Raw genomic sequence first — 71,578 nt, 5'->3', positions numbered from 1 at the left:
TAAACTCAACTGCTTTCCTGGGGTGTGCCCTCCCCCCGCACCCCACCTCTAAGGGAATTTCACACCAAACCATGTGCTGGTGAAGCAGAACACCTGAACAGAGACAAGAACCCTGAGATCTTTGTCCCTCCTTCCCCGGGACCCAGGGGCACCCCTTGAGTAGGTCGTCTAAAAGTTTTCTGCCTTGCTGTAAACTGCTCCATCTGTGTCATAGGTACTTCACCCCATCAGTCAAATCTCCCCAAGACGTCACACTGGGCTGTACTGAGCCAGCTAAATTCTCTGTCCTCTGCACATTTGTCTGGAGACCTTGGCATCTTCGTCAGTATTTGACGACCAAAACTCACTCTCCTTTGTAGCTTTGCTTTTAAGCACCTCTGCTGAACTGTCACCCTCTTGGTTTCCTGGTCGTGATGCCTGATCCGTGTGTGTGGGCTCACTCTCTCTGGACTCTGAGCTTTAAGATCATAGATGCTGGGTTCAATTGATCCTCAACAGCCAGCAATCAGTGTTTGTTCATGAAGGAATTAAAAGAACAGATGTTAGACCCAGGTCTGCTTTTAGAATAGTGCCTAGCGTATACAGTAGGGACTCTGTAAGTGTTGAATGAAGGGCCTTGCTGTAGGCCCTTAGATACCCCTGACCCCGTTCCTCCTCTAGGCCAGTTACATCCTTTAAACAACAGGGATGATAGTGTTCCTTTTTGCCTCTGTCACAAGTGAGCAAATGATTGCTCCAAGCAGGGTCTACCTCCCTCTGTACCACTGACCAACAGGGTCTTGCTGGAGGTCCTGTCCAACACACAGGAGGCTAGCAACACCTTCAACCTCTATTCAGGAGATGCCACTGTCCCTTCTCCTCTGTTATAGCAACCCAAAGTGTCTCTGGCCATGGTCAGACTTCTTGTGAAAACAAAAGTGCCTCAGTTAGGACCACAGGCCCTGAGAACACCGCCTGCAAAAAGACTGAGGGGACAGGTGTGTGACCTGAGCCTTCTTCCCTGAGTAAATTCCCCTGGGACTTCAGACAACAGCGACCTGTTTGGCTGGGCCCCTTTCTTTGTCTGCAGGACCTATGAAGTCACTCCGGCTCCTCAGTGAGCACCAGAGCCTTTTATGTCCAGATGGGAGGGCTGCTTTCCCCCAGGGACCTAGCTATGGCTTCCAGTGGCTTCCTGCCTACCCCTCCCTCACAGCCCAACCTGCCCATTGAGTCACCTGAGAAGCCCATCTAACACCTGTCCCCTACTCTGCAGCTTCTATGCTTCATCACCTCCAGCTCACCGCCCAGCCCCCCAGCCCTTCACCCACCACCCTCTCTACCGAGCCAGCCTAATCGCACACTCCCAGGTGCAAACTCCCAGAGAGCCAGGCAACCCATTGTCCCAAGGACACCAGACACCCCTCTCCCTCCTCAGTCTCCCCGGCCTTGTCTGGCCTCTCCCCCCACTGCTACTCATCTGGATGGAATCATTGTGAGTGCCAGAATGTTCCCCGCCCCACTGTACGACCCAAGGCAAAGCTCCCCCTCAGCTGAACCTCAGTTTTCTCGCCTAAACTTTAGGGATGGACCTGGTCCTTGCCCAGGGTAGATAAGGGAGGGAACTGGTTTCTTTGTAAAGTTGATCTGTAACTTAGTAAGCAAAAGCTTTACTCTTTGTTACTATGTAGGATGGACACTTTCCACACGCCAGTCAGACTTTCTGGGACCACGCGATGGAAAGGTTAACTCATCATGTTCCAACTCACTTTTCACACCAAACAATTGACCTCAGAGAGCATCAGTTTCCCCTTCTGAGAAAGGGCAACCATCATCGTGACCCTGGCATTGCTGTGGTGCTCTCTGTAGGGCGATGCCTGGTCTGTGCAGGGACTGTGAAGGGAAGCTGAGAGTCCTGAGGGCCTGAGGAAGTGGGAGGCCTGTGGGAACAGATCTCTTCTTTAAGGCCTGGCTTGGAGGGGGGAAAAACAGGAGTATTTCCTGTCCATCATACCCTTGTTATACTGGAGAACAAAGAGTGTTCTGGCCTGGGGGCCTGGGCGGGCTTTCTCTGCTGCTTGGGGGAAAGTTGAAGAACAGAAAGCATCCTCATGGAGTCTGGAAATCTGTGACCCTTCCTGGATGCCTTTTGACCCAAACCTTAGAGAGATTTCAGAGACTCAGGACACACCTGGAGAGGAGGCAGGCCTCAGGCCCAGCCTTTCGTTTATAAATCAAGAATGTCGGAATGTCACAGCTAGAGGTGAACTCTGACCTGAGTGAGCCTGGGGAAAGGCCTTGGCTCCACTGGGTCTTGCCACTCTCCTGAGAGTTCAGGCTTCTTAATGGGAGTAGAGGGAAGGGGAGCTGCGACACCAGGGTGACCCTCAGGTCACTGACTGCTCCCTCTGAAGGCCACTGCTTCAGCCAGCTTCAGGGAGAGACCTTCAAGGTCTGGAGGTAGGTTCCTTTGTTAAGACGAGTTGGGAGCCTTGTCGTAGCCTCACAATCTCTAGAGTACAAAAGACACTCAGAGTCAGGCCACACCTGTATCCTAGGGAAAATTCCAGGCTCAGCCCTAGCCCTAGCCCCAAGGAGCTGGCCCCATCGCTGGAGAATCAGGGCCTGCCCAGAGGATGGATGTTTCTGGCCTCCTATACTTGCAGGACTCCCCTGGGTCAGGCCTTCCTCTGCCCACAGGCTGTTCCTTGTCTCACTGGTCTCAGAACCACCAGGAGCCCGACCCACTCAGCAGTGACTCTAGAAGGGGCTCACAATGTCCTACACAGGCTTAAGAGTCAGTCTGAGTCTTCATGCTGCTTGCTGGGTTCCCCCTGACATTTCCTTGATCTTTGGGGTCTCCCCACTACCGATCTCCTTACACCTGGGACATAGAAGCCTGAATTCCTTAATGCTGGTGTTTCCCCTGGGACCCAAGCACCCACACATCCTCTCCACCCCAACAGATCCCCACTGCCTATAGTATGAACAGTGCAGCCTCTGTATCTAAATAGTTTCCGAGCGTGCACACGCATACACACACACACACACACACACACACACGTGCACACACACTCCCACGTCCTTCTAGCCTTTCCTCTTAACTGCGGGAGTTCTTCACACTGCACAGGGCAGGGGCTTTCTTGTTCTGACCAACTGCCCAGGGACTGACAGAATACAGGCAAAAGTTCACGTGTGTGTCCGTTAACCTCCCTGTTCACACCCCCTGGACAAAGGATTGTTCCACAGGCCCCTCTATACCAGGGCTCCTGGTTCTCGCACAGCTCCCTGCACTCTGAGGAAGCATGAGACGCAGAAGTGAATTCCCAGGACCCCAGCTCGTGAAAGAAGCTCCACGCACACACGTCAGTCAGCCTGTGAGGGATTCATAAGAAACAGGATGCTGGGGGGTTGGGGCCAGTGGTGAGCGCTTGCCTAGGAAGCGCAAGGCCCTGGGTTCGATCCCAGCTCGAAAAAAAAAAAAAAAGAACCAAAAAAAAAAAAAAAAGAAAGAAACAGGATGCTGGACCTGCTCTGGCTGCCTAGGGAGACAGCCACAAGCATTGGGGCGTCTTATTTCTCTGGGTGTGTACAGTCTGCAGAGGCACTGACTAGGGAGTGATAGTGGTCCCCGTGTAGAGCCATCATGACCCTGCTCTAGCTGAGAAGAAAAGAGCCAGGAGCTGGGAAACGTCCTTGCCCCTGAGGAACTGTAGTCATAAGCCATCGCTTCCCCTAGCTCCTCCTATCTGTCCTGCTCTGGCCTGGAAAGATTCATGTAGCTGACGAGTGCCAGTGCCAGGTTCCCTCCGTCCCCAGAGCAGGTTATCAAAGTAAGCAGAAGGAAAAAGCCAGAGGCCTTGACAATCGTTCAGGAGACTGTCAAATCAGACCTGCTAAGCCGGTATGGCCAGCTCAGAACCGGGTGACCCAACCTGCACCACCAGCTCAGCACTGTCAGAGACGAGTACATGTGAGAGCCCAGGAGCCTGCCCATCCTGGGCTCCATGCTGGCCCTGATCTCTCAAGGAGAAGCTGAGCTCACTGCAACCCAGGCCTTGGTCTCGGATGCACAGCTGGTGGGAAATGTGCTCAGAAGGCCATGCCCTGTGTAGGAGAGCCACACAGAGAGAGCGCTGGAGTTCCAGTCCTCTTCCATGAAGAGGAACCAGCTCAGTCCTCCTCCATGACGGCTCCTAGAGGGTTGGCCTTTGAAAGAGCCTCTTAGGGCGATCTGTGTGGCAGAGAGGATGTAGGGTAGGTGGGGGTAGGGTGGACAGCGTGAGCAAAGGAGTTAGGCCTGAATGAAGAGGGAGGCTGCAGCCGGGGGCCAGGTGGCCTTGAATAGCATCTTTTGACCTAAGATCAGTCAGGGCTCCTGAGGGTCTTGACTTTCCTGTCTGTTAAATGGAAGAGTAGAGATTTACAACCTTTGGGGACATATTGTCTGGGTTTTTTTTAATAACAAAATTTAAAATCTCAGATCATACCTATAACCTTTGTCATATATGTGATCGTACAATGGTGTGCGTGCACATTTATAACAACTGACCATACTGTAAAGGGAAAATAGAAGCAGGTTGCAGCTAAACTTCTTTGGGACAGCACTTCGTGCAGCAGAGCCTGGCCTCAAATTCACTGTGGAATAGAAGATGACCTTGAATTTCTGGTCCTCCTGCCTCTACTCCTGAGTGCTTCAATTACAGGAATATATCACCAGGCCCCGTTTTATGAGGTTCTGGGAATCAAACCTATGGCTTCGTCCATGCCAGGCAAGGACCGCGCCAACTGAACTACATCCCCAGTTCATAATTAAATAGTTTGAAGGTCAGTACGTAGAAGCCCGTGCAGAGGTACCCTGGAAAATACAACGTAACCAGGTGCTCATATTGTAATTGAAACGGCATTCAGGGGGTTGTCTGTGTCAGTGGTGTCACCCTTAGAGATGTGTTTTCCAAGAGAGCAAGTGACTCTTAGTTCCAAACAATAACAATACAATGAAGCCTTCCCTGACGGGTCCCTGTGTTCCAAAACCCTCAATGCGTTTTAAAATTCAAAACAAAACAAAAGGAAAACTGTCTCACGTTTACACATCACTACGGAGGCAGCTTGTACTTTTGGATCATCATACAAAGATTTCTGGACCACTTGCATGTCTGGCAGGGCATTTGGAAGTCAGTGGTGGGGGTGAGCAGCCCCTCCTGAGACTGATCCCGACTCCTGATCCTAGCTCACTTGGTAACCGCCCCATCCCACTAGTCTTAGAGACGCACATTTCCAGACTGTCCTCTAGGGGGCAGTATCATCTGGCTAATCTTCACGCTCCCTCCCAGCTCTGAAGCAATTCTGGACCTCCTCTGCTACTTTGCATGGGAATCCTCCAGTGACCACGGAGCGTCCAGTTAACACCTCTGCAGCCTGGTGCAAAGATGGTAGGCTTTCCATTTTGCAGAGGAGGAAGAAATAGACAAGAGGGCAGGCTTTCTATTCAGGGTCACCAGTAGGTCAGCAGCCTCCTGGACACCAACCAGGACCTTCTCCCAGGGATAGTGGATAGTAGGTCTACAGCCTTCTCTCTAAATGATCTCTCCTCCCTCCTCTCTCTCCCATCTAGTACCGGCTGCCCTGACCCTGGACCCAGGCACTGCCCACCAGCGCCTGATCCTGTCTGACGACTGCACCATCGTGGCCTATGGAAACCTACACCCACAACCACTGCAGGACTCACCGAAGCGCTTTGACGTGGAGGTGTCAGTGCTGGGCTCTGAGGCCTTCAGTAGTGGTGTCCACTACTGGGAAGTGGTGGTGGCAGAGAAGACCCAGTGGGTGATTGGGCTAGCCCACGAGGCTGCCAGTCGCAAGGGCAGCATCCAGATCCAGCCCAGCCGTGGCTTCTACTGCATTGTTATGCACGACGGCAACCAGTACAGCGCGTGCACAGAGCCCTGGACGAGGCTCAATGTCCGTGACAAGCTTGACAAGGTGGGTGTCTTCCTGGACTATGACCAGGGCCTCCTCATCTTCTACAATGCCGATGACATGTCCTGGCTCTATACCTTCCGAGAGAAGTTCCCTGGCAAGCTCTGCTCCTACTTCAGCCCCGGCCAGAGCCATGCCAACGGCAAGAACGTCCAGCCACTGCGGATCAACACGGTCCGCATCTAATCGGGGCAGAGGAAGACCGAAGCCTCCTGGGGCTGTGACCACCAGCAAGAGCCTTGCCTGACAGACGGAGAGTCTGCGCTACTCAGGCCCACTGTGGCCACCCTGAGACCTCAGGCCACTTGTTTAACCCCCCCCCAGCCTCCTCTTCCCCGTCTGTGAGCTGGAGATTGTGCTCTGTGGTTGATGTCCTGTAGCTCTGATCCTAATGGGATATGACATGGCTTCTCCCCAGGGCAGCCCTTGCCCAACCCCTCATCCCCATTCCCCCAGGGAAAGGGAATCTCCCCTTGTCTCCCTGCCCCCCGCCCAGCTAACCGAGCATCGTGACAGATCAGATGTGATCAGTCGCTTGCGGCCCATAAGATATACAGAATCCTCTTATGCTCATGGAAGAATTGACTCACCCCTGACCAGGAGAATTATGGGCCACTTTACTCTTGATCCAAGTCCACAGGGGACCCAGGGAGACGCTGGTTCTAGGATTATTTGAGGGTCACCCTCTCCTGTCACCCGTGCTCCAAGCCGAGAGCTGTGAGTTTCCTCCTCTCTCACTAATCTGCAAGTCACACAAGACAGGCAGCCCACACCACGCCACCACCTTCTAGCCTATGGATTCTGGGGCAGGGTGAGATAAAAGGAACCTAGAAGCCAATACAGAACACCATCAGGACAGAGCACCAATGGATGATCCAAGTCCCCAACAGCTCCTGGGGACAGAAGTCCTGCCAATCCTCATCAGCCAGGCCTCTGACCTGCTACAGGGACAGAGGGTGCTGGCAGCAGTTCTTTCTGTCAGGACCTGAACCACAGGAGGACTGTTAGTGGGTACCACCTTGGACTTGACATCTGGCTCCCTTAGGATCCTGATGCACAAACGAGAACCACTTTAGTTGACTTCATCGGACAAGTATTTGCAATTGGCTCCCCGGTGGCTTGCAAGATCACTGAAAGGGCTGGAAGGGGAGAGCCAACTCCCAGCAGCTAGAGGGATTGTGTCTTGTGACCAAGAGTGTCGCTTCCGTTTGCAGCTGCCCCACAAGCTGCTGGCTGCCACCATCCATGCCAGCAAGTGGTTGTCCGAGCCTGCCCCACCCCCTCTTAACTCAGGTCCCAGTTCTACATCTTTCAGAGGGATTCTTTTCGTGGACACTTGAGTCTGAACCCAGACTCAGACTGCAAAGCAGCTTGGGAAATGTAGTCTTTCTCTTCCAGCCTCAGCCATAGACAAAACTTAGCATGGTGGTGGAACAGGCCCATCTACAATTTCCTTGCCAATGAATCCAACTGTGAAGAACTCAGGAGAATCCATGAATCCACCTCAAGGCCTTGGCTTTGACACAGAACCACTAAAAATGTCCTGCTCCATGGCTCTTGTCCCTGCCTGTCCCAGCCCGGAGGCAACAACCTAAGGAGTGGGTAGCACCAGAAATATAGACAAAATGGCTCCCCAGCCTCAGCCTTCCTTTGTAGTCCCAGGACTTCAATTCTGCACTTGGGATTCAGTGAGCATGCCCATCCTCAGGGAGCCTGAATGGATGAACTCGAGTGGCTCCCACTTACAACTGCCATGCGCTAGGCCTCCCTGAGCAAGAGGAACCCTGAGCCCTGCTCGCCCTCACTCCCAGATGCCAGGCCATGCCTGGCAGTATTTTTATTTAAAACATGGCCCCTTTTGTGCATTCTGGTCAGTTTGTATTAAATTAAAATCACAGGGCACAGGTGTCCGTCCCATTCATTCCGATTGAACACAAATCGGCCTGTCGTACCCCAGGGGGGGGACATCCATTAAGGTGGCCATTCTAGTTCCCCAGGGCAACCCTGCTGGATTCAGATCAGGAGCGCAGTGAAGTCCAGAGAGAGGATGTGACGGCCAAGAAGCCTCCAGCCCACACTGGACAGTGAGATCTGTGTTCTCAGCCAGCGCGCTCGCCAATCGGGAAAGACCTTGTCTCTGCCTACGGGAGGATGGGGTATCCTGGAAAGCAGATAAACAGCAGCAAGAGTCTAGTCTCTTAAACGATGTAGGCCTGGGCTCTATCAGGCTTCACTTTAGGAAAAACAACTTAACCTCATGGGGCCTCGGTGACTCCCCTCAGAGAATGGGGCTAATAGCACGGAGTTGGCATGTTTTATTAGGGAGCTACGAAATGTACAGTTGCAGAGGCCCTGCCTCTCCTTAACTGCCTCCTGCAGTCGAACCTGAAACAACATAGATTCTCTAACCTCCTGTGCTCCCTTGACCGCTGAGAAGTACACCTTCCTCCTGTACGCTGTGTGGAGCGTGGAACAAGGTAAACAGGGAAGTCCTTAGGCTGCTATGGAGAAGGAAGTCCATCCTACCTCCAACGGATGGGGAAGCATCCTGGCCAAAGTCCACCAGGGCGCTACCCGTGAGCACACAGGCTGTGACTGTGGCTCACAAGAGGTCTGCCTGGTCCTCCGAGGCTCTGCCGTGGGACAGGAATCTCGGGATCCACTCCTGGCTTTTCACTGATTCGTGTTACCTTAAAGGGTCATTTCTTTCTCTCCTTACCCGCAGGGCGAGGGAGATTAGATCCGATCCTGTAAGACACTAGCTGTGCCTTTATAAGGTGGAGGTGGGATGAAAGAGAAGACCCCATACTAGACCCTGGATTGTTCCTAGGCAGAGAGACGTGGACAAGGAAAGGGGAGGTGCTAGAGGTGGGAAGATCCAGCATTGGAGTCAGAAGCCTGGACTACAGAGTGAGGCTTGGGGGAAGGGGAAAGGGATACGGGGAAGGAGGATGTCGGGACTGTCAGGATGACAAAGCAGTCGAGAGGGAAGGGTAGGGAAGGACTAATTGATTGTCTCAAGCTCATTCTGAGTCCCCATACACAGCCTGCAAGCAAAGTGCTAGTACATTTTTATGCTTTATCTAACCATAGGGAGGAGCCCACGAGGGTAGTGTCATTAGCTCAGCGTTAGAACCTCGAAGCAACGCTGCCCAGGGGATCCACAGCTGTTCCTTGGCAGGGCTAGAAGCAGGCCCGTTAGCACTAAGGCCGCACTCCACTGGACCTCCCTGGAGGGGCATTCTCAACTCTGAGGATGACTGCCGGGTGACAGGACAGCCACCAGAACTAGGATCCTGAACTTCAAAGAGGGACCTTAAACCACAGGTCCCTATGGGTTAAAGGCAGGCTCCTAACCCTCGCTGGCCTCAGTTTCCCCATGTCTACTGGGGAGAGTTCAGAGATCTACTCGATCACCAGGGTAAGTGGAATATTGGGTCTTGCAGCTTGGGCTATTTGGTCTCCGATAAGTGAGGCTATTATCTCTTTGTCCCTCTCTCTGGGGCGGTGGCAGAGACAGAAAACAACAAAGATAAAGTCTCTTGGCAGTACACAGCTCGCCTCAGAGGCTCTGGGGACAGGCCTTTCCTCCTGCCAGGGAGGCCATCCCAAGAGGTTGACTGCTCACATGGACAGATTCCTCCCCTCCTGCCTGGGTCTCTGTTTAACACCCCCAAGCTCACCACCAGCTCAGCTAGAACCAGGACCACCACGCCAAGAGGTCGGTTGCAACAGGCTTACATCCTGGGGGCTGGGTGAAGGTCCTGGGAGCTGGCCAAGGTGCTGAATCGGATCCTAACTGTCCACTCGGTCCCAATCCTGCAAATTCTGGACCACCTGAAGGAGGAAGGAAAGATCATGGGAAGCAGGGCAGAAATGGTCAGCACAGAAATATCAGGGGAAAGATCAATGCTCTTCTTTTGAACTCTGCTCATTTTCCTGTTTTACTCTTCTGTCTTTGTATAAAAAAAAATTGCCCTAAATACAGAACGGTCTTCCAGTAGTTGGGGAGATAGCTCAGTGGGCGAAGCGCTTGTTGTGCAAGCATGAGAATACAAATTTGGATCCGTAAAGCACACACCAAAGCTAAGGGCATTGGCCCACATCTGCAAGCCCAGCACCAGGGGGAGTGGGTGAAGACTGGCAGATCCGGGTTTGGCAAGATCCTATCTCAAGGGGTTGGGGATTTAGCTCAGTGGTAGAGCGCTTGCCTAGCAAACGCAAGGCCCTGGGTTCGGTCCCCAGCTCTGAAAAAAAGAAAAAAGAAAAAAGAAAAAAAGATCCTATCTCAAAACTAAGAAGGAGAGCAATAGAGGAATACACCCAGACTCAACCTCCGATGCCCACACTATACACACTGGGCAAGCACACACATGCACATGCATACGCACAACGCACACAGTGGTTTTATCCCCTTTAAAGGTTTAGACAGTTCTCATCTTTCTTATTACTGTAAAGTGCTCCTCCCTTACTCGAGGAATGAGGTGAAGTGAGAAAAGCGTCAACACTTTGGACCAGATATCCAGGAGAGTCGTACCCTGATGTCACAGCAAACATAGACCGTCACGGGGGGCTGAAGTCAAAGACACAAAAGACCAGGTCCCGGTGCAGTCCTCCCAAAACAATGGACCCAGATGTGAGTGAGTCTGAATCCTGAAGGAGCCTGGGTGATAAGCTCAGAGAGGGTTAGTTTATGCCCAAGGCTCGCAGCCTGGGGCAAAGCTAAGTCTAGAATCTCTGTGTTGTGATTCCTAGGAGGCTCACAGGGGAGGGAGAAAAGCCAGCGAAGAGGGCTCCTGTCCAGACGAGCAGAGGAGCCACAAGGGTGAGCTCAGCATAGTAGGGGCAGGGATGAAGGCAGGGCGCTCAGAAGAAAGGGGCCTCACGGAAAGAGGTCCAAGGTGGAGGGATGCCTGTCAGGGACTGGGACTGCAGCACCCCAAAGATGACGAAGGATGGGAGTGGCAGAATTCGGAAGTCTTCTGAATGGAGACTGTGAATGGGCATTCTCTCAGGACAGCTGGTGCATGGCTTTAGAGGCGTCCATCTCCAACCCATTCGTATTTCTAATAGAGAGGTCGTCCAGAAGGTTGGCAGCTGATGGTGGCATTCCAGGCACTGTGGCAAGTCTCTGGGATGAAGATGACATCAGGGTTGCATAGGATACTGTGCAGGTGGCAGTAGCCACCCTGTTAACCCAGACAGGCTGGAAATACCAGGACTCTTGTCGACCAGGCCCACCACCTGACCCTCAGTCCTTACTCCGCCTAGCGTCATTCCAGTGCAAGAGAATGGTCCCTCATCACAGCCTCCTCCAGAGGTGGAAGTTGCTGTGCATACAATGGCATTTATAGCACTTGGGCTAGTAAGGTCTCTAATACAATGGACGGTGTGCTTCGGTCCCTCACACCTCTGCTTGGGTAACACCCTCCCCATGTCTAGAGCGCTCGGTCTCTCCTTTTCCTTCCCTTGAAGTCTGGCTTAACCGGTCACATCTAGAACATCCAAGGCCCTCAGAGTCCATTGCCCTGGACCTGAAGCACATTTGGTCTCCACTGTTACATGTCTTAAGATGAAGGGCAGCCTTTCACTTCATCCAGATACAGACAGGAGAGGGCCCCAGAACACAGGGGCTGACCAATGTGGCCAAAGCTGGGGTCAGGTCTCCAAGTTGGGAGAAATCTTAAGACCATAAATGTAATGCCATCTGACAGAGGCTTACATAGAAGGAGGGATGCCAGGAGGCACCTCGCTGGTCACCTCAGACTGTGCTCAAGGAGAAGCCATGAGAACTGCCGGAGACCCAGTAAGCGGTTTGTCTGCATTTGAAACAAATTACAAAGTAACAAATTCATTAAGACAAACGAACATGCAAACAAACAAACCAGAGGCTAGGGAGATGGCTCAGTGGTTAAGAGCACTGGCTGCTCTTCCAGAGGACCCAGGTTCAATTCCTAACATCCACACAGCATCTCATAACTGTTTGTGATTCCAGTTCCAGGGGATCTGACAGCCTCTCCTCACACAGACATACATGCAGGTAAAAAAAAAATCAATGCACATAAAATAAATAATAAGAGAAACAGACAGAGAAGAACAGAATCCCCTTCTTTCTGCATTTAGAAACCATCAGCTACTAACGGTCCATGTGTGTTCTTCCAGGAGTTTTTGCCTTTACATTAACAAAAATTTTTCTACATTTTTTCTATAGCAGCACGATCATTCTTTACTCTTCCTTCTGACTATTCTGTCGTGGAGCAGTGTCAAGACGTTTGCCTGCTTCTTTCCCCAGGAAACGGTTTTTCTTGTATAATTATGGAAAACACAGTCAAGATGTCCAAAGCAGAATTCCTGCTTTATTAGTCACTGCAGGAAGGATCTTGCCCATAAAGTTTAGTCTTGTTCTCGAGTGATTATATTTTACAAAGACTAGTCTGTGGGGCAGATGGTTCAGTCCACAAAGTGATGCTGCTCACACAGGAGGATCTGCGTTCTGACCCTCAGTATCCATGTAAAAACCCCAGAGTGATAGAGTCAGCCATAACACCAGAGCCAGGAGGACAGAGAGGGGTGGACCCAGGGAGCTCATTGTATAGGCAGCCTTACAGTCAGTGGGATATCAATTGAGGTAGGGGAGCCAGTGAGACAGCTCAGTGGGTAAGGGCAGTGAGATAGCTCAATGGGTAAGGGCAGTGAGATAGCTTAGTGGGTAAGGGCAGTGAGATAGCTTAGTGGGTAAGGGCAGTGAGATAGCTCAGTGGGTAAGGGCAGTGAGATAGCTCAGAGGGTAAGGGCGGTGAGATAGCTCAGAGGGTAAGGGCGGTGAGACAGCTCAGTGGGTAAGGGTGGTGAGATAGCTCAGAGGGTAAGGGCAGTGAGACAGCTCAGTGGGTAAGGGTGGTGAGACAGCTCAGTGGGTAAGGGTGATGAGATAGCTCAGTGGGTAAGGGCGGTGAGACAGCTCAGTGGGTAAGGGTAGTGAGATAGCTCAGTGGGTAAGGGCGGTGAGATAGCTCAGAGGGTAAGGGCAGTGAGACAGCTCAGTGGGTAAGGGTGGTGAGATAGCTCAGAGGGTAAGGGCAGTGAGACAGCTCAGTGGGTAAGGGTGGTGAGACAGCTCAGTGGGTAAGGGCAGTGAGATAGCTCAGAGGGTAAGGGTGGTGAGACAGCTCAGTGGGTAAGGGCAGTGAGATAGCTCAGTGGGTAAGGGTAGTGAGATAGCTCAGTGGGTAAGGGTGGTGAGATAGCTCATTGGGTAAGGGCACTTGCTGTCAATGCTGATGACCTGGATTTAATCACTGAAGCCCATGTATTGGAAGGAAAGACCCAGTTCTCACAGTTTTTCCTCTGACCTACACACACACACACACACACACACACACACACACACACACACACACACAATCAAAATGTACTCAACTTATGTTTCACTTTTCCCCACTTAATAAAACATTGTGAGCACACACTCACCCTATTAAATATCCTTTTACAGCATCTGTTTAATACAGGGTTTGATCTGGATCTATTTGTCCGGCCCCTTCTGAGCAGGGAGCACTCCGCAGCGGAAGGCTAAAGGCTGTTGGCCCAGAGTGAAACACTTCCTGCCCACTCCCTCTCAGAAAGGAAACTCGCTCAAAGATCCTGAGTACCTGCCTCATCCGGGCCGCCTGAACTGAAGCTCCAACATCCCCTGATGGGCACTGGGTCCTCCTGCAATTTCTCCACTGCTGCCCACCTGTGCAGTAAGTCGATGCCAGCCCTTCCCTCTGCCATTTCTGGGACCCTAGGCTCCTCCATCTTCATTGCAAATCCAAGACCCACCATGGGGAGAGTGTAGACCTTGAGGTAGGTGGGTCTCTGGACTCAAGCTAGGTAGGAAGACTGGTCACTTGCTTTGGTACCTAATTGGGCTTCCTCTCTGCCTGGCCGGCTGAGGGAAGGACCAGTGATTACCAGGTATGGGTCAGGGGAGGCGATGATCCAAATAGTGTTGAACCTTGTGACTTGGGGCAAGTTAAGTCTCCTCTGCTCCGGGATCTCAGTTTCCTCCGTTATATAATGGGAACCACGGGCCATGTGCTTCCTGAGGCTCGTCCCCCACTCTCAAATACAAGGCTCAATTCAAATCCTTGTTTTCTTTCTTCTCCAAGTCCCAGCACATCTTGTGATTGGTTTAATCCAGTCACGCACCAGGCCTTGAGACATTTTTAACACGATAATTATTAGCTGTCACCTCATTTAACTCACACAATAAGCCTAAAACAGGAGGTGCCATTTTTATCCCTCCGTTACAGAAGAAAACACTGAGTTCAGATCTTGCAACTCAACAGAGGAGTCCAGAGTCTAAGCCAGGGAGGACCCAGACGATGCTCCTGAGTAGCCTGTAATCACTGTTTGCCTGGCAAAGCACGCGGAGAGAATTCTTTCCTGGCCACAGTTGTTGGAACTGAGGCCAGAGAGGGGAGATGACCTCCTCCAGAGCACACAGCAAGGCCATGGGCAGAGCTAGGGAAAACCCAGGTTTTGTGCTCCTCAGCTCACCCTCACCTCCTGCCCAGAACTCAGTGTTCAAAAAGGGATGATGGGAAACCAACAGCAGCCTTGGACTAGAGCCAAATGGCTGGGACTGAAGGAGGGGTGGGAGCTGGGGGAGGGGTCAGCTGAGAAGGGCTGTTTAAACAAGATCCCTTCAGAGAAGTGTTGACTTTGGCCAAGTCTCCAGATTGCCTGTGGGGTGGGCAAGGGCTGGACCTTTCTTCCCTCCCCTCCTCTGACAGACCACAGAGGTCACCCATGCCAGAGACCCCATCTCATACCTACTGTGCGTTACGCACTGAAGTATGCAACCGCAAACAGGGTCCTGGGCTCTGTCAGGAAGTGCATAGTGACCAGACCCCTCACCACAGCAAAATACTGAGGGTTAGGAGAAGGCAGGGTCACTGGAACTCAGACAAGAGGTGCTTCCCTGAAGCTGAGACCTGGAAAATGTGGAGGAGTTAGGCAAAGTGATTCTGGAAGACAGCAGCCTCTTCAGGGACAGGAAGAGGGAGGAAGGCTCTGTTTCCAGGATTGAGTGTGAGGGTGATCTGGTTTTCTTTTTCCATTGCGGTGATAAAACACTTACAAATGGCAACTGAGGGAAAGGGGTTTGCTTGGCTTCCACTTCCGGGTCATGATCCATCACTAGGAGGAACTGAAGCAGAGGCGATGGAGGGACACTGCTTGCTCCTTTGGTCTCTAGCTCATGCTTAGCTGGCTTCTCATACAGCCCAGGTGAGCCAGGTATGATGTCACCCACAGTGGGCGGGGCTCTCCCAGAGCCATCACCAATCTAGACAATCTCTCCCAGACAATCTGATCAGGGCGATTCCTCCTCCATTGAGGTTCTCGTGTCCCAGGCGAGCCTAGGTTATATCAAGTTGACAACAAACTGACCAGTGCAGAGAGCAAAAGACAGAGCAGTGGAGCCCGAGAGGAGAGCAGGGATGGGCTGTGCCATGCCGTGAGCCGTCCTGGGGGCAACAGGGAGCCGTGACAGCATTTTTAAGCGGTGCGTGTGTGTGTGTGTGTGTGTGTGTGTGTGTGTGTGTGTGTGTGTGTGTACTCCTAAAGTTCAGGGTGCAGCAAGCTGGACGCAGGGAGACCTGAGAGAAGGCGGCAACAGTTGGGAGACTGACCATGGGGTAGAAGGAGAGATGGAGGGAGTAGGGATCAGGGATTTCTCCTGGGAAGGCTGTGACTGTTTTAAAGTTGGATTGCTCATCCTGGGTCTCCTGTTTCACGGGACATAATAGTTACAGTTACCTGACACCCGCTGTGGGACAGCAGAGCCCATGTCCCTGCCCCCTTTTCCATACTCATGAGCTCAGTCTCCTCCAACACGGTGTCCCTGTGTAAGAGTGTGCGAGGACAGGGGCCTCACAACTATGGCCCATTACTGAATAAAAGTTACGCCTGGTGGTGGTCACACAGACCTTTAATCTGAGCACCTGGGAGGCAGGGGCAAGCGAATCTCTGAGTGTGAGCCCAGCCTGATCTACAGAGTGAGCTCCAAGACAGCCAGGGCTACACAGAGAAACCCTGCCTCAAAAAAGAAGAAGGAGGAGGAGGAGGAGGAGGAGGAGGAGGAGGAGGAGGAGGAGGAGGAGGAGGAGGAGGAGGAAAGGAGGAAAGAAGAAAGGAGAGGAGAGAGAGAGAGAGAGAGAGAAGAGAAAAAAAGAAAAGAAAAATAAGTCACTGGTGTGCACTGGTCCTGGTCCCTGCCCTGTCTTCTCAGCCCCTGCCCTGCTTGACCCTTTTCTTTCCAGTAGAGAAGGGTTTTGTGCCCTCGGTTATATCCCTTCTCAGGGACGCCCTCTGGCTGCTCTATGGAGTTATCAGAGGCAGAGCAGAGCTGACAATGGTGGGACCAGCCAGTGTGTGACCTGACCTTTGCCACTTTCCAGCTGGGTGACCTTGAGTCAGACACTTCACCTCACCAGCCTGTTTTCCCATCGGCCCGTGGGGCCCATGAGAGATCTCAGCAGGTAAAGGCGCTTGCTGCCCAGCCTGATGGTCAGAGTTCAATCCCAAAGAACCAGAGTCGGAAGAACAAGCTCTCAGAAGTTGTTCTCTGCGAGTGCACACAATGGCATGCACTCCCATATGCACTCCAATATGCTGTCCCCCAGTTTTTTTTTTTTTAATTTTTGTTTGTTCTTTGTTTTTTTGAGAAAGGATTTCTCTGTATAATATCCTTGGCCATCCTGGACTCACTTTGTAGACCAGGCTGGCCTCGAACTCACAGAGATCCACCTGCCTCTGCATCCCAAATGCTGGGAATAAAGGCATGCACCATCACACCCTATTAATAGCTTTTTTAAATGTCTACAGAAAAAAATTGTCGGTTTGCTATGCAGGCCAAGGCTATTTGACACTTGGGGACAGCTAGAGTTTTCTGAGGGACTCTTGGGAGCCTGTGTGTGAGCCACGCACCTGGCCCATTCACAGTCGGTGTTCAGAACGTGCTTGGAGAAAGCTCATGGTGCAGAGACTTGCAGCTCTGGGTTGCGGTTCCTCCTGTGCCCTGCAGCTTCCCCAGCTGGTGAACAGTGCTAGTGGAAGTGGCTTGCTGGGGTGAGAAAGACAAGGCATAAAAGGATGGGCTGTTACCGTCATGTCCTTTGTTGGGACAACCTCTCCCAAGGTCCCACAGTCTTTGCCTCCAATCCCTGCCTCTGTTGCCCTGTCCCATCCCTCCTTGATGACACAGGACGATAATGTCATGTGGGAAATGGCTGCAGAGGTCAGAGGCATAGCCCACCCTGGGAGAGCAATCCGCCTGACGCCCATCCCTTTGTCCAGATAAGGGCAGCCTGCAAACTGTGGTGATCGTCGTCCCAGCTCTGAACTCCTTGTCCACGCTGCTGGTCGTCAGCTGCATCTTATGGAAGACGTGCCGACGGCGGGCCCGGCTCACCCATCCCAGCCCTCCATCCCCATGAAAGGACCCAGGTAAACCACTCCGGGACCCCATGGCCATGTCAGTTTGTACAGGTAATGTCAGCACTTTGGAGGAAGATGGTGAGTTCAAAGCCAGCCTGGTTTACATAGGAAGAGCCTTTCTGGAAAAGGGAAAAGGAAAAGGGGGCTACTATAACTGAAAGGGGGATTTGTCTTTTATTTAGTTACATCATCACAAATACCCAATGAAAGCCCTGCTTTCTCTGCACACTCGTGACACTTCTGTGTGACATAGAGATGAGAAATTCTCTTTGCTCTGTCAAGGCAACAAGCCATGAAGTGCTCTACTGCCTTGAGCCTTAGCCAGAACTAGGCTATGGGCCTCTTAGAGTCCCCTGCCCTACCCAGGCTCTACTGAACATCTCAAGGACCCCTCAGATCTAGAAGGGTTCATTCAGTCACCTTTGTTACCATGGACCTGAGGACTGTGAGTCATATGTCCCCTCCCTATAGCCTCTTGAATGAGTGTGTGTGTGTGTGTGTGTGTGTGAGAGAGAGAGAGAGAGACAGACAGACAGACAGAAAGACAGAGAGACAGAGAGAGACAGAGACAGGGACAGAGACAGAGAGAGACAGAGACAGAAAGAGGGACAGAGACAGAAAGACAGAGACAGAGAGAGACAGAGACAGAGGGGGGATGGAGAGAAAGGAGTGAATGTACACTCACATTCCTTTGCACATACGTGAAGGACAACTTTGTGGAGCTGTCTCTCTGACCTGAACCACCAGGTCGCTCTTCAATGTCAGGTTCCTAAGAGGAAGGACCAGGGGATCAAAAAATTACAGAAGATAGGGAAGTTGGGGTCAGGAGGTCTTATGCAAGCTTTGTCTTATGCCAAGCAAGTTAATTAAGAAGTCCAACATCTTAGATACAGTTTCCAGTGGGGCGGGAGTGGGACAGAGTCAGTGGGAAGTTAAACAAAGAGCACAAAGGAAGGAAACGCAGGATACCTCACGTGTCACAGGAGCACACTCCACTGCCTTGGAACTGACAACCATAGCTTAGGATGGGAAGATGGGGTTCTTGGGATGAAGTCACAGCTCCCCTAAGGCCCTGGACCCAGGCTGTTACTGGCCTTGCTGATTATATTCCTGGTTTTAGATGGGGAGTTATGTTCTTCTCCATCCAGCAGAGCCTCAGGGAAAGCTCTCCTAAAGCTCTGACCCCAGGCTATTCCTGGCTCTGCCAAGCGTGTTCCTGCCTTTAGACAAAGATCTACATTCTTTTTCCAAACAACAAGGGCTCAAGAGAAGCCTTGATCAGCCTGGCTCCTAACAGTTCTCCCTCACCACCATTCCATGAATTCTGTGAATTTAGCAAGCAAGCCAGTCTGCTGAGCCATCTCGTTGGCCCTAGGTTTTTTTGTTTTGTTTTGTTTGGTTTGGTTTGGTTTTTAAAGCAGGGTTTCTCTGTGTATCCCTGACTACTTTGGAACCAGCTTTGTAGATAAGGCTGGCCTCAAAGTCACAGAGATCTGGTTCTTTCTACCTCCAGAGTGCTGGGGATTAAAGACATGTGCTACCATGCCTGGATGGTTTTTTGTACTTTTAACGAAGAATGAGCACACATACACACACATATGTACATACACACACTCACAGGCACATACGTATACACACTCACATGCACCAGTCCTAGGGATACAACTTTGGGCTTTGACATGCGAGGCAAGCACTGTACAGCTGAACTACATCCCCAGTCTTCTTTACTCTTGAGCCTAAATGGTCTAGGCTGGCCTTGAACTCGCACTACAGCTTCTGGAGTTTATGATCCTTCTGCCTGAGCTTCCTAAGCATCTGGGACTGCAGGCCTATGCTACCAAGCCAAGCTTGGGGTTTTGGGGGTGGGGAGTTTATTAGCTAAAATTAAAGGAATGAAACTTACAGGCACAGCATTAGTCAGCATAGCACAGTATACATGAGACATTTCTAGTGCCACATTGAAAAGCTTTGTGACTATATTTTATTAATTCAATATATACTTAAGATTCTGTCAGTGTGTAATTGATACTTTAAAATTAGATATTTTTTTTGCAATCTCTCTTTGGACTATTGCTTTGAAGTTGATATATATTTACTCTCACACACCTCTCACCTCAGACTAAACCGTAGCAAGTGCCCTTCAGCCACAGGCATGTGACTGACAGAACCGAGGACGTAGATGTGGGCTCTCAGGGCTGGGTGGGACTGGCATCAGTCTTTCTCTCTGAAAGCAAGGGGTAGCCATTAAGGCGATTCAAACCAGGAATTCCGTGTGTTCAACTACTGACTCTTTCTTAAAGACCAGAGTAGAGAAGAGATGAGTTTGGGAGGCAGGTTACAAGGCGGCTGAAGAACTCCACATGAGGCCACGCAGGAAGTGGCCAGGAGTCTGGGGCAGCAGACCACTTTGATGCTTTACTAGAGCAGACGCTTGAGAGAACGTGTGACGTTTGGAAGGGCTATAAACATAACCCAACGGACAGTGGACAATGAACGCCGTGTGGCACTGGTTCACCTTGCCACCTTTGTTGGTCCTCATTGGGCTTTGCTGACGCTGGTCTTCGCTGATGACTCTTTGTGGTATTGGTTCACCTTGCCACCCTTTGTTGGTCAACATTTGTTGTGACTTCATAAAGAGAAACGCCACAACAGAAGAAATATCGATGCCCCACCACCAAGTATCTATGATGGGGCAGAAGGGCGGCAGTAGGAAGTCCTTCCAGTCGTCTGGATGTGGGCAGGGTTGTATTTTACTGGATTATGCCTCACCTAAGACAGTTCAACAGATGAAAGGGAGGTGAGGATGTTGAAGATTAATGTGACAGTGTGGTTATAACCCATGGCGGTGGTGGCCATGGTGGTGACGACCCATGGCGATGAAGTTGGTATAGGAATCTTTCCATGCTGTTCATAACCATTCCAGCTCTCACGGCACCTCTTTACCTGGAAACACTGTGGGAAAGTACTCTTCTGCCTGGGTGTGTATTTTGACTTGGGCCATTATGGTGCTCAAGTCCTAAGACAGTTCAAAACACAGATGATTCTAGGTGAGGATTTGAAATGATTAATGTGACAGGGACTATCAGTGGTGTAACCCCATAGTGTTTAAGTAGCATAAACAAGAAATGAATACCCTTTTTAAATCTTACAGTCTGGGGGGTTGGGGATTAGTTCAGTAGTAGAGCGCTTGCCTAGCAAGCGCAAGGCCCTAGGTTCAGTCCCCAGCTCCGGAAAAAAAAAATCTTACAGTCTGAAACACCGAAATGTGGGGACTGGTTATTACTGCAAAATCGCTTAGCCTACCTCACTTATAGAACCGGAAGAAAGAATATTAATGTGGGACAGTTAGCACAAAATGTAGACTTCATTGCAGTGCCTGGTGTTGATGGAGTCAGGCCACAAGAGTGAGAGGAGCTGACAGTGCATACTGCTGCACGGAGAATCCAACAGCCACTTTGATGGGGTCACAAGATCTCCGAAAGAGTCCTACAAACGGATGGCAATTTTCATCAACAAAGAAACCCCCCAACAGGAAATTCCCACAAATTTTACTTTTAGACTGAGGTGATGAATGGCATGATTTGAAATTTTCTGCTGTCTTTTTGTGTCCCCATACCTGAAACAGGGACTACAGAAGATGCCCGGTCAGGCCAAGTGTTTAAGATCAAGCATAAACAAGAAATGAATACCCTTTTTAAAAATCTCACTGGGGAGTTGGGGATTAGTTCAGTGGTAGTCTATTTTTTCCCCTCTCTTTTCCCCCCTCTGTGCATCCTTGAGTTCAGTCCCCGCTGCTCTCTCTTGTAAAAAAAAAGAGAACTCAGTCCAGAAATCTGTATGTCTGAAACACTTCAGATCCCATCCTGTGCCCTTCTCTCCTGACTGGTTGTTCTCCTCTAATTGCATGGAAAATGTCTTCCATTCTTTTTCTAAATGCACCTAAGGACATCTCCTGCCTTTTACCTCCATGACCATTGCCTACTTTTTGTCATCTCTGCTCTGGTCTTGACCTTACTCCATTCTCTGTACTTCTAATCTCAGTAGAAGTGTCTATGGTGTGAAATGTTTACCCTGAAACCAGGTAAAACTTAAAACCCCAGGTTTTATGAGTCAGGAGCCTGGAAATACAGGATTAGACAGGTACCATACTGCTTGCATGGAGAATCAGATTAGACTAATTGCACCCAGCCACTGTAGACAGATCCACCAAGATGGATGACCCTCACAAGGCTTCATATCTGGCCAATGGTCTAGAAACAGGATGGCATACAGACCTGACCACAACACAGCTCAGGACATGGCTGGTGTCGTCCCCCAAGCAAGAGTGGGTACCCAAGATGAAACCTAATATCAGTCTTGATGCCATCGTTTCTAACATACTCTGGTCATGGAGATGGGATCACTAAGCCCTACTCTAGGAGAGAGGATTGGACCAGGATGTGCATTCAGGGATGCAGGATCATTGAGAACAATCTTAGCGATGGCCTGACACCTCCTCTTCAGGCCTCCCAAAGTGTACAGATGACATCTTCTCTCCCCTCTTGAGAAACTCTGATGACTCACATGTACAGCCAGAACACACTCTTTCCTAATAAGCCCCCACCCTCCAGCCCAGTCTCACCTTCCGTTCCACCCTCAAGCTCCCAAGGACTTGGAATTATCATGCCACTATTCCTGTTACACGCCATTCCCATGAAATGCCACTGCCTCTTAGCAAGTTTGTTCCGGACTGCACAGGCCATTATGTCTTTTCTAGTTAGGCATCCTTTGGAGATCTTGCTTTTCTCTAAAACAAACCTGAGCAAACCAAATTAAAACTCTCTCCACTTGAATATGTCATGGGATTGAACATTTAACATGTTCTGGCTAACCCTGGGCTCCAACCGCATAGGTAGCAATGAATAGCCTAGTAAGGGCACCAGTGGAAGGGGAAGCCCTTGGTCCTGCCAAGACTGAACCCCCAGTGAACTTGATTGTTGGGGGGAGGGCAGTAATGACCGGAGGATGGGGAGGGGAATACCCATGTAGAAGGGGAGGGGGAGGGGTTAGGGGATGTTGGCCTGGAAACCGGGAAAGGGAATAACAATTGAAATGTAAATAAGAAATACCCAATTTAATAAAGATGGAAGAAAAAAATGTTCAGGGATTTAGCCAGAGGTACATTTTGGAGCCACCTGTTCCCATTTCCTACAGAAACCTGGCGCCCCTGGTCTGGTGTATACAAGACCCTCGCCATCTCCATTAGTGTTATTAAAATGTCTAGAGAACAGCCTTTTGTGATAGGGTGATACACACAAAAAATAAAATAAATAAAAGCACTTATGCCCATCACCATCTGCCTGCACATGTAGGAAGAAACAGGAGAAGGAAGAGGAGGCTTCCTAACCTGTTCCTCTAGTTACTGTCTGTTCTTAGACATGTTACTTCAGATTTACGATTCTGTTGCCTCATTCGTAAGTGTAAATGATTCAAGTAGTCACTGATGGTTAGCACACACCAGGGACCGGTCCGTACGCTTTAAATATGTTAATTTACCAACATATAAAGCAGGTACTATATATCCATTTTACAGACACAGTAATGGTGGCATAGAGTAATTTACACTGCGAGACGCTGCTGATATATGGTAAAATTAAGATTACGACACAGGCAGTGAGGGTGTGAATCTTTGTCATAAAATTCACTCCACAGGGTTGCATGGGTAAAACGAAATAATGCAAATTAAGGGCAAAGGCAGGGCAAAGGCAGGTCAAGGCAGGCCTGACAGTAAGCATTCTTCTTTTTTAAATGCCCAGTATCATCTCTTGGAAATGGAGATTCATTCAAAAGCTCCAGTTTTCTGCAGGAACTCAGCAGAGAACATCCACACTGCTTTGCGGTTCTCGACTCTGGAAGGCTCTGGAAGGCAAGAGTAGCTGATGGACCAGAGGGCCACTTGCTGAGGGGCCTGGGTCCCAGGCATTTCTGAGTCGGCCAACACCTGGTCGACCCCGCCCCATGTCGCTGCTGTCCCAGGTTGTCCGTGGAAGCCCCGCCCTCGGCGAAGGATCGAGTTTCCTTTAGTGGACTAGAGGCTGCAGAGCACATTTCTGGCTTTCCACCTATGGGTTAGCAGTTCGCAGTCAAGTCGGTAAAGTCGATTCCTCCTCCCGACCGGCAGAGGGCGCAAGAGCACATGGCTCGACGTTTCTTGGGAACGGAAGTGACGTCAAGAAAACGGACTTCTGCGGGGTTTGGGTGCAGTGTTGAGCGGTTCCCTGAAGCCGAATTCGCTGCCTCGCACTTCTGATTCCACAAAGTGGAGTTTAAGTGTGCTTTTCAGCTCTGACACTCTCATTTATGTTTTTAAATGTTAAATCAGTGTCCTGGACAAAAGGACCTCTCTAGTCACTCACTGCTTCTCCGAGTGGAAAGAGAACCCCGAGAAGCAGGCGGTGCAGGGCCTAAGGACGTCCAGGCCAAGTGTCTCAGCACTGTCCCCATTCAGGGAGGGAGGGACTTCCCAAGTCCAAGGAATGGTTTGCTAGGGTAGGGTTGCCGGAGTTAGCAAATAAAATGCAGGACACCCTGTTAAACTTGAATTGCAGATAAAGAAGTAATGTCTTTGCTTAGAAATATGCCAGACATTGCGCGCGCGCGCGCGTACACACACACACACGCACACACACACACACGCACACACACACACACACACACACACACACACACACACACACTTACCCACATTCAAATTTAACCGGGTGTTCTGTATTTTACCTGGCAATCCTACCTCTAACGCTACCTAGGAAGCCAGACTCAGGCCTTCTATATAGGCCCGCATGTCTCTCTCATAGTAACTAGACGTTTCTGAGCTCTGTTGTGACCAGCTGTAAACCCGAGTTTATCTGGAGGGTTTCTAGCTCATCGTAATGGCGATTGCACAATCTAAGGCTACTTGGAAGCTAAGAGATCAAGGGTCCTCTCTTTTAAGATGAGTGTATTTCCAATGACACTAAGAACTGAAATATGAATGGAAGGCTGAGAAGAGGCTGGACAGAGAAAGCGTACTCTACCGTTTATTGGCATCTCAGTGGGAATCAACTAAAGGATTTTCAGCAGAATGTGGGAAATCACCCAAAAATAGGATTCGTGTTTCAGAACACTTTTCTGATCGCCAGGATGTCATAGCCGGTGATTTTTCACAGGGGGTGACAACACAGCAAAGAAGTGAGAGAATCCTTGTACTGTTGCCTCCCCAGTGGGCCCTTTACTGCAGCAAGAGAGCCAGTTTGGACAGGTGGGCATCCTGGATTGGGGTAGGGGAGAGGGCTCTCAGACAACGCATCTCCTGTGACCTCATGAGGCTGTGTGGCTGGGCCTGCTTCTCCCAGGTTGGAGGGAGAGAGAGAGGAAGGAAAAACTACCACCAGGTCTCCTGCTCTGTTCTGTTCCGTTCTGTTCTTTTTTAACTTTATATTGATTCGTAGTGAGTTTCACATCACGTACCTGTGTCTCATGCATCTCCCCGTCCCCTAATATCTGTCCGTCCCTCTTGTAGCCTCCGCTCTGACCAAATAAAGCACTCACTCACAAACAATAAAAACAAAACCTAGAAAACATCTCGTTGTGGAAGCTGTAGTTTGTCACAGTGTGTCCCACAGTGTATCCCTCTGTCCACAAATCTTCTCTTCGTTGCAATGAATGAGTCAATGGTATGGTTTGAGATCTTTGCCTTCTGTGACACAATCAATAGTGGATCCTCCTGGTTATCCTGTTGTTGCCCTGTGTCATGGGGACCCTGAAGCTCTGGAAGAGCGGGGACTGGTTCCTTCACGAATCTCAGCCATTCACAGATGATACAGATCTGGGGTTGGACCAACTCAGAGCCCTGGATCTGGGCTTGGGTAGTAGCTGATGAACTTGTCAACCCTGTGGCTCTCCCTTACCCTCACCACCAGGGGGAGCTCTCCAGCACTGCTCCAGCTAGGTCACCGAGTGCTGACTTTGGTAGAAGGCAGGGTCATCTCTCCTGCTGTGCTGCACAATCAAGGTGCTAGGCCAACTCTCCCAAGTGCTGCAGCCTGGAATGGCCTGGGCCAGGTCATCCATTCTCTTACTCTTGGGGCTTGGCTTGCCTGCTGTGCTGTCCAGGTAAGGAGCATGGCCCACTCTCCTGAGTGTTGTAGTTGGTGAAGGGAAAGGCTAGCTCTCCCGAGCTCATGAATCTGTGGACAAGTTTCCTGAGGGTTAGGAATTTGGGGGCGCGGCATCACCTCTGCACCTGGGCCACCCTACAGCAGAGGAATCATGGGGTCAGCTCTTCCACACATGCCCTCTGGCCAAGTAAACCACACTCCTGCTGCCAGAGCCAGCTCCACTGTGCTGCCTGGGCAAGGCACAAGGCCTGCTTTCCCTGCTGCCTCTGGTGAGAGATGGGGCCAGCTCTCCAGGGTGCTGCAACCTAGCGAAGGGCACGGCCAGTTATGCACAGCTCCATGTGGTCCCCAGCGACTGCCCCAACCATGGACACCCCCATGTTCTCTAGTGGTCTTATGAGCCATGGACATCAACATTGACACATGCCACTGCACAGCCATGGACCAGGCTGGGACCTCACCATGGTGAGGCTAAGCACCCACAAGAGACTAGTCCTCTCCACCCTCAGGTCTCCAGTTACATCCCTCTTCAAGCTGCTCCACGTCTCTGTCCTGTCTGACCACCACACACTCACCCTTGTGGTGGCTCCTCCTGCAGGCTGACTATGCAGCTGGTGGGGCCTTGGGTGACATTCTCCATCTGTGCCTTGGATTGTGGATTGTGTTGCCAAGAGGGTTAGCTACGGCCCACCCATGCTGTGCACCAGAGGGCAGGCCTCTATCTGCTGTGGTGAGCCACAGGTCTACGTCTGGTTTCTTCCCCCTGCACTGCGCTGCCTGAATTTGAGTTGGTTTGATTTTTATGACTCCTTGGCATAAGACAGCTCTGGCCACCAAGCCAGACATCAAGCTAGGATGAGCAAAGGCCTACCATCTGCTCTGCCCTAACTGACGTAACAATATCACCAACACGGCGTCTCTTTGCCCATTGTCAGGGGAGAGGGGTTCTGTTTTGTTTTGTTTTTTTTAATACCGTCTTTCCAAGGTCTTGTGTTTCAGAAGTATGAAGGACTCCATACTCTGTCATCCCCTGTTGCACTACGAGAGGACACAGGGATTTATCTCTGTGCCTGCCACAGGTCACAGACACATTAAAGGGCTAAAGAAATCACTTTTGGTGTTAATGCTAGGTCTCGGGCAATGGACCTGACAGCCACTTACTTACTCTGGGTGATTCTGTGAGACAGACGCCAAGTGCTCATGCTTCACGAGTCTGAACAAACTCATTTGTCGTGAACTTTTGAGCACTGACTCTGGTCTGGGTGATTAAAACACAGTGGACAAAGCAGGTCCTGCCGTCAGGAAGCTCACATTCTAGAAAGCCTGAGAGATGACACACAGACAGGCTCACTGCCAAACGTGCTGACTGACGGTAGCTGCTCTGAGGAAAAGGAAAGTCAGCTATGTGGAAGGACAGACTGGGAAGAGCCGCTTTTCAAAGGCGCTTTGAGCTTAGAAGTCTTCACCCAAAGGGAACACTGGGGTGCAAGAACCTGAATGAAGTTTGAGCTGCACCAACTGTCCTAGGAGGAGAGGGATCAGGAGACACCAGCTCGGCCAGGGGGTGTTAGCAGTAGAGAGGAGGCTGTCGTGACCAGGACTAGAGAGACGGGGGATAGTATAGAAATCAGAGGTAGTTGGTTGGGGATTTGGGGATCATGCTTAGAGAAACCAGGCTGCAAGAGTCATGGGATCTGGCTTCTGTGTGAGGGATAGACTGTCGAGCAGGAAAGGAAAGACCAGCCTGTAGAGGGAGAGCTTGGGTGTCAGCTCCAGGTAGCAGCAGGTCTGCTGACCTCCTGAGAGCACATGAATGCAAGGGTAAGCTTCGGAGGGCATGGGCTAGGCGTGAGGAGTGTTAGAAGGAAGATGCCCCTCAGTGAGGTCCTCCGGCAGAATGCGTCTATTAGGGCCACGGGTGCTCCAAGGGGACAAAGCCCATGTGGTCAAGGTTTGAGGACATCTATGGCCAAATTCTTCAAAACAGACCCAAAACCTCAGCATCCTTTACTTTTAATGTTTTCCTCCTCCTCTCCCCTTCCTCCCCCCTCTTCTTCCTCCTCCCCTTCTTCCTCCCCTTTGGAAAAGGAGATAAGAAATGCTGGGAAAGAAATGATTACTGGAGTTGGAGAGGTGGCTCAGTGGTTAAGAGCACTTGCTGTTCATACAGGGACCAAGGTTCTGTTCTCAGTATCCACATGGAAGCTACTAACCACTGTTTCACGGGATCTGACGTCCTCTTTAGGGCTCTGTGGGCACTGCACACATGTGGTGCTCACATATGCATTCAGGCAAAAGTTCACGCTTACATATAAGTAATAAATCTTTCTAAAAGAAATGAGTGTGCAATAATATTCCCAAATATGTCATGTCAAGGTCTGTCTTCAGAAAAGGAAGTGGAACATAAACACACAGAAGATGACAGTGAAAGAGAGCTGAATGAGTCCCATACCAAGCAGGAAGTCACTTCGAAAGTCACCAAGGCCCTCCAGTGAGGAAACGACTTAGTCCTGAGCTGCAGCTCAGCCACCCATGGCTCCAAAAGTGCCCTCCACCTTTGGAAGCAGGGGCCAGTTCCAGAAAGAAAATGACCTGTGTGTCCTGCCCCTCGCTCCCCTCAGAAATGAAGCATGAGTGGGGACAGATCTGCTCAGACAGCTGATGTGGACATCTCAGAAATGGCCTCCCGTAGCACTGAGCATGGGAATTCCTGTAAGGCATGACTCGGGGTGGCTGGCGGAGGAACATGGGAGTAGCTCCTTGTGGTTTTCCTGAGTTGACACCATGAGCTTTCAGTGTGTTCATATTCAATGTATGAAGATGAGGCACAGTCTTGAGGAGGAAAATAGCCTTGATTATGGTGAACACATAGCACAGATTCATCAGATGACCACAAAGCTGTGTATAAGCCCGAGATTCTGAACTCTGAAGCCAAGTGGCCAGGCTTATCCCAAGAAATCCTCCATAAAGACAAACATTGTCATACTGAGATGGGCGAAAGCACAAAGAAGCAAAGATTAGTATTGCCAGGGGTTGGGGACAAGGAAAATGGAAGGGGAAGGCTCAGTGCTGTGATATACTGAGGGGTAGTTACTTTTGCATTTTACAGGGCAATGCAAAACCTGAGTTCAAGCCCAGGACCCAACAACCTGAAAGTTCAAGCCCACACACACACATGGACCCACACACACACACACACCACCACCACACACACACACACTCCCTAAAACACACACCACTGTTCTCCATACCTACACACACACGCACCACACACCACACACACACATACACACACATATACACACACACACACATCCACACACACATGCACACACACACACACACACACACACCACACACACACACACACCACCACCACACACACACACACACACACACACACACACACACACACACACACACACACACACACACACACACACACACACACACACACACACACACACACACACACACACACACACACACACACACACACACACACACACACACACACACACACACACACACACACACACACACACACACACACACACACACACACACACACACACACACACACACATACACACACACACTCACACACACACACACACACACACACACACCACACACACACACACACACACACACACACCACACACACACACACACACACACACATACACACACACACACACACACACACACACACACACACACACACACACACACATACACACACACACACACACACACACACACACACACACACACACACACACACACACACACACACACACACACACACACACACACACACACACACCACACACACACACACACATGCATACTCACACACACACACAAATACAAACCACTCACACACACGCATACTCACACACACACACACACACACCATATAGCATGTGTGCCTGTACACATACACACACTAAATAACAGTTTTTCAAAACAATGAAGATAATTTTATGGCCTGTGACCTTGTCTCAGTTTTCCTTAAATCTGGAAGAAAAAAATCTTTAGGATGCCCACAAAAGCCAGGGGAAGTCTAAATTTGAATAGCTTTGCTCAGCACACACAGCCCAGGCGCACATCTTAAGACTGTGGCAGTAGGAAGGAGCCTGTATCCTGGTGAGAACTGCCAGTCTGAGGCGACATCAGGACCCATGGAACTGGACACAGCGATGCTCTGTGCCCTCCTTGTTCTGACAGTTGCTGCACGAGGAAGCCAAATGTGTGAGTTATTGTACTGCCTTGTCAGTTTGCACAGTCTACTCAAAACATCCTGGGGACAGGGTGATGTGGCTAAAATTGTAGCGCAGCGGCAAAGCATTGGCCCAGCATGCACAAGGCCCTGGGTTCGAGTCCTGGAACAACAAACGCCCATCCCCCACTTCTCTGGGCTTAGCCTTCGTGATGGTCACAGAGGTCATAGCCAGTCATGAGTTTAGGAAAGGTCTCAACTCTGATTCCCACCTCAACTCCCCCACCTCGTGATGCCAGTCATGGAGGCCTGTGAGGAAGCCAGTGGTGAGTCAGAGAAGCAATGTTGGGGTTCAGGAGCTGAGTAGGGGCTGAAGTGAAGATCTGGCTCCTACATGTCCAGTGGGCCAGTCTCTCAGCCTTGCTAGGCTGCTTTGTGAATGATTCCACCAAAGTGTTTTTTTAAAAAACTAAATATTTATTTGGTTCATATTTACAAAGGTGGGGAGGAGACTAAGAGCAACATTAAGCACACCCCACACCCCTGGATGGCCAGGCCCCTCACCCCACAGAGGCAGAGGCAGGCACGGCTGGACCCCACCCCTGGATGGCCAGGCCCCTCACCCCACAGAGGCAGGCACGGCTGGACCCCACCCCTGGATGGCCAGGCCCCTCACCCCACAGAGGCAGAGGCAGGCACGGCTGGACCCCACCCCTGGATGGCCAGGCCCCTCACCCCACAGAGGCAGAGGCAGGCACGGCTGGACCCCACCCCTGGATGGCCAGGCCCCTCACCCCACAGAGCAGACGAGGCTGGAAGGGACAGGATTTATGTTGCATACTTGAACTACAGCGAGTGTAAGACTGGTCCTATTTACAGGGCAGAAACACTACAGGTGGAGCGTGGGGCGGCAGAGCGAGCACCAGAGTCCTGGCCAGAGGGTACCAGCTCGCTGCCTCGCCCACCTCTCCGGAGGCATCTCCTTGGCCCCGCTGGGATTCTCTGGGAAAGCAGGCCCACTCACATGATGCTTGCTGGGGTGAAGACAGGGCCCACACACAGGCTGTCTGTGATCTCCCAGCCGCAGGACAGAGGTTTGCACACACCCTCGGCGTCCTGGTCTTCTTCTGCAGGCAGCAGCTGCCCTTGAAGGGCTTCCCTGGGAGCAAGAGACGCGTGGTGATGGCGTCTGGCATGGGACAGAGGCCCAGAGCCTCCTGTGGCCCCTGCTTCTATAGAGTCTGGGCTCATTACACACAGGATTCTCACGTGAGCCCTAAGCAGACAAGAGCGAGGACAAGGGAGGCCTGTGGCCCTTGTCCCCACTGTTTCTCCCCAGTGGTTCCCACCACTTAATGAAGGAAAGGTGCTCGTATTTATTGAGATTTTTCTGTGCCAGGTTACTCCCCGTCCCCGCCCCCACTATAGGAAAACCAAACCATCTCTGTTCCCCCCACCAAAGAAAAGGGAACAGCCATCGTTAAAGACTCCTCCTCCCTCACAGGTGGGGGGCTAGGACTGAACCCAGCTCTCATCCTCACGCCCCAGGTTTAGCCCGTTGCCTGCCACGCCCCACTCTCACAGCTGCCCCTTTTCCTCGAAAGAGCAGTCCCACCGTCTGATCAGCTGCTCTGGCCCCGGCAAGGAACCTTGCCCCACACCCAGCCCAGCCCTGCCAAGCCCAGCTCCTAAGCCACCCACTCATTCATCTGCCTCTTGCTGGGATCCACCATCTTCCCTGACAGACTCAGCACGGAAGGCAAACTCTCCTCTTGCAGTTCCAGCACCTTGCTGCCAGACTCACAGTCCAGGAGCTAGGCCCCTGTGCACCCCATGTTCCCTGGGGCACCCCCAGATGCCACCATAGCACCTGTCACACACCCTCCCCAGCGCCCTGCTGACCTATCTGCATTATCTAGAATGGGAGCCCTACAGACATGGCGGGCCCTCCTCACAGACCAGCTCTCTCCTTGGCAACAAGGGCTCAGTGTCTGCATCCCTGGCATCCCTTCAACAACAATGGGGCAGGGGGTGTGGCTGTACCCCTCACTGCTGCCTGGCCTCAGCAGGTTAGCACCCTACAGTCACTCACGGGGCAGACACTAGAGGGGGCTTTGGAGAAATGGTACCAGGACCACACCCGCTTGCCTTTCACCTCTGGGGTCTACCCCTCCTCCTCTATTCAATTCCTCACATCATTTTCCACGTGCCCTGCACATTCCAGTCCCCTAAGGGCACGAAGACCTCCCTCCTGACTGCTTCATATGACAGCAAATCAGAGGGAGGTGGGAGGCCCTGCCCTCTTGGTCTCCTTGTCTGTAAATATAGGTTGGGTCTACACTAAAACCTTTCAATGGCCCCCTGATGCCTTCAAAACCAGGTCCCTCTCAAGTCTCCTTACTTTTCAGCCACCTTCTTGGCTGCTGACCTGGGCTCCCAGGCTTCCAAGGTCAAGTTCTGAGAAGCTTTAATGAACAATCAGTCAAACCATGGCTCCCCTCCCCAGAGCCCTTCCCACTCAGCACCAGGATATTTGAGTATAAATCAGCACTTAGGTTCAACTGACAACATTAGACACTCCTGTGCCTTCACGGCCTAGTACAGAGTAGGCCTCAAAGCCAAACATGGTAGAGGTATTTTTGACACGGGAAATCGTCTGACTGCCCACTTGCCTGTCTACGTCAGTATTTGGAGCCCCTGCACGTGGTGACTTTCCACAGCCTCATCCACATGGAGCTGCTGATGACGGCCAGGGACTCACAAGGGAGTCTGCATGCTGTCTTATTTTGGTTTTTGTTTTGTTTTGACTTTATCAAAATATACCCCAATGGCAAAATGACTACCTAGGCCTACCCTGGACCCCACAGGGCAGACACGATGAGGACTTTGAATGGATGAATGAAATGAGACTCTCCCAGTGCCCTCCAGACCTGGCATTTGTGGTGCTCCTGGGGGCTCTTAGGATGTCCACCCACTCAGTTCTGAGGGACTTGCATACAAGCCCCTCCCAGCTGCTCTGCCCTCCACGCCCTGTTGTAGCCTGACACCAACCACGTGATTTCTCTGGAAATAACACTGACCCTCACAGCAATTTGTGCGGTGAAAAAAAGAAAGTGGAGTGCACGGCTTGAGGCCTGACAGACGTGAGGGTCCCTCGGTGTTGGCAATCTCCACCTCAGTTACCTCTGACTTCAGAGGAAACAAGCAGGATTCCCACTACTGCCCCTTCCTAGACGAGAAGACTGAGCTCGCTGACCGGCAGAGTGAGTGCAGGTCATGGAGCTGTCACTTAGCCACCACCTCTGCCTGCATCTGTTCAAATCCTCGCTCCTGCACCTACGGCTGCAGTGATCTTTAGAAAATGCTGCCAGGACCAGAACAGACCACGCTTCAACCCTGCCTCGCTTTCTGCATCCTTCTGCCTCCAAGGCCTCCCCAGAACCGGCCCTGCTTCCCCATACAGTCACAAGCAACCTCCATTGAGGAACACACCCCATTCCTTCCCCCACTGGCCTGCTGACCCTCATCTCCTCAGGGAGCAGGCATGGGGCTCTGGTCGGGATGAAGCCCCTATTAACACAGTACCAGCCATAGGACTGGGTGCCCCATTTGGGGCTGAGCATCCCCTGTGACCATAGCCAAGTGCCCAGCACAGGCCTTACCTCGGTGGCTAAACTGGATTCCAAAGCAACAGACTCTGAGCTCTGTCTCCCTACTGCTCTGCCCAACTCCCTCACCCGTGTCACAGCAGGACCCTCTTACCAGGCTAGCCGGGACATGGCATAAGTGACTCTGCAGGCCTGGGTCCCCCCGAGAAGGGACTTTGTGTCCACGGTGTAAGCACCCATGTTGTCAAAGACCAGCCAGTCCCCTACTTGTAGTTGCGGCAGCCATAGGCCCTCAGCCACACAGTCGCAGCCGTCAACTGCTGGGCCCCACAGGCTACTGCTGTACAGCGGTTGATCCGCAGATGGTTTCTGTAGGCGAGAAGGGGGGACACCTCAGCTCCGATGGACATACCACACGCTCAGCACCTCCCCCCAGACACCTGCCATCGCTCCCACAGCTGACATGGGTGGTATTTAAGGACTACCCGGTCTCCAGGCTCCAACACTAGCAGTGCGACTCTGGGCGAGAACACACAGCTCTCTGTGCCTCAGGTTGTCTGTGAAATAGGGAAAAATATCGCCTGCTTCACCTGGCCACTGACAGGGGAAATAAGCCAGTGCACACAGATCATTTAAAGCCGGCTGGCAGAGTATGGCTGCTGCTGTCCCTGGGTCTGCGGCTCCCGCCGGAGGGGTCACTTTTCAGACCTCCTCTGCATCACACCTCCACAGCCCTTTCCACGAGCTCATTCCCAGCCTCTCTTCCAGCCATGAAGCTTCCTCTTCTAAGATGCATGCCCAGGAGACAGAAGCCAGAAGCCCAAGGGGAATAAGAGTGCCATGACTCAGATCCCAGACCAACAGACTGTCACCGAGTCTCTGACCTGGCAGAGTCTACAAAGGGCCCAAGGGTCAAACACACTGACTCCCAACCTCAGTGATCTTGGAACTGACTCCGTAGACCAGACTGGTCTCGAACTCACAGAAATTCACCTATCCCCAGTCTCTAGAAAACACTGAGTTGATGGTCTGTCTTGAAAGGCAGGTGCTGTGTTTGGGAAATCCTTTAAAAGCTTCTCCACAACAAAGAGAAACGACACCACTGGGTTATAAGCTACCATCCTCCTGTCTGTTAGAGGCACAAGCTTAAAAACAGACAAGAGGGGTTGGGGATTTAGCTCAGTGGTAGAGCCCTTGCCTAGCAAACGCAAGGCCCTGGGTTCGGTCCCCAGCTCCGAAAAAAAAGAAAGAAAAAAAAAAAAAACCAGACAAGAGAGCAGCCGTGTGTGATGCTGGGTTGTCAAACATGGGGCCTTGTGCGTGCTAGACAGGAGCTCCACTGCTGAGCCACACAGCCAGCCCTTTCTGCTTTTATTTCTATGTTGAAATCATCCCTTGGGACTGTTCTGTCTCTCATTCTATTCACTCACTTATTCGGTCATTTATCTTTTTGTGGGACTAGGTGTTGCAGGACACCTGAACACACTGTGAAACCTGAGACTGCATTATTTACTAAAACAAACAACAACAACAAACTTTTTTCTAATTGTGGAGTGACTCAACCCTTAGTACACACCTTTGATCCCAAACAATGATTGTAAAGTTAGTTTGTAGAAAGAAACAGCCATGTTTGAAAGTGAGGTCTAATTGAGTAGCAGACAAAGTGACAAATCAGAAAAAGATTTGATAGCATAGGATACGCCCAACTCTCATGAGGAGAGAAAGGGAAGCTACTTAAGAGCACAGAGAGAGAACGAGGCAGTTATAGAGAGACAGGTTGCAGAGAGAACAAGCTAGACACAGGGGAAAACAGAACAAGCTAGAGAATGAGGAGTCCAAAGACTAGAATAGATTACAAGAGTTAGTATGAGGCCACGCAAAGCAGTAATTCAAGAGAGGCCGAGAAAAGAAGCCAGATTTAATCAGTCAGCTTGAAGAGGAGCAGCTGGATTGAACCAGCCAGAGCTCAAAGAGAGCTAGGAAGGGTGAGCTGATTTCAGCGGCAAGTCTCAGAGGCTGAAAACATTCGAGGCCTAGGTTAGATTGTACGGAGGCTGGAAGCTTCCAGGACTAGGCCTGGGTTAGCAGACAGAGGTAGTAAACCTTGGAGATAAGTTACATCAGGAGTACAAAAGTTAACGTTTACAACTAGGCCTGAATCTAGAACCCGGCACTTGCTACACAAGCGCTCTACCATGGAATTATATCCACAGTTCGCTTCATTCTTAAGTTTGAGACAGGGTCTCCCTCAGTCATCCAAGCTGGTCTCGAACGCACTCTGTAGCCCACACAGGCCTTGAACTTGATGTTTCAGCAAGACTGTCTCACAAATAAAAATCAATAAGCCACTGGGGAGGGGTGGGGATGTGGCACATGAGGACCTGATTTCAACACACTTGTACAAAGCTGGACGTGGCAGAACATGCATGTGACCTCAGGCTGGGAAGGTGGACATGGGGATCCATGAAATCTATTCTTGCTTAGTCAGTGAGCTTCTGGCCCAGTGAGAGACCATCTTTAAAAGGGGCTGGGGTGGGGCTGGAGAGATGGCTCAGCGGTTAAGAGCACCCGACTGCTCTTCCAGAGGTCCTGAGTTCAATTCCCAGCAACCACATGGTGGCTCACAACCATCTGTAAGGAGATCTGTACCCTCTTCTGGTGTGTCTGAAGACAGCTACAGTGTGCTTATATATAATAAATGAATAAATCTTTAAAAAAAGGGGGGGGGGCTGGGGCGTACAGAAAGGTGGAGTACATGGACTTGATGGGCCCCTAACCAAACCTGAAATGTTTTAAAGTAAATAATCCCTATACCATACAAAACACTCAAAAATATTTCCAATGGAAGAGAGAGATTGACAGGCAGCAACAAAAGCAGAGAGGGACACTGGAACAGAACCTGGGGATCAAAACCCTATTTGTGGACATGCAGGCAAAGACTGGACAAGAAATTTCAGCTAATCAAGTCCATCCTTATAGTCAAAAAATCCCCTTCAGGGACCAAGAAATTCACCCCTGAAAGGGAAGGAGAGGCGAGATGCACAAAGCCATCACTGTCCTCCTAACGCTGAAATTGCAGGCCGATGACTCCAGCTCAATGTCCAGCACATGCCAAGTGGCCATTCTGCTGTCTAGTGATGGCGGCATTCTTGATTAAAACTGCAGACAGAGCAGAGCCCCTCCACAGGAAAAGTTTGTTTATACCAGTGAGCTAACCCTAACTATATGGAGGGTTGCTAGAATAGCCTCACTTAGAACTAGAAATGACTGCGGGAGTCAGAGGTCAGCACCCTCATTTTCCAAAGAAACCAGAGCGGTGGGCTTCAGTAGCCATTCAGTAGCCTGCCCGCCTATGACTTCTCTGCTGCCTTGTGGTAGAGCTGGGTCTCGAACCTGTGTTTTCTGACTCCAAGCCTAAGGCTCTCTGTTATCATTACTCTCTATACGTATATGTGTGTGTGTGTATGTATGTATGTATGTATAGATATGTATAGGTATGTATGTGTGTGTATATATATACACACACACATAATGAGAAATACTGGCATTGTAGCATTTACAATGGGAAGGATGTATATAGAAAAATGGTCTATATGCATATTCTTGTGTATTCAAGTGAACGTGTGTGTGTGTGTGTGTGTCCATGCACATAGAGGCCAGAGGTCAACCTCTGGTGTCATCCCTCGGGAGTCATCTACCCTGGATTTTGAGACAGGGCCTCTATGATGGTTTAAATGAGAATGTCTCCCATTGGCTCATGTGTTTAAAATGCTTGGTCCCAGTTGGTAGAATTGTTTGAGAAAGACTAGGAGGTGTGGCCTTGGAAGTGAGCTTTGAGGTTTCAAAACCCATGGCAGGCTCAGTCTCCTCCTCCCCTCTCCCTCCTCCCCCCCTCCTCCTCCCCTCCTCCCTCCCTCCTCCTCTCCTCCCCCTCCCTCCTCCCCCCCTCCTCCCCTCTCCCTCTTCCCCTTCTCTCAGCTCCTGCTCTGGTGCCATGCCTGTCAGCTCCTTGCCACCATGATCATGAACTATAAGCACAACCCAATTCAATGCTTTCTTTTCTAAGAGTAGCCTTGGTCATGGAGTCTCTTCACAGCAAGAGACCAGTGACTAAGGCTCTCTCAGCGGGACCTGGTGATGATTAGGTTTTACTGGCTAGGAATCCCCAGAGCTCCACTCCCACGGCATCCTCAGTGCTGGGATTACAAGAGTGCACCACCAAACCTGTTTGCTTTATTTTCTTTTTACACAGGTGGTGGAGACTAAACTCAGGTTCTCATGCATGTGTGACAAGCACTTTGCCAATTGAACTATTTCCACGGTACCTAGATGTACGTGCTATATACAAACATTTAAAATATTGGGATGTCGGGGGCTGGGGATTTAGCTCAGTGGTAGAGCGCTTACCTAGGAAGCGCAAGGCCCTGGGTTCGGTCCCCAGCTCCGAAAAAAAGAACCAAAAAAAAAAATATTGGGATGTCTACAACAGCATATATTCCAGTACTCTATAAATACAGAGTACAATTGGGTGGGGGGAGGGATGGTAGGGATGGTAGGGGTGGAGGAAGGGATGGTAGATTGGGTGGGGGGAGGGATGGTAGATTGGGTGGGGGGGGGGATGGTGGATTGGGTGGGGGGGGGGAGGGTAGATTGGGTGGGGGGAGGGATGGTAGATTGATTGGGTGGAGGAAGGGATGGTAGATTGGGTGGAGGGAGGGATGGTAGATTGGGTGGGGGGAGGGAGGGTAGGGATGGTAGATTGGGTGGGGGAGGGATGGTAGATTGGGTGGGGGAGGGATAGTAGGGATAGTAGGTTGGGTGAGGGGAGGGATGGTAGAGTACAAGGGGATTTTATGAGAGTCTTGGGGTAAGACTATATTTTGTTTTTAAAAACCATTGAGAGAACTGGAGTGATGATTCTGTGGTTAAGAGCACTGGCTGCTCTTCCCAAGGAACCGGATCTGGTTCCAACCGCTCACAACTGTCTAACTGCAGTTCTTGTGAATGCAATGGCCTCTGCAGGTGCTGTATGCATATGGTGCACATGCATACATGCAGAGAACACTCATACAACATCAAATAAAAACAAACATCTCTGTAAAGGCATTGACACTAAAGGAGATAAAGCAATAAACAAACCAAACAATTCTATGAAAACGATCGTAAGGTACGTCATTTCAGATGAGTTAGCCAACAAAAGGCCACTACGCTTGCTGTGGGAAGGGTACAAGTGGTGATGGTGTGTAGGACAGTAGTGACAGTGTGTGGGACAGTGGTGACAGTGTGTGGGACAGTGGTGATGGTGTGTGGGACAGTGGTGACAGTGTGTGGGACAGTGGTCACAGTGTGTGGGACAGTGGTGATGGTGTGTGGGACAGTGGTGACAGTGTGTAGGGACAGTGGTGACAGTGTGTGGGACAGTGGTGATGGTGTGTGGGACAGTGGTGACAGTGTGGGGGACAGTGGTGACAGTGTGTAGGGACAGTGGTGATGGTGTGTGGGACAGTGGTGACGTGTGTGTAGGACAGTGGTCACAGTGTGTAGGACAGTGGTCACAGTGTGTAGGACAGTGGTGATGGTGTGTAGGACAGTGGTGACAGTGTGTAGGACAGTGGTGATGGTGTGTAGGACAGTGTGTAGGACAGTGGTCACAGTTTGTAGGACAGTGGTCACAGTGTGTAGGACAGTGGTGACTGTGTAGGACAGTAGTCACAGTGTGTAGGACAGTGGTGACAGTGTGTAGGACAGTGGTGATGGTGTGTAGGACAGTGGTGATGGTGTGTAAGACTGTGGTGACAGTGTGTAGGACAGTGGTGATGGCATGTAAGACCGTCGGAGGGTCATCTGGAAATGGATAAGCCAGGGGCCTGAAAATGCTCCTAAGCCTGGTAAGACTTTAGGGATCCGTCATTAGCACATCGTTCTTAAAGACAATTCCATCTCACCGGTGTCAGATGACCGCTCGAGAAGGGTCACTCTAACAGGGAGGACGTGCACGGATGGGAAGGACGAGAAGGAAGGGAGTCTTTTCACAGGAGCTTCTTCTCTGACTGGAGCAGATAATCAAAGATGAACAAAGGCCCCCCAACCCCGAAGCGGCTCCCAGTGTTGACTGGAGCAGATAATCAAAGATGAACGAAGCCCTCCCAACCCCGAAGCCGGTCCCAGTGTGCAGGGAATAAGCATTCCATCTTACTAAGTCTGAGACCCTGACCAAGGAACTCCACCCCTCGGAGGTCAGTAACATGAACCTTAGGGGATTCTTACAAGAATTGAGAGAAACGATTTGTGAAATGCTCAACAGAGAATGCGCGGCCACAAGCACATCATATCAACACATATCAACACGGCCCAGCACACCCATGAGGCAGGCAGGGATGAGGGACTGCGTGCACACAGCATGAGAGGGGCAGGGATGACGATGAGCAGAGTTCATTAGGGCGGTGGGCTTTTCCCCTTTCTGAAAATTTCCTTTCAACTCTAACTGCCTACACATGTTTCCAAAGTCTTTTTGGTTCCAGCATCGACACTCAGCTGTGGCAGTCCCAACTGTTCAGGAGGCTAAAATAGGAGGCCACCCTCAGCAACGTGGCAAGAACCTGTTCTTTTTTTTTTTTTTTTTTTTTTTTTTAATAAAAAGGGGGAGGGTTGAAGGGGTGGAAAAAGTAATTTTCTCTGCAATGTAGTGAATGGATGATAGGCAGGCAGGAGGGGGGCAAAGGAGGGTCCAGAGGAGGGTCCAGATGGTCACTTGGGTGGCTCAAACAGGGGGTGGCCCAGACGATAGTAACAACAGGGAAAAGGAGATAAACACCAATGGGTTTGGGCTCTAGACTTAAGAACTGCAGGGGTATTCCATGAGGGAAGACGGGAAGGCAAGACCCCACCATGCCAAGTCCTGACCACTGAGAAGGAACTATGGGTTGGAAATGAAGAATTCGGATCTGAGCAAGTTTGACCTGAGGTGCCTGTGAGACATGGGCAAACCCTGTTGCAAAAACAGAAACAAAACCTTCAAAAGGCCTGATCCTCAGAAGGGACTCGTGCCATGCCCAGTACTGTAGACCTCAGCAGAGACCAATGGCTCAGAGGTCAGAGATGCTAGGGAAAAGTTACTGTTGACTTTCTAAACAGACACGGTGACAAAGTGCCTTCTAAATGTTTGTCTACTCCAGAGGTTCTCAACCTTCCTAATGCTGTGACCCTTTAACACAGTTTCCCGTGTCGTGACGACTACCAACATTAAAATAATAAATCGTTGCTATTTCGTAACTGTGATCTTGCTGCTGTTACGAGTTGTGACGTAGCATCTGATATGCAGGATATCTGACCCCTGTGAAAGGGTCATGTGACCCACCCAGAGAGGTCTCGACCCACAGGATGAGAACCACTGTTTATAACCATAGATCAGTGCTGCTCTGACCGAGGCCCAAGACGCCTCTCTGTTATAAGCAGCAAGGCAGCGATTGGAAACCGGCCTTTGCACTCGTGAACGCGTTACAGCTGTGGTTATCTGCACAAGCTCAGCCACCAAGCTCAGTCAGCATCCCAGCAGGCAGCTCTAGCCACACTTGGTGGCTTATAAAGGCTGGGCCACGGCAGTGGCCGTGGGGTGCATTGAGATGGGGGGGGGGTGAAAGGAGGGCCTGGGAGTATGAGTGATCAAGACACGTTACTGCACGTATGAAATGGTCGAGGAATAAGTAAAATATTTTTTTAAAAGTAAGAAATGGGAACTGGAAATAGCAAGTGCCTAGGCTGGCCCAGTCTAACCTGTGGTCCCTAAATCTGAATAGTAGGCTGAAGACTACCACAGAACTACAGAATGGAAAAAAACTGAATTCTTCTGTGCATCAGGGCGGCTTCCTCAGACAAGCGGCTGTGACGGGAAACCACAGTTAACTTGGGAATGAGACCTCGCAAGGCCAGTGCACGATGTGGAGGCCCCTGAATGAGGCACAGATGCCCCCCGCCCGCCATGGGATTAGGAGTAGAGAGGGCCTTGGAGAGAGGCTGAGCTGCGAGGATATCGGCACAGACAGGCTTTGCCTGATCGTCTTTCCCCACTCAGCCGTGCCCACTAAAGCTACTGAAGATCCGAATGCTCTGCTCCAGGTCCCCTGTCCATATGAGAATCTAGGACAGTCGCACTGCTAGGGATTAATGCCAGAGTAAGACCACCGATATCTGTCCCGACAGTCAATGCTGGAAACGGGAAACCAAGCAGCCGGCTCCACCTTGGCTGAAGCACTACATCGCCACAGAGAAGCCTTGTAAACGGACTCAGTGGCACAGCAAGAGCTACACCCCGTGTAAACGAAAGGAAGATTATGAAGCAACATCACCCCAATGTTACAAAAACAAATACTTTGTGTTTTCTAAAAGAATGAAAAATACAATATTCTGCATTGTGACTATGAGCATTAATCTTCACCCTTTCATCACCCTTTCATCACCATCACCATCATCACCATCATCATCACCATCATCACCATCATCATCACCATCATCACCATCATCATCACTATCACCATCATCACCACCATCACCTTCACCATCATCATCCTCACTATCATCATCAATTAATATCGACAGATTCTATGTATTCTAAGCTGGCCTTGAACTCACAATTCATCTGCCTCGGCATCCTGAGGGCTGAGATTCCAAGTACATACCATGCCTAAATCTTTTGTCTATTTTTTTAAACCCTTTTTAGTGTGCCTTGAACCCAGGGCCTCTTGCATGATAGTCAAGTTCTCTACCACTGAGCTACACTCTGGGAACACAGTTCAGAGGGAGGCATGCTCAGAGCGACTCCGCATTTCTGAGGCCTCCGCTTTGAGCCCCGGCATCACAGAGACCAATTAAACAAGTAAGAGACAGAATCGCGTGCACGGGATGGCGGCGGCACGTTCACAGGGGTGGGCTCACCTTCTGCAGGGCGGGGGTGGGGCAGGTGTTGTCAAACAGGACTGAGTTGAAGACCCCATAAACACCTTCATCGAGGTGGTACACGATGCTCTTAGGGGCTGCGCCGGTTTGCTCTGTGAGGAAGGGAGAGAACAGGGGCCACACAAGCAGAACGTGAGGGGCCCGAGAGTCTGAAGCGGGCACCGCAGTGGGAGAGGAAGGAGAGGGCTGTGCGGCAAAGGGTTGCCTTTTCTTCAGCTGTGACATGGACCCTGCAACAAAAGTCACTAGAAGTCATCTTTTTGGTGACAGGGGTCCACTTCTGAGTTGGTTAGACTCCCCGGAGCAGCTGAGTCATGACACCATACTTCCCTGCTGCCTCTGAGCCCCTCAAGGCCCCAGTCAGAGCAAGAAGGCAGCTCAGTCAAATTCAGGCCACCAGGACATGAGCCTTTCTCAGAGGCACATGACAGGGAGGAGGGGTGCCAGAGTAAGAACCAGGTGGGCTAGCACACTAGGAGAGCCCCCGAGTTCATACAAGGACAGGAGAAAGCAGGAATGCACACACAAACTGACCATGCTGCCTGGAGCCATGCCTCCCACCCTCCGACCCCTGACCCCTCATCCCCCCACCCCACGCCTGCTGCCAACAAGCCCTATCTGGGGGAGAGCATGAGGCTCTCCAGGGTGAGGAGCCTGGAGCAGAGGGTGAACCCCAAATCACTCATTGACACGGGACACTCACAGGGCTCTGACAGATCCCTGTGGGAAGTATGGTCTATCTGGAAGGGCAAGTAAATCACTGGTGCCAGTGGTGTGGACACATGAGCTCCAAGTCAGCCTGAACTAAACCTGAACTCCAGCACTGCTCTTACGAACCCTGTGCCCCGGAACTGATGACCTAACCTGTCCCCGCCTATGTTCTGTCCTGTGTCAACAAAAATGTCCTCCTGAAGTTATGAGAAAGGATGGGCAGAGCTAGACATGGGGTCAAGCTCACCTCTATTACCATTAACCTCTTCATTTACATTCGTTGACTCCATTTCCCACCAGGGAAACTTGTCATTCAAGACCCCTTTGGGGATCAAATGACCCTTAACACAGAGGTCTCCTAAGACCATGGGAACTATCGGATTCTTACATTATGACTCCTAACCGTAGCTAAATTACTGTTATGAAGTAACAATAAAAATAATGTTATGGTAGGGGTCACCACGGCATGAGGAGCTGTATTAAAGGGTCACAGCATTAGGAAGGTTGAGGGCCACTGGAATACAGGGATAAAAATTGACTTTGGGATGAGAGGAACTGACTGCAACTTGCCCTACAGCAAACACCCATTCTCCAGAAGGCCCCACCCCTGTTTAGCCGGCTGCTGTCTTAGCTTCAGGGGAGACCTGGGCACTGCTGCCCATCTGGCACTGCACCTACCCTCCCTGCTGGGCTGGTCCAGAACCTCCTTCTTGGCAACGATGCTGACGGCCACAGTGAAGGCTGACGTCACATAGTAGCGGCCCAGTTCAGCAAGGATATCCACACCGCAGCCCTCAGGGAAGTACAGGTCCAAGGCTGAGTTAATCACTGAGGCCATCTGGAGAGGAGACCGTGCGGGACCATGAGATTTCAGGAAGAATTTGGCAGTGGAAAGGTCCCAGCTGGTAGCTGGGTGACAGGAAGCAGGAGGCTGGGGGCGGGGCTGGAGTGAGGACCTCATATAGCTCACTCCTCCAGATAATCCCACATAGAAAGGGATTAACGCTTGGTGCACAGATTCCAGATCCCGAGGCAGGGATCCTTCCTCCATAGACAACTAGCATGTTACATAGCAGGTTAGATTCCGGGGTCGGGGGGACTGCAAGGCTAGATCTGTCATCTGTCACCTGTGGGTTAGCCTAATCACTGTCTAGAAGGACTCCTTTCATTTTTTTTTTTTTGGTCGTTTTTCTTTTTTTCGGAGCTGGGGACCGAACTCAGGGCCTTGCGCTTGCTAGGCAAGCGCTCTACCACTGAGCTAAATCCCCAACCCCGACCCCTTTCATTCTTACCTTCCTTGTGCGCCCTTCTCACCGGGTTTCTTACCAGCCCTTTGGAGGGTAAACAAGGCACACATACTCAGACCACTGGAGAGTTCTTGGAAAATAACTACTCCTCAGGTGATCCTCTAGCTAACTAGCTAAGGGCATGGGCTGCAGTCAAGCAGAACTGGGGTACAGCCATCCCTGCTGTGCACTTGGGAAGTGACATTGACTATGAGCCAAGCTGAGCCACATCACGGGGTTAATAAATGGCAATAAAATCCACCAAACCCAAGGTGTAGCCAGTCGGGCCAGAGGTACTGCACAGTGGGCTCTACATGCTCGCCACGCCCCTCCCCCACCGCAAAATAACCATGAAGCCACACTTACCTCTTCAAATCTCACTTTGGCTCCCTCTAAGCCAGGAAAGCCGCCGCCAAGGTCCAGGATGTTCATCGTGTGGCCCAGCTCCGCACCCATTTGAAACACGAGCCTGGCATCCGCGATGGACTGGGCATAGGCCTGAGGGTCAGGACAGCCACTACCAATGTGAAAACTGGGAAGGGAGGAAGAGCCCCGGCTGACAAACAAGCTCCAGGTAGCCCTGTGCTACAGATGCGACGACTGAGGCCTGGAACGTTAGGCTACTGAGGGCCACATGGGAAGCAGGGAGTGGAAGGGGGCACTTCTCCCAGTCCTCCATGCATCTCTGGAGAGAGACCTTTAGGGATGAAGGCTGGAGTCCCAGGGTATCATGTGGCTAGGGCAAGTCTCTAGACTTGCTTTATGTCTCGCCGTCTACAGACTGAGAGAAAAACCCTTATTATTCAAGGGTGTGGATTAGGCATGAGGCGCTGGGCATGGAACCTGAGACACAGAATAAATCGAACTAGAGAAGGAGGCCCTATCCCTGCACTGACACAAACGTCTCCAGAGCATGGTCATGGCCTCTGGCTTATAGGCATGCAGAACTCCCTCGAAGCCACATCCGTGGGAGAACCTCCCAGGATAAGACCTTCTGGGAACTGTGGAGTTATGGAAAGAAATGCCAGGAAACCTTCCTTCTAAAGAGAGGACACTCTTTGGGGTCAAAGCTGCAGGCCCAGCTAAAGGCCCAGCATGTCCACAAGTAATTCCTAGGGAGAGGGTAGTGAGTCTGGCCTGGGCGGGGCAGCCGCTCCCAGTGCACACCTCACACCCACCACCTCCACATGGCTCTGCTTGGCGTTCTCGAGCAGATGTCTGCAGGATTTCAGCGACGCCCCGAACCTCAAGCTCAGGTGATTCAGAGAGTGGGAGTCCTGGGTAGCGATGCACAGAACCATCCTGTGGAGAAATGAGGCGATCCTGCTGAGTGAGCGCACACACGCATGCACGCGCACACATCCACACACAAACACACATACACACACAGACACACACATACACACACATCATACACACACAGACACACATATACACACATCATACACACATAGACACACACAGATACTAACAAACACATGCGCACACACACATCATACACACACACATATCATACACACATACATATCATACACACATACACACGCGCGCGCGCACACACACACAGACACGCACACACATACACACACATCATACACACAGACACAAACAAACACATGCACACACACACATATACACATGTACACATGTGCACACACAAACACACATACACACACATCATACACACAGAAACACACAGATACACACATTCACACACAAACACACATACACACACAGACACACAGACACACACATCATACACATGTACACACAAGCACACACACAGACGCACACACACACACACACATATCACACACACGCACATACACGCTCACACAGACACGCATACACACAGGCACACATATGAACACACACGCATACATGTACATACACACATATACAGACACACACATGCATGCACACATACACATACATACACACAGACACACACAGACACACATACACACACATCATACACATGTACACACAAGCACACACACAGACGCACACACACACATACACACATCACACACACGCACATACACGCTCACACAGACACACATACACACAGGCACACATATGAACATACATGCATACACATACATACACACATACATACACACGCATGCATGCACACATACACATACATACACACAGACACACACAGACGCACACACGCATGCACACACTACCACGCCCAGCTGCTCCTCTTTGGGCAGGGAACCACACAGCTGAGAGGTCACTGAGCGCACAGCCTTTCTAGGTCACCCTGCACACTGCCAATCAACTTCTGACGCACTTGCCGGGTCCAGGTCTTCTCATTCAACCCCATACCAGGCAGGTTTCCTTACGTTTTCAGACATCACACAAGAGGGAACCACTTGTCAAAAATATTCCTACAGAGAGTCCTCATACATGAGGAGTGCTGTTTTGGGTGAACCAGAATGGCTCCTGAACACCCCACTATTCCCTTAGAAGCCTGAGAGCTAGTAAGTCAGAGCCAGGGCAAACACCCATTCCCACTCCACTGGCCCTGGGCCCCTCCCCCATGTCCAGTGCTAAAGTATCTGGCACCCATTGCAGAAGCAACATGCTGCTGGTGCCTCTCCCTAGACGCTCCATGCTGTTTACCAGCCCGTATTTGCTTGGCTGTTTATGCCGCCCCAGATTTCACTCCTTCCTCAAAGCCCACTTCAAATATCATCTTTCCTGAAGCTGCGGGTTCTTGATCTTTGAAATCCTTTGGGCCTTTTCTACTTAGGGCTATAACAAGTCTGTCCCGGATCTGGCTCCCCTCCAGGGGTACCACCCCACCCTCCTGTGAGTGTGATGCAATCCAAGGGCATCCAGGGTGAGGACCTCTCCCCAGCTCCCCACTCCTTCCCCCTCCACCCTCACCCAGCAGCCCAGCCTCCCTGCATAAGTGGCCCTCGGCTTACTTGGCACTGGGGTGGCTCTTGACCACCTTGGCCAGTTCCACTTCATTGTCGAAGCTTAGCAGTCTCACCCCGTGCTTGGCAGCATGCTTGATCTGGGCAACTTGCTTACAGGGGTTGGCACAGATGATCTTACTGGCAGGGACACCAATGTGCTGGACCAACTCCATCTCTGCCTGCGGAGTTCCAAAGGTCGTGGTGAGGAGGCCACAGGGGAGTCGGAGGAGGAGCACACTGTACGTTGACGACTAACATAAGTGGGCTAGCTTTCTTATTTGTTGGCTGGTTGGCTGGCTTTGGGGGGGTTGGTTTTGGGTTTTTTTTCTTTCTTTTCTTTTTTTCGGAGCTGGGGACCGAACCCAGGGCCTTGTGCTTGCTTGGCAAGCGCTCTACCACTGAGCTAAATCCCCAACCCTGGTTTTGGTTTTTTAGACAGGGTTTCTCTCTGTATATTCCTGGCTGTCCTGAAACTGGCTTTGTAGACCAGGCTGGCTTCAAACTCAGAGATCTCCCTGTTTCTGCCTCCGGAGGGCTAGGACTGAAGCTGTACAGCATCCCTGTGGCAGCTCTTGAAGACAGCACTAGGACTGAAGCTGTACAGCACCCCTGTGGCAGCTCTTGAAGACAGCAGACACACAATGGCCACATCACACTCACTACCCGATCTATGACGGCAGGGCTGCCATGTACGGACACGAGAGCAGTGTACTGCACCGTTCGTGACAAAGGCAGGGCATATTTACTTACTCTCTTCCTGCAAGCAGAAAGTCTCATTCTAACCCAGTCGGTGTATTTGTTCCAAAAGGTAAAGGGAGGCACATGGGCTGAGGAGACAGCTTCGCAGTCAAGCACACGTGTTGCTCTTGCAGAGGACCGAGATTCAATTCCCAGCACCCACATGGTGGCTCACGACCATCCATGACTCCAGGCCCAGAGGATCCTCTGCAGGCACCAGGCACGCACACGGTGCACACACATACATGTAGGCAGAACATCCATATGGGTGAAAATAAATGAGTCATCTTTTTTAAAAGGACAGGGATGCACGGTTTCTAACTCACACTGGTTATGGAATCACTGGCTTCTGACAAACTGAGATGTTTCATGAATATCGCTTGGGAAATCGGATGAAAAGTACTCGGCATCTGTGATTACCTGCACAAGACCTTCAAGACCGGCTGTGAACATCTTACGGTGGAGCGGGGAGGAGCTTGGGAGGCCCCGCCCAGACAGAGGGGGAGGAGCTTGGGAGGCCCCGCCTAGACAGAGGGGAGGAGCTTGGGAGGCCCCGCCCAGACAGAGGGGGAGGAGCTTGGGAGGCCCCGCCCAGCCTGAGGCTGGTTACTAACAAAGCTAGGTATGGTTGGTGATGCAGGCCTTTAGTCCCAGCACGGGGGGGGGCTGGCAGAGGCTGTCAGATCTCTGTGTTTTTTTGTTTTTTGTTTTGTTTTGTTTTGGTTCTTTTTTTCCCCGGTGCTGGGGACTGAACCCAGGGCCTTGCGCTTCCTAGGCAAGCGCTCTACCACTGAGCTAAATCCCCAACCCCCAGATCTCCGTGTTTAAGGCTGTCGTGGTCATAGTGAGTTCTAGGCCAGACAGGGCTACAGGGTGAGGCCCTCCCCCTAACCAAGAAAGAAAAAAAAGAAAAAGAAGAACAAAAGAGGACCCACTGAAATGAGCGAGAGAAAAGAGAAGGCACCAAGATGAATGGAATCAAAATACTTTATAGCCATGTAGGAAACGTCATCGTGAAATCGCTACATGACACAGAAACACCATACGGGTAACGTCCCGAGGATTTGAAGTCAAAGAGATGGCCGCGCTCCCCAGCTCAATACAGCACCAACCACAACAGACATGACACAAAATCAACTTAAACATCTGTTCGCCAATGCATCTCCATCCACAAAAATATCGGAGACTCCAATTCATTCCTTTGAAAGCAGGGAATTCTATCATTTATAACGTGAGCGAAGAACACAGGGGACATTGCGGCAAATGAAATGAAGTGGGCACGAAAAGAAAAAATGCATGAACTCACTTAGTGTAGGGCATATGCATGGTGTATACATGTTTGCGTGTATGTGTGCAGGTGCATGTGTGTGCACACGTATGTGGAGGTCAAAGGCACATCAGGTTTCTTTCTCGGTCACTCACCACCTTACTTTCTGAGCCTGGGTCCCTCAACGAACCTGGAAGCTGGCGGATGGGGCTAGACTGTCTAGAGAGCAAGCTCCGGCGAGATCCTGGTCTTCTGCCTTCCCAGCACTGCGACCACAACCACAGCCCCATCACCTGCCGTTTTACAAACTCAGGTCCTAAGGCTTGTATCAGATGAGTCCTTTAACTATAGTCCACTAACGATGTGGAATGTACAAATGCCAGAGTCAGAGAAGCAGAGAGCAGGATAGTTAAGTCCGGGGCTGAGGGGCTGAGGAGCTGACGAGCAGGGAGAGATTGCCCAAAGGATGTTGTTGCGGTTAAAAGCATTTAAGTTCCAGGGGTCCACGGGACATCAGGATAACCACATGAATACAATGTGCGTGCGCGCGCGCGCACACACACACACACACACACACACAACGGGGTCCATTTGCCATTGGTGACAGTCAATAAGAGGCATCGTGGGACACAAAGATTGATCTCTGGAGCTGGACTTGTCACAGCTCACATCCCAGACACAGATCTGTCACCAAGCCAAGTCTGGGTGACTATGAAAATGCTCCCTCTCCCCCTACACAAGGTGCAAAGAGGCAGAGGTAGCCCTGTGAGGGCCTGTGATTTAAACGAGTGTGGTCATAAATATGTCAACTGTAAGCCTCACTCGGGGAAGGCCTGCTCTGTTCAGCCACTGCATTCCAGTCCTATACATTCTCGTTTAATCTCCATAAACCACCTTACGAGGTAGATTTGGAGGTTTGGGGGGTTAAGTCATTAATTCAAAGTCACACAGCTTAACTGTCAGAGCTCAGCCTACCCTGACAGGCACCTCCTGGGCCTCTATTAATTTGCCAGACTGTGACAGGTGTTGAAAAAAAAAAAACAAGCGGTGAATAAAGACTGGATCTCCGACTCTTCAGAGCCTTCAGACTAGTGGGGCAGAGACATAGACAATAATGGCAGAGTGGCCGAGGGGTTCAAGGTATCATGACGTGTGCCGCACACTGGAGAATGAGGAGCCCTGGGTGTGAAGGGCAAAGGATGGCCCCGGGGGTCAGAAGGGCAAGTGGAGCCCCCACTGAGCCCTGCCAGGTCGGGGACAATAGTTTAGCAGAGGGAGCAGCTTCCACAGAGGTTCTGAGGCCGACCGAGGGCTGAAATGCTGGAGTGGCCTGGATGGAGTCGTGCCATGGGAATGATGAGGGCTGAGAATGTGGGCAGAGCCAGCCACCTAGGAACCAAGAAGCCGTGTGTGGGTTTGCATGCTATCCTGCATAACGAAACATCAGCTTCAGGAGTTCCAAAGACAGACACACGGCCAGATGTGACCATGTGCACCTGCCATAGCAGCACGTGGAGGCTGAGGCAGGACTGGGAGTTCAAGGCCAGCCTGGACTAGTGCAGACCCTGTGGAAGGGACGGACGGAAGGTGGGAGGGAGGGAATGAGTCAGTCTTGCATTTCAAGTGAAAGGTCTGAGCGCTTACTCTGGCTCCTTGAGGAAAGGTTTCATGGGATTCTGTGGCGACTGGCCCGTGCCTGTCACAACCACCCGAGAGGAATGGCAAAGACACTCTGGAAAGGACAGAAGAGGTGCTCTGGAGGGAGGATGGCATGATGGATGTGGGGGTGAGGATGTGACACAGTGCACCAAATGAGTGGAGAGGTGTGAGGTGACCATTCAAGCAAGGGAGGCAGGCAACAGGGAACGGCGTTTAAGGTGGTGGGAGAGTTGAGTCCAGAGGGTTGCACATTCCAAACAGCAGGTACCTGAGGAGCCAGCACTCAGAGCCCTGCACCGACGAAAGAGTGAGAAAAATACGCACAGGATAGATCTCCGGGGGTGAAGGCAGATCCAGAGACCAATTCTCTCTCTCTCTCTCTCTCTCTCTCTCTCTCTCTCTCTCTCTCTCTCTCTCTCTCTCAGAACTTATATTGTTGTTGGATCTTATTTGAAAGAATATTTGCTTGAACACTGTTAAAAGACGACACAGAAAAGAGTTCCCCTGACTAGATGCAAACACGTTCCCAAGCGTGTTTAGCCTGTGGGCTGCACTGAAGTGACTGACTGGGAATAGTCCACACCACGGCGTTCTCTGGCTCACAAGATGCTTACTGCGTTTCCAGGCAGCCGCCGAGTGTGTTCCTAAACACTATTTATCTACCAAACCTGGAACGCAGACCCTCTACCAAGGCATACAACCAGCATCCTCATGTCCTCTTTGAGTACGCCACTTGAATACTCACGAGGACCAGGGTGTGGCGTTGCTGCTATCTGCTATTATTTTTGTTGTTGTTGTTGTTGTTGTTGTTGTTGTTGTGTTGAGGTAGGTTCTTGTTATATAACTCAGACCAGTCTCATGGTCACAACAATCTTCCCGCTTTTAGCCTTCTGAGTGCTGGAATGACAGGCATGTGCCACTACGCTGGGCTTACATGATCATGTTGAAAATAAGGTGTTCACCAGAATCTAGGAGCAGTGTTCATGCCCATAATCTCAGCACTGCTACAGGTCCAAGGCCAGCCTGGGTTACATAATTAGACTCTATCTAAAATTTAGGAGGAAGAGGAGGAGGAAGAGGAGGAGGAGGAGAAAGAGAAAATGAAGAAGAAAGAAGGAGGAGGAGAAAGAAAGGAAGGAGGGAAGAAGGAGGAAGAAGAAAAGAGGAGGAAGAAGGAGGAGGGGAGAGGGGGGAGAGGGGGGAGGGGAAGGAGGGGGAAGAGGGTAGGAGGGGGGAGGGGGAGGAGGAAGAAGAAAGAGAAGATCAAATAAGTTGGGTGTGGTGGTATATTGATGACTTTAATCTCAGCATTCAGTAAGTGAATTAAGGGAATCAAGCGTTCCGGGCTTGTCTCAGTTGCATAAGATCCCATCTAAATTATATATATATATATATATATATATATGTGTGTGTGTGTGTGTGTGTGTGTGTGTGTGTGTGTGTGTGTGTGTGTGTGTGTGTATAATTATATATATAGTCACTGCATCCTCTCTGATCCCTGAGTACCAGGTTAGAAGAAAGTCTTAGGTGTATCCTAACCAGACAGCTCTGCCGTGTTCAGCCACAGGGAGGAGCAAGGGAGTAGGCTGGGGGAGGTACATTAATCCGGAATGAGGCTAGGAGGCCAGATCAAAGGCAAGAGTCCCTTGGGAAGTAGGAGGAGGCTCAGAGCACCAAGGGACTTGCAGCCTGTGCCTCTAGCCTGATTGCCTGTCTGTCTGTACTTCCATCCATGGTCCCTAAGTCCGGAAAGGTAAGATACCATCAAGCATGGTCACCGACTGTGACCCACCAGAAGAGGGCAGCCTCCACCCTTAAAACACCTGTAAGGACAGATAGTGATGTGGAACAGGGGTCCGGTGCTTGCCTAGCACATGGAAAGCCTGGGTTATAAGTGCCAGAGGCCTCCACTCAAGTAAAACGCACCAAGCAATGTGTGACCCGCCACTGCGGGAGAGAACATTTTCACGAGCCACACTGCACAGACAACCCTGTCCAAGAATCTTGGAAAAGGCAGGGCCAACAGAGGCTGAGGTCACATTGCCAGACTCGAGCTGGCATCTCCCAGGGCACGACCCGGGGCAGGTGGCTGAAGCTCTGTGACTCACTTCCTTATCTATCAAATATGTATTCCGGGGACTGTTGTCAGAATCCCGGTAAGAGAATGACCTCACAGTAAAGGAAAAAGCTCACGGAGCCGTTTTGAGAATGAGATCATTTGCAGAAAACTCCTGGCAAAGAGCCCGACCCAGCAGAAGCAGTCAGTGGTAGATACATTCAGCATACCCCTTTCTCCTGTCTTTGAAGCTTTTCTAAGACTCGAATACCCCACAACTCTGTCTTTGGTGGCTACCCCCTGAAACTAGAGGACCCGGCACCTCACTCCTGAGTTTCCAGAAACTGAGGGATCTGCAGTCAGTGGACTTTTGCCTTATTTGGCAACCCTAGTTCAGAGGAACAAGGATCCTGTCTCCTCCTGCCTCTGGAAGGAACTTGCCTTGCTATGGAAGGCCACAGGGGAGCAAAGCCTTCATAGCGTGCATGCACATGCACGCGCACGCGCACATGCGCGCGCGCACACACACACACACACACGCACACACACACACAGAAAGGGGGGGAGAGATGGGGGAGGGGGAGAACAAGGCCTACAAAGAAGACAAAGAGGAGACTCCTGAACCACAACGAGTGAACAACAGCTAACCGTCAAGGTTAACCTGCCTGCTCATCTCCCACCCCAGTGCATGCATTTTCCTTACTTGCAATTATTCTAGCCCCATAGGCTTGGCCAGGCTAGCTGTCTTTTCTTCTCCAAGAATTCTTTCAAGGACTCTGTTCATGTCACCCAGTCATGATGCTGATCTCCTCAGAGCAGCCATTAGGAGGCATCAAGAGAATGATGGTGCTGACACCACAAGGCATGCCCAGTAGGCTGACTTCCTCCTCAGGGCTTGGCCCTGGCCCTAACCTCTGCCTGGAAAGTTCTTCCTCTCATTTGCCACTTGGCTCAGTCTTCTGCCTCATTCAAGTGTGAATGCAAACTCTCAGAGAAGCCTTCCTCGGACGACTACCTACAAGTGCAGTCCAGCCAGGTGTGGTGATGTGAACCCTCCTGGAATCCCAGCATTTAGAGAGCTAAGACAGGAGGACTGAGAGCTCCAAGCCAGGTTGTGGTTAACAGTGAGTTCTAGCCTAGCCTTTGGTCCACAGGGACTGACGCTGCTTCAAAACAAACCCCCTCACCCGACTTCACTACTCCCCACCTACAATAGCACAGGTTTTCATTGCTTAATTTTCCGAAAGGGGGTCTTTGTTTTTGTTTGCTCACACTTAAATTCTCAGTTGGGAGAGCACTTTGCTGAGTGAATGAATGAGACAGACTTAAGAGAGAAGGCTCTTAACCCCGCCATAACAGAATGGATGAGACTCGGTGAATGAACAGACTGTCAGCGCCACACTGCGAGCCCCACCCAGACAGCCACCACTCACTCCACTACAGACCACACATAAACAAAGCCAATCAGAAGCCACCAGGAGGGAATTAAAAGCTGAAATCAAATTAGGAAGACGGCCTTCGGCAGCAACAACAAAACTCTGAGCAGATTAGTCTGAAAAACACAGTCACATGTTAAGCTTATGAAAGGGGGGAGAAACCAGCCACACAGGGGTGGCTTTGGTCTGTTCTGTGATTTCAAGCTTAGTACCTACTGCTCTAAGCCAAGCCGTTTTAAAACTGCTATTAAATTTATTTTTTTCTAAGTGGAAAAATTAAAATATGGTTATTTCTTTAAAAAGAAGAAAAACAGCCCAGCATGATGATATACCACACCACTGTGGAGGAGGGAAGTTAGGAGAGTCAGGAGTTCAAGGCCAGCATCGGCTACATAGTGAGTTTAAGGTCAGCCTGGACCCCATGAATCCCTATCTTAAAGAAAAAAAAGTCATAATATAAAACAGAAAGATAAACCCAAACCCATTTAAAAGGCAACCCGTGTGCCCAGGGACAACTCAGGATCCTACTTGAAACTTCAGAGCTGACAAGTTCTTCCTCCCTCCTCCCTGGAGCCTCCTCTTCTCCTGAGTAGGTGTCCTTCCCAGAAGGTCATGGCCAAGTACAGATCCCTCCTGTTCCCTGGAATCCCCAACACCGGGAGGACCACGGTTGGTGAGCGTGAGGGCTAAGTGTGCGGGAGGGGCAGAGGGGCTCACCTTGCTGGCACAGCTGAAGCCCAGTCCCAGCTCGGCTAGGACCTTCAGCACGCCCAGACTGCTGTTGCACCTGACAGCATAAAAAGGCCGGACTCGAGGCAGGTACTTCAGAAAGCAGAAGTGCTTCCTCACTACAGCACCCAGGTCGGCCACGAAGAAGGCAGCCACCTTGCCCTGCACAGCAAGAGGCGAACGGAAGTGAGACCCAGCTCCCTCCCTGGGCATGCTGTCTACAGTCCTTCCGGAGACTGGACACCCGTACCCTGCTGTCGCTTTCTGGGGCTCCCGTGTCCTCCAGGACGGAAGGCAATCTAGGACTGACACTTAAGGCTGTGTGACCAGCTCCAGTCCCTCCTTTCAGTCCAACCAAAGCCAACTGTCTGTCTTTCCCATCCCCCAAAGCCTGTGTTCCCACATGCCCTCTGTCGGGTCTGGCAAATTCTCAATCTGTCATTCAGCCTAAATGCTACCCCATACATATATATACATATATATATATGTATATATATGTGTGTGTGTATATATATGAATATATGAGAGTTATATAGTCATATATAGTTATATAGTTATATATAACATATATGTGTTCTGCATAATAGATTTTAATCCATAACTTTTAATGTTCTGGCTGCATACTGCACGTCCTTTTAAAGCAGCAGACCTGTACATACAGGGCTGTGCTCCACAAAAGGCAGATACCGTGGCTCACAGCCCACTGCCGCTGTCACACAGGTGCCTATCCCATTTGCCTGGTCTTCACAGATATGGATGAGACTGAGGTAAACCCTCCCTGGGACTCGTTTTCCCTTTCATGCAACTTCTTTTTCTTTTAATAAATACCCATTTGGTGTCCAACATAATAATTAAGAGGCAGGAAAGGCCAAAGACCTGGAAAGGGCTTGGAACTGAAGAGAGTAGCCCTTACCTAATTACACTTCCCTTTAATCAATGCCAGATGGGACTCTCTACAAAATAGGTTAGTGGCCACGGAGGCAGAGATTACAGAACCAGTCAGAAGCAAATCTGGAAAATGGGAATGGTGGTGGGAGGGAACACGGAAGACAGGTAAAGGAGAGGAAGTGCCCCGAGGGCACAGCCCTGCAAAGGCACAGCGAAACAGCCTCACACACACCGCGACTCTCAGAGCACAAGCCTGGGAGTACGGAGCCAGAAGTGTGGCTGTGGGTACCAGGGCAGTGGGGAGCTGTTGTGGGATTCTGTTTTGGAGGAGAGTTGCGGGACGTGAGAGAACCAGGAGAAGGTCCCGGGGGCTTGGGAGAGAAAGGACCAACTACAAGCGGAGATTCTCCGGTGAAGTTCGGAGAGCCTTACAGGTGAGCTTCACAGAGCTGGGTAAGCCTGCGTGTAGGAGGGGAGAGAGCAGAAGGCCGGAACTCCTAAGTTCCCACCTCGAGTGCTGCGACTGTGGTGATGCTGTTCTTTTCTCAAGGCAGGGAACACAGGAAGGGCAGGTGTCGGGCAAGGACCAAGAATTGGGGATAAAGGGGGCAGGCAGTCTAGTAAATATCAAGTAAATACCAAAACTAAATGAGAGAACGAGGGGTCTCCTACAGAGGACAGGCAACCAACCCACACCCATTTCCATCCCCTCACCGTGGTGGCCTGGGAGGCCCCCAGAGTGAGTTCCTCCAGCAGATCCCGGGTGCTGAAGCCCTCCTCCACCATCACAAAGTCCGATTCACTGAGGTAGCCAGCCATGCCGAGCAGGGGGAGCCCAGGGGCTGGATGAAACTGCTGCCTTGGAGCACCGCTGGCTGCCTTGGCCACCGCCTTAGAAAGTATGCAACACACTGTGGGGAGAGGGAGATGGAGGAGACCGCTGGGGAGCAGGCTGCACCCTCACCTCCCCGGGCCTAGCTTCCCTACACGGTCATGCTCTGCACCCCACCCCACCCCCAAGCACAAGCCTGAGAAGCTGAGGTTCGCTGGGAACGGTGATGTTGTCTCTGCTAGAGCCTCAATTATCCCCATCGGTTAAATTGGATTGCTTTGGAGTTCTTTTCCAGTTCTGAAATTTGGGATTGGAAGGAAAAGAAAGTGTGGGGACAGATCTGAGAAACCTAGGTGAGGATGTCGCCTTCCTTCTGAAGGAATCCTCCAGTCCGGACCACGACTACCTAAAGGGCCAAAAACCCGTGAGCTTATTAAGTTCGAGTCTGCTCTCTGCTTCATGACCTTGGGTCAGTTTCCCCATTTATAAAAGGCTGGTTCTGACACGCTAAGAATGCTCTAAGAGCCACCGGTGGTTCTGTCCACGGGACCGCTCCCTCGAGTGCAGGGCAGGGGTCCCGCACCCCAGCCCCAGGCCTCCTTACCAAGCCCCGTCCTCCTTCGCGGGGGCCAGAGCCAGGCGCGCTGCTAGGGGGGGTCGCCGGTGACCTCGAAACTTGTGCAACACCCCGAGGAGGAGTGGCAGTTGCGGAGCCGAGGCCCCTGCTGAGAGGAGGCAAGGGGGACCAGGGGACAGGTCAGCGCCCAAAGCCTAGGGCACCCGCTCCCCAAGGCTCCCCCCAGCCATCTCCTGCACTCGCCTTAAAACGCATTTACACGGCTTCGGCCCATAGGTCTCCCCAGCGAGTGAATCGGATCCTCGGCGCCTCCGCTCGCTCGCTCCCCCCGGCTCCGGCCCCGCGGCCTGCGCCCCGCGCGCCCAGCAGCCACCGACCCCACGCCCCGCCTTGCGCCCGCCGCTCGCTTATATAAGCCCCGCCCTAGCCCCGCCCCGGTGCCCCGGCCCCGCCCCTGTCCGCTCCGTAGCCAGGGCAACCGGGTGCCGCCAGCCCATTGGTCGATTCGGGCATAAAGCATTCAGCGCTGCGAGGCTACTCCGCAAAGCTGCGCGGCTAGACAAGCTGCCTGGCTGGTGTCCGCAGAGGTCCACGCGGGGAAATCCTTCGAATCCTAGGCGACTACGTAGTCGGAGCCGCGGATCTTGAGTCCTGAATCTCAAAAAATGACTCTGGAAAACTTTTCTGTCCCTGCCTGAAGTCGATGGTTCCCTGCTCCTCCCCTGGTGAAGTTCTGGCTTCTTCCTTGGAGCCCAAGCCTCTCGCTGTCCTATTTTGTAATATGACCTTTTACTTTATCGCCTCTCCTAGGCCTCTTAAACTCCCAACTCAAATGGCAGCTCATATGTGTTCAGAGAGGGGTTTTGAGGCTTCACAAGCTCGGGGCGATGCCTTCCTTCTTCATTCTCAGAATCCACCAGACTCAGGTGAAATGTGGCTTCGACTCAAAGCATGTCTCCTTTTCTATACACAAATTCCTGCTCATCCATCAGAGTCCAGTGTAATGTCTTCCTCTATCGAGCCTTCCCTGGCCACGAAACGCAATGGGACTCAGAGTTCTTGTCTCTGTCTGACTCCTTCCTCCGTCTTTTGAGCCTTAATATCGGATGCTGAGATTCCTGCCTCTACTTTTCACTTTTTTGCCTGATAAAACATCTCAGATTTGTGCACTCCAAGCACGGACTGAGAGCAGGACTCCTTGGAGCGCTTAGCGTGCACACGGTGATGCTCAGAAGCTAATTCAAGAGTTCTCCGGGTAGAAGTCAGAATGCTGCTTGTCTCTGAGCCTGCGGCTACTGATTGGGAAGGGACATAATAGAACTTTTTGGGGTGCTTGGTAATGGTTAAAAAAATGTGTGTATGTGTGTGTTCCTCGAATTATACACATATGATTAATGTCCTGTTATATGTGTTATGTACACTACATTAAGAATTTACAAGTTTTAAGCCATATGTGATGGCACATGTCTTTAATCCCAGCAAATCTTAGTTCGAAGCAGGCTTGTTCTACAGGAAATCTACTGCCAGGATTCCACAGAGAAATCCTGTCTCAAAAATAATTTTTTTTTTTACAAATTATTTTCTTTTCTTTTTTTCGGAGCTGGGGACTGAACCCAGAGCCTTGCGCTTTTGAGACAAATGCTCTACCACTGAGCTAAATCCCCAACCCATTTTTAACAAATTTTAAGAAAACCCTTGGTAGGGTTGTAGAGTTGGGTCAGAGGTTAAGAGCACTTGTTGGTCTTGCAAAGGACCAGGTTCAATTCCTACTCCAAACATGTGAACTCCATCTAACTTCAGTTCTAGGATATTCAACGCCCTCTCCTGGCTTCCCTGGTCACCAAGCACAAATGTGGTGCACATGTGCATGTAAGTGAAACATTCAGACATATAAAACAAGTTTTTAAAAAAAAAATAAATAAAGGAGGCTGGAGAGATGGTTCAGTGGTTAGGAGCACTGACTGCTCCTCCAGAAGTCCTGAGTTCAAATCCCAGCAACCACATGAATCTGTAATGGGATCTGATGCCCTCTTCCGGTGAGTCTGAAGACAGTGACAGTGTACTCATATATAATAAATAAATCTTTAAAAAATAAAAAATAGGGGTTGGGGATTTGGCTCAGCGGTAGAGCGCTTGCCTAGCAACCGAAAGGCCCTGGGTTCGGTCCCCAGCTCTGAAAAAAAAAAAAAAAAAAAGAAAAAAAATAAAAAATAAAATAAAGAAGGAAGAAAAACCCTTGACATAAAATAAGTAACTCACAAATGCTACTGACTTGTCAAGTTTTATTTGGTAGAAATCTACAGATAGTCTTACATAATTAAACTGCCTTTTAATTATTGTTTGAAGTATGTCTGGGGGGTTGGGGATTTAGCTCAGTGGTAGAGCACTTGCCTAGCAAGCGCAAGGCCTTGGGTTCGGTCCCCAGCTCCGGAAAAAAAAAAGAAAAAAAATGTGTAAGAAGTATGTCTGGGGCTGAGGATGTAGCTCAGTTAACAGTGCATTCTAGCACCAAATAAACAGGATATGTTGGTACTTGTCTGTAATCAGAGCATTCAGGAATAGGAGTGGAGACAGGAGGATCAGAAGTGTAAGGTCATCCTTGGCTACCAGGAGTGTTTAGAGCCAGCCTGGGCTACAGGAGACCTTGAAGAAAGAAAGAAAGAAAGAAAGAAAAAGAAAGAAAGAAAGAAAGAAAGAAAGAAAGAAGAGAGAGGGAAAGAGAGGGAAAGAAAGAAAGAGAGGGAAAGAAAGAAAGAAAGAAAGGAGAGAGAAAGGAAGGAGAAAGAAAGAAAGAAAGGAAGGAAGGAAGAAAGGAAGGAAGGAAGAAAGGAAGGAAGGAAAAGCAAGTCACTAGTGCATCTGTAACACCTCTTGAAGAACAGCCAAGGTGTTCTTAGAGAAAAAAGCAAGTGGCTTATGTGGAGCTTATGGTAAAGCCTGTGCTTAACTTGTGTGGGGCCCCATTTATAACCCCATCACCAAAAAGGGGGAGAAAAGGACTTCCTGCCCCAGATGTCACAAGACATTCTATTAGGCTGTAGTCTTGAAAACAGTGTGGTTCTGGGGCAGGAAAAGGCAACAGAATAGTCATCTGGAAGACAGAGCTTGAGTCTCAAACCAGTGGAGATAAGCGTTTGCTCGGCTGTCAGTATTCACTCACCTGCCGGACTGTGGGCTTTGTGAAGCCAGAGGCATTTCCTGACCAGCCTCCATATCTCCCCAAGACGTATTTTACAACCTAATGAAAATACACTCCACAAGTGGGGCAGTGTGGGACCATGAAGTCGGAGAGAGCCATTTTCCAATCCTCAACTTACCAGAGCCATATGTGTCTACTGAGCAGCCTGCTTTACACCCTGTGAACCAACTGGCTTCAAACAGCTTTCTCTAGGTCCTTCTGCTTGGAAGCTTTTCACTTTCTGTGCTCAGGAGTATCCACTGCACAGAGCCACTCCCAGGTTCCTGCTCTGAGAACTAGCAACCATTTGCAGCATGGGACATACAGTTCTTGTCCATGAGTCCTCTTCCTCTCTCTGAAAGAGCAAGGTTCTCCTGAGATCAAGTGTGGGAAAGGAGTGGACCTTGAAAGCCATGGGAGAATCCTCCAAAAAGGGAAACATGCCCAAACATTGCTGGCTCTGTGTTTTGTTTCTGAAAAGAAATCTCACTAGTGGCTCAGTCTAGAACTCGCTACGTATTTGAGGCTGGACCTAAACCCGTAGCAATGCCCCAGGCTTTCAGCTTCCTGTTACAGATGTCAGGTCCTATACATGGCTTCTACTGCATTTTGCGGTTGTGGCTTTTGCTTGTTTGATCTGGCTCTTTGGTTTGTGGAGTATCTTGGGATACTTGGGTTGTTTGTTTGTTCACAACAGGACCTCGAGTGGCTCAGACTAATCTCAAACTAGACATGTAGCCAGGATGACTTTGAACTTCTGGCCCAACAGGCATTCAACATCAAGCCAGCTTTAAAATTAATCTGCTATTTGGCAATTTCGTATCCTGGCTCTACATTTCAAGTGTTCGCTGAGCTGACTGCATTTGGGTGCCCTGGTCTAAGTCTGCCTGGGATTAATAGACACACAGTAGGTACATTTAGCATCTCCGTGAATGGACAAATCAGAATCCAGTCTACCCATCTGTAATCCGTAAAGGATTAGTAATAAGAAGGTGAAATCTACACCCTGGACTGGGTACAGAGAGTCTGCCTTTCTCTTTCTCTCTTTTAAGTAAATAGCACATCGTTCAATCAATGAAACAGTCTTATGTCCTGCCAGCCATAGCTGTTCCCAGTTTGTGTATGAGGTATCTGAAGCTCAGAGAGGTTCAGTAACCTGCCTAGAATAACGCGGCAGGTAAGGGTGGAGCCTAGTGGCTGGGTGGGGAGGTAAGGCTCTGGTAAATGTGAGAGGCCCTGGATTCACCCCCGCCCCCAGCATCACTCAAAAAGTAATATTTTGCCAGGTGGTGATGGCACAGGCCTTTATTCTCATCACTCAGGAGCAAGTTCCAAGATGGCCAGACCTACACAGAGAAAGCCTGTCTGTCAGAGAGAGAGAGAGAGAGAGAGAGAGAGAGAGAGAGAGAGAGAGAAGAGAGAGAGAGAAAGAGCCAGGCAGCGTTGGTGCACACCCTTAATCCCAGTCCTTGGGAGGCAGAGGCAGGCAGCTCTGAGTTCTAGACTAGCCTGGTCTACAAAGCAAGTTCCAAGACAGCCGCAACTACAAGGAGAAATCCTGTCTCAAAACAAAACAAAGCAAAAATTTAAAAAAAAATGTGGTGACTCTTAAATCTCCAAATTGCATGTGTGCGTGTGCCTGTGTGTGTGCGTGTGTGCACGTGTGTTGGTACATGTACTATGTGTAGGTACATAAGCACATGGATACATGCACTAGTGAAGGTCAGAAGAGTGTCTCAAGTGTCAGTTCTCGGGTTGCATCCATCATGTCTTTTTGAGGCGGGGTCTCTCTAGCCTATAATCCACCGAGTTGACTGGTTTGGCCAACATTAGGGTTGTACCTATCTCCTCCTTCCCAGCACTGGTATTGGAAACACATGTTATGCCTGGCTCTGTGTATGGGTTCTGGGTTCTAATTTGGGTCCCCATGCTTGCCTTACTGACTGGGACTTCTCCTCAGCCCCTCACCCTTGACGTTTAGCCTCTCAGTTGCCAAGCAGCGAATGGACATCCATTCCTGCTGGCATCCAGCCCAGGCTCCTCTCTGCCTGTCTCTCCTTTCCGTATCATCAAACCTTCCTGATTGCTGTACAGAGAGCCCTTGGGAGCTAGAGAGCTGGCAAAATGTTTATTTATTCAGGCTTCCCAAAACTGTGTCTGAATTAATTTCCTAGGGCTGTCGGAACCAAACAGCAGCAGCTGGTGCTGTAAACAACAGAAATGTATCAGTCCTTGTTTCTGGAGGCTGGAAATCGGCAATAAGGTGTCAACAGACTGGTTCTCTCTCTCTCCCCCTCCTCCTCTCTCCCCCTCCCCCTCTCTCCCCTCCCTATCTCTCCCCCTCCCCCCCACTCCCTCCCTCTCTCCACCTCCCCTCTCTCTCTCCCTCCCTCTCTCTCCCCCCCCCCTGTTCTAGAAGCGAATCCCACCTTCCTTCTCAGTCTCTGGTGTTTGCCACTGTCCTTGGCATTCCTTAGCCTGTGGGTACATCACGCTAACGCAATGGTTCTCAACCTGTGGGTCGCAACCCCTTTGGAGGGGAGAACTGAATGACCTTCCACAGGGGTCACCTAAGACCACCGGAAATATCAGATATTTATGACTCGTAACAGCAGAATTACAGGTATGAAGTGGCAATGAAGATGATTTTGTAGTTGGGAGTCAGCACAGCATTAGGAACTCTGTTAAAGAGTTAGAGAGGTTGAGAATTGCTGCCCCAGCATAAAGCTGTCTTCTCTCTGAGGGTGTTCGTGTCACACTCTGGAGGAGGCTGGCTCTAAGGATCAAAATCTCCCGTAGCGGAGGACAAGCCTTACACTGGACTGGGACTTACCACAATGAGTTCCACTTGACTCGCTGAGCTCTGACAAGTGCCAAACAACGCAGTCCTGCCAGTTACAACTTTAACTTACTCTTACGTGTGTGAAGATGAAGTGTGTGTGTGGGTGGGGGGTGCTTGTGGACGACAGAGGTCAAGGCCTGGTGTCTTCCTCAATCACGTTCCGTCTTATTACTTTAGATAGGAACTCTCATTAAATCTAACGTTACCAACAAGGCTGGGCTGGCTGGCTAGAGAGCCCCAGGGATCCTCCCATCTCTGCTTTGCCAGCATTTGGGTTTACACACACACACATACATATACACATACACACATACATGCACACTCACATACATACACACACATAACACACATATACAGACACACATACATACAGACACATACATATACACATACACACATACATGCACACTCACATACATGCACATACATAACACACATATACATACACACATACATGCACACTCACATACATACACACACATAACACACATATACATACACACACATACATACATATATACACACATACATACATACAGTTTTTATGTTGGAGTGCCAGGAATTAAACTTGTACAGCAAATACTTTGCAAACTGAGCCATCTCCCCAGCTTAAGACATTAGCATACCTTGGGGGTTGGAGACAAGAGTTCAGCTCCTGCCCTCCCCCTCCCTCCATCCCCCCTTCAATACTCCGTGCCGCCATCTAGGAAGCACAGGTGCATGGTGGGCCCTGGAGAAAAAGGGAGATTTTCTAATGCTTGGCGCCTGGCAAGGAGGATTTTTATATTTATTATTTATTGTGTACATGTGTGTGCGTGCAATGCCACAGCACGTATGGAGATCAGAGGACAGTCTGCAGAAGTCGATTCTCTCCTTCCGCCACATCCATCCCAGGGATCAAACTCGGGTCATAAAGCTTGACAGAAAGTACCTTTTTCTCAATGAGCCACCCTGCCAGCTCTGTTTCCCCCATTTAAATGCCAGTGTGTTCTGTTCACTACAATTCATTCCTTGGGGCGAGGTAATCAGAGAAACAGAGAAACATGTTTGAGCATCCCAGAGAATGCTCACAAGCCCTTCGCCTTTAGACAGCCCTGCAAGAAAAGCACTTTACTAGGTCCATTTTCCAGATGGGAAAACTCAGATTCAATCATTCTCTAACGCTAATAGGCTGAAGCAGGGACTTAACCCTAGTCTGTCTGATTTAATGCATCCTGGGAAAGGGGCATAGATTAAGAGAGCTCTTGGCTCATGGCTTGAGAGGGTGACACAACCATGTGGGGAAGGTCTGGCAGAGTTAGCAGTACTGTGTGACCTGAGATCCTTGCTAAAAGCAGAGAAAGGAGAAACCAACCTTCGTCTGGCTTTCTTTTCTCCTTTTCCTCAGAGCAGGGCCCCAGCCCTTGAGAGGATGCCACTCACATTCAGGGTGAACCTTCTCCCTCTGTTAAACCTGACCACAATGGAAACACCCTCACAGGTGGACCCAGAGGTGTGTCCTCTCGGTGATTCTAAGGCGAATTGATCAGAAAGAGGAACCAGCCCAGGATGGGAAGCCAGAGCAAGCAGCAGGAGTCCTGAGCTGCAGCTGGAGCTCATAATCAGAAGTCACACAAGAGCTGGCGGGAAAGACACAAACCCCGTCAGTACCGCTAACTCTCCAAAGGCTCTGAGCGAGGTGGTAGCCCTGAAACCCCTAGAAGCCAGAAATGGAAGAGCAGCTTGAAAACTTTTTGAGGTCAGAGACGTTCACAAGTTAAGGATGGAAACCAATAATAGAAAAGCCACTGTTTATTGAGCATTTACTATATATATATCCCAGGCTCTGTGTCATGTGCCTCATAATCATTGGATTGATTTCCATGTAAATCTGTCTGTGATCTTAGACCCTTAGACTCTTCAACCCTGCCACAGCCTTAAAGCTACTACACCATCAGGGACCCCAGGTTACAAGGCAGGAAAGGAGTCCAGAGAGGTTAACCCATCCAATGTCACGTGACTAGAAAGTGGCACTGCTACAAAACATACGTTTTCCCGCCCCCTTCATAGCCATCCCCTAAGATGGGAATTACCGTTCTCATCCTACAGCAATGGAGGCTGGAGCCCAGAGTAGCCAAGTAACATGCCCAAGATCACACAGCAGGTACATGGCAGAGCCTAGCCTCAAGTCAGGATGTGCACAAGTGAAGTATTTCAAGAGATGAACTGTTGGGCTGGAGAGATGGCTCAGCGGTTACGAGCACTGACTGCTCTTCCAGAGGTCCTGAGTTCAAATCCCAGCAACCACATGGTGGCTCACAACCATCTGTAATGGGATCTGAGGCCCTCTTCTGGTGTGTCTGAAGACAGCTACAGTGTACTTATATATAATAAATAAATAAATCTTTGAGAGAGGGGTGGGGGGTACTGTAGCAGAACTGGTGCCCATGCCCAAGAACCCTGAATTGTAGTTATCAGTGAGACACCTGTGTGCCCTAAAACACCGGGGTGGGGGAGGAGGCAGGCACAGAGCACAGGCACAAGAAGGTGGCCAAGTTCCAAGATGGTCGAAATTGAACCAGGATCCTGTGGAAGAGTAGCCATCGCTCCTGACAGTTGAGTCATCCATATTCGTGGATGAGCAGGGAGGGGAAGCAGGAGACTACGTCCTCAGGCTTCTCGCGGGCAAGGTGCTCAGGTACCAGCTTGTATGCTTTGGATCTCAAAGTGTTTATTTACTCTGTTAGGCTACACCCAAACGTGAAGGAAAATAATGCAGCGTGCGTGATGATTAAGGAATTCACACACTTTCCCTCACGCCAGACCTTCTAACAAACGTGAGGAGAAAACAGACGTCGCCACAGACAAAAAGCCCACTCAGCCGACGCACTTCCTGCAGCTGCTGTCAGAGCCAGCAGAGAGTGCAGTGTGAGCCCCTCAGCCAAGGCTCTCCTGCCTTCTCCAGAGGTTCTCACTCTTAGGCATCAGAAACAACTGGGGAACGTGGAGCACCACGAGAGTGCTGGGCCCCATGCCAGAGACCCCAGCTCAGTATTCATGGGGGCCCGAGTGGCTATTTCTGGGCAGCCCCCCACCCGGTTTGGTTGATGCTTTGAAAGGCCCAGGCTCAAAGGGACTTGAAGCAGTCCTGGCAGATAGGCCAAGACTGGGCACCTTTTAATGAAGGCACCAGGCTCCAGCCTCCAAACCCTCTCTGGCTGCAAGTGCAAACACTCTCCTGTACTAGAGGGCTACACTGTCCCTAGACTGTAAGAGCACAGTCTCTCTCTCTCTCTCTCTCTCTCTCTCTCTCTCTCTCTCTCTCTCTCTCTCTCTGCCCCACCCCCATTAATCCATTTCCTGGGACAACCCTCATTGGCTGCATAACCTTGGCAAAGTGACTCACCTTCTGAGACCTTCACTTTGGCCTCGTGTGAAATAGGCCAATTACAAGTGCTTACTTCCTAGGATTGGTTTAAGGAGCCTCTCGGAGTATATAATCCTGCCCAGAGCCTGGCACATGCATTAGCAAATGTATTCCATGTCATAGCCATGACTATTAGTGCCCTGAGCCAGGGTAAGTAGAGTCAGAAGAGAAAAATCCAGAGCCATGTCGGAGGGACACAGCTGGGGTCATGGGAGATGCGGTCCCATAAGGAGGTTGTTTTGATGACTCTTTGCCAGAGGAAGTGTAAATCAGTGTTTAGCCTCCCTCCCCCATTATAGCAAACCAACAACAAACCAAAATACCATCCCGCCAATTTGAAAAACCAATGAGTTAATAGGGCTTCCTTACAGTGCATGGGTGGGGGTTACTTACATGAGTATTAGTGGCGCAGAAAGTGGCTGTACCTCCAGAAAGTATCACGCCACCGTCGCCGAATAGATGGAGTCCATCCCACCCCACCCCCATACTCTTCGACCAGCCTTTCACACACTATATATAGTTTAGCACCTCCTAAGACTATGAGGACGTACACAACTCGGGGAGAATTACAAGTCATGGCTGCCTTGATGGAGACAGTGATTCTCACGCGCAGTGAGAGTACGAGGAGGTGCTGAGATCTGAGCTAAAGAACACCAAGGAGACAGAGGCTCAGCAAATGAGTCAGTGCGGCACAAGGGGGCGCTAAGGAGCAAAGAAACAACTCCACCGGCTTCCACTGGAGCACAGTTTGATGTGCTAAACCAGAGTATTTTGCAAACCAGGCCCAACTGGGGTCTCCTCCTGAACTGCTGTCTACATATCCGAAGAGTAGGCCCAGACAGACATGTTTACGCCTCAAAGTTCTCTACTTCCCTCCCCAGTTGCTGACAGGCCCACCTATGACCCCTCATCTGTAAGGTCTCCAGTTAACTGACTAGTCAGCACCTTAGACCTGGGAGTTAGGTGACCGACTCAGGACTAGGCAGTGATCCTCCCGTAAGGGCACTTCTGTCTTAAGCTTGCAACTGTACTATTGCCCCTGAGGTCCTTTGGACCAGTGCGAGTCACAGAAGCAGCATGAGCGTCCTCAGTCACATGGACCTCGCTCTGCCATTTATCTGGGCCTTATTTTCCTCATGATAGACTAGAGATAATAAGACTATATACCTTGTGGGGTTGATGTGAGGAAAGAGGTGGCCATAAGTTCTGGCTGGAATCCCAGTGCTCCCCTCCCTGGTTCGTGTTAGGATCCAGTACCTGCTGTGATGGTGGTAAGGCCTTTGGAAAGTGACCCCCACCCCTCATGGATGAGTACTTTTATAAAAGAGGCCCTTACCCTTTTTGTCACACAAGGACACAACACGATGATGTCATCATTTTTTCTTTTTAAAAATAAAAATGTGTGTGTGGTGCTAGGGATCGAACCCAGAACCTAGTGAATATTCTACTTGTAGGCTACTTCTCTAGATCTTTCTATTTACAATAGAAAATAGGATGTGACTGGTTGCCCAATTAGCAGTACAGTATGGGCACACTAGAGGGACGCTAGTTACTATAAAGGGTTTTTAAAGTATAGTCTCTTTCCCATTTCAATGTCAATATAAAGATTTTATACTCTTTTCTTCATTTTGATATCAGATACATTGAATATATTTTTCTGAATCTTTTTTCCCCAGACATAAAATTTCAATTTTTGGCTATTGAGTTTCTAAGTACAGTGTCAACCTGGGAAATTAAACAAAATTCTAATACAATTAAGAAAAGACTCATCAGAGATTTCAGGAGACAGTGATTGGAAGTGAACAATGCTCTCTACTGGGATTCTAGACAAGGTTTCTTCCTGTGTTTTGAGACTTTTAATACTTATGCAAATTTCATCCTGTTGGTTCCCTTCCATCAGCAAATAAGGAATTATAGGCTTCCTTTTTTCAATGTATCCTTTGTTACAAAGAAAACACTTTTAGCCAGGCCTGGCAGCACAGGCCTGTAACTGCACGCTTGGGAAATAGAGGCAGAAGTATCAGAGGTTCAAGGATGGGGCTAGAGAGATGGCTCAATAGTTAGGAGTACTGGTTGCACTTCCAGAGGTCCCTGGTTCAATTCCCAGCATCTACCTGGTGATTCGCAACTGTTAACTTCAGTCCAAAAAAAAAAAAAAAAAAAAAACCACACCCTCTTGTAGCCTCTTAAGACAAGAAAGAAAAAAAAAAAAAAACCCACACCCTCTTGTAGCCTCTGAAGACAGCAGGCATCGTGCACATGGTACACAGCTGTCCATGCAGTCAAAACATCCATGCATGCCAAAAGTCAGATTAAAAACAGAACAAAATGGGTTGGGGATTTAGCTCAGCGGTGGAGCGCTTGCCTAGCAAGCGCAAGGCCCTGTTGGTCCCCAGCTCCGAAAAAAAAAAAAAAAAAAAAAAAAAAAAACAGAACAAAACAAAAAAGAAACCTCAGGGTTATCAGCTACCTAGGGTTTGAGGACGGTTTGGGTTATATGAGACCCTGTCCAGGAGCAGGAGGCCAGGGAAGAAAAGGAAACATTGTTTATCCGGAATAGTAACAAATGACCTACCTGTCCGTGACTTTTAAATTTGAAACAGCTCAGAATGGGAGGATGTTAACAGCAGCTAGAAATCCAACCTCTGAGGCTGTACAGTCTAAAACCACCTCCTTTCCAAAGCCTCAGACTCGGGTGGGACTTGGGGAAGCCTTCCTTTCTCAGGTCCCCTCTTGTGGTGGTTTGAATAGGAATGGCCACGGTAGACTCCTGTGTTTGAATGCTTGGCCATAGGGAGTGGCGCTATCAGGAGGTGTGGCCTTGTTGGAATAGGTGTGGCCTTGTTGGAGAAAGTGTGTCTCTGAAAGCAGGCTTTGTGGTGATATATGCTCAAGCTACATCCAGTGCGAGATAAAGTCTCCTGCTGCCTTCAGATCAAGATGTAGAACTCTCGGCCCTTCCGGTACCATGTCTGCCATGCTGCCCACCCTGATGGTAATGGACTAAACCTCTGAAATCGCAAGTCAGCCCCAATGAAATGTTTTCTGTTGTAAGAGTTGCCTTGGTCACGGTGACTCTTCACAGCAATGAAACCTCTAAGACACTTCTATTGCCAAACTTGATATCCTGAATCAAAATCAGCCCCCTTTTATCCCTGTTGTCTTTGGATCTTCAGAGACCAATGCTTAGGCTAAACCTAAAAAGCACGTGACTTGGGGTTGGGGATTTAGCTCAGTGGTAGAGCGCTTGCCTAGCAAGCGCAAGGCCCTGGGTTCGGTCCCCAGCTCCAAAAAAAAGAAAAAAAAAAAAAAAAGCACGTGACTTTTTACAGTGAGGTTTGCTTCGGGGAACCTTCAAAGTCACAGATGGCCATTTTTCCTGCATGTATTTACGGGGTTTTGTTTGTTGTGTTTTTAAGGCAGGGTCTTGTTTCAGAACCAAGTTTACAGGACTCTAGTGCCAAGTACAGCCATGTTTCACCGTTCTCAGAGGGAAGCACTGTTGGTAATACTGAGAACATCCTACAGGAAGTGGGAAGACTGAATGCATCTCCGGCTTCTACTGCTTCAACAACGAACATCACCGAGAGCCAGGAAGAGCAATTGTCTAAAACTGAGGTCATGATTTGGGATCTCTAGGTCTGGTGTTTCGGTTGAAAATGGCCCCATAGGCCCATAAGGAGTAGCGCTCTTAGAAGGCGTGGCCTTATTGGAGTGGGCGTGGCTTTCTTGGAGGAAGTGTGTCACTGGGCGTTTCCAGGGGAGTGTCTCAGATGCTCAAGCCAGGCAGTGTCTCTCTCACCCTGCTCTCTGCTGATTGGATGCAGAACTCTTCAGCTACCTCTCCAGCACCACGTCTTCCTGCACGCCACCATGCTTCCCAACAGGACAACAATGAACTAAATATCTGAATTGTAAGCCAGTCCCGATTAAATGCTTTCCTTTATGAGAGGTGCTGTGATCATGGCGTCCCTTCACAGCCATAGAAAACCTTAACTAAGACACAAGGGGCTGATGGCTTCAGGGAAATTACATCTGACTTGAAATACTCCCCACTTGGTGCTTTGGGCACTGAGAATAGGGTAGTCCATGTGACACTACCTTCCAGGTATGCATCATTATACGAATGGCCAAAGGTACCATCTCTGAAGCAAGAGCGGCCTCTGTCACACTTTAAATCTACTGCTACCTAGGCCTTGAACAGCACCCCCAAAATTGTGAGCAATAGATTTTCTGTTGCTTATAAATTATCTAGTCTGAGGTACGTGTTATGGCAATTCAAACTGATTAAGATATGTGTTATGTGGTGTTTTTCCACCAAGCCCCAAGCTCCTGGCTGAGACTGAAAGTATATTCCCAAATACTTTGGCCAAATAGTCCTGGCTGGTTCTCCAACTAACTCATATCTTAATGACCTGTTTATTCTAATCTAAGTTTTGTCATGTGGTAGATTACCTCTGCTGAGCTCTCAATGTGTCTGTCTTCCTTCATGTTCCCTGGAGAGTCCCCCACCTTCTCTATCCCAGAATTCAATCTCCCCACAGGATGTCCCACCTTCTCTCCTACCCTTTCCCACAGGCTTTTTATTGACAAGTGATGTAGCCACACAATACACAAGATATTCTCTCCACAGCTATGCAAAACGATCAAAATGGTAGACAGGCTTTACACCCAGAAT

General features: G+C 50.3%; 2 protein-coding genes across 2 annotated transcripts in view; one reads left to right on the top strand and one right to left on the bottom strand.

The window, feature by feature from the left end:
* Trim62 (tripartite motif containing 62) overlaps positions 1-7,858 on the top strand; it is a 28,490-nt gene extending 20,632 nt beyond the window's left edge. Inside the window, 1 exon segment of the mRNA XM_032897436.1 lies at positions 5,594-7,858. Coding sequence (XP_032753327.1) covers positions 5,594-6,144 — 551 coding nt within the window. The 3' untranslated portion in view covers positions 6,145-7,858.
* Positions 7,859-30,615: 22,757 nt separating this feature from the next.
* Azin2 (antizyme inhibitor 2) lies at positions 30,616-57,846 on the bottom strand. The gene is made up of 11 exons (XM_032897423.1): positions 57,718-57,846; positions 57,502-57,622; positions 56,780-56,976; positions 55,166-55,339; positions 47,299-47,471; positions 45,527-45,661; positions 44,726-44,891; positions 43,752-43,911; positions 42,342-42,454; positions 33,565-33,779; positions 30,616-30,961 (listed from the first exon to the last, which is right to left on the bottom strand). Exons 3-11 carry the CDS (start codon positions 56,882-56,884, stop codon positions 30,823-30,825), a joined length of 1,380 nt encoding a protein of 459 aa, XP_032753314.1. The 5' UTR covers positions 56,885-56,976; positions 57,502-57,622; positions 57,718-57,846; the 3' UTR covers positions 30,616-30,822.
* Between the last annotated feature and the right edge of the window lie 13,732 nt (positions 57,847-71,578).

The sequence above is a fragment of the Rattus rattus genome, chromosome 1, assembly GCF_011064425.1.
Source record: "Rattus rattus isolate New Zealand chromosome 1, Rrattus_CSIRO_v1, whole genome shotgun sequence".
NCBI lineage: Eukaryota > Metazoa > Chordata > Mammalia > Rodentia > Muridae > Rattus > Rattus rattus.
This window is presented reverse-complemented; position numbering and strand designations above follow the sequence as displayed.

Coding starts and splice junctions, on each gene's coding strand:
- Azin2 (XM_032897423.1), bottom strand. CDS start 56,884: ATGGCTGGCTACCTCAGTGAATCGGACTTTGTGATGGTGGAGGAGGGC. Junction 47,472..55,165: donor GCTTCAGCTGTGCCAGCAAG/GTGAGCCCCTCT, acceptor GGAACTCCGCAG/GCAGAGATGGAGTTGGTCCA. Junction 42,455..43,751: donor GGACCAGCCCAGCAGGGAGG/GTAGGTGCAGTG, acceptor CCTTCCTCACAG/AGCAAACCGGCGCAGCCCCT.